General features: G+C 32.5%; 2 protein-coding genes and 2 long non-coding RNA genes across 4 annotated transcripts; all 4 read left to right on the top strand.

The window, feature by feature from the left end:
- Positions 1 to 136: 136 nt before the first annotated feature.
- LOC127718649 (solute carrier family 2, facilitated glucose transporter member 5-like) lies at positions 137 to 24,120 on the top strand. The gene is made up of 6 exons (XM_052224702.1): positions 137 to 240; positions 2,232 to 2,336; positions 3,328 to 3,506; positions 15,146 to 15,270; positions 15,766 to 15,924; positions 23,915 to 24,120. The coding sequence occupies exons 1-6, from the start codon at positions 181 to 183 to the stop codon at positions 24,118 to 24,120; spliced, it is 834 nt and encodes a 277-aa protein (XP_052080662.1). The 5' UTR covers positions 137 to 180.
- A 2,231-nt stretch (positions 24,121 to 26,351) lies between these two features.
- Positions 26,352 to 71,738, top strand: LOC127717513 (uncharacterized). The gene is made up of 5 exons (XR_007989212.1): positions 26,352 to 26,535; positions 34,798 to 35,013; positions 36,105 to 36,180; positions 57,999 to 58,126; positions 69,125 to 71,738. It is a non-coding gene; the product is annotated as an uncharacterized LOC127717513 (long non-coding RNA).
- Positions 36,567 to 43,584, top strand: LOC127717514 (uncharacterized). Its single transcript, XR_007989213.1, has 2 exons — positions 36,567 to 36,986; positions 42,403 to 43,584. It is a non-coding gene; the product is annotated as an uncharacterized LOC127717514 (long non-coding RNA).
- Positions 60,695 to 62,113, top strand: LOC127717505 (uncharacterized). Its single transcript, XM_052223192.1, has 2 exons — positions 60,695 to 60,851; positions 61,434 to 62,113. Exons 1-2 carry the CDS (start codon positions 60,770 to 60,772, stop codon positions 61,946 to 61,948), a joined length of 597 nt encoding a protein of 198 aa, XP_052079152.1. The 5' UTR covers positions 60,695 to 60,769; the 3' UTR covers positions 61,949 to 62,113.
- Positions 71,739 to 72,089: the final 351 nt, after the last annotated feature.

The following is a 72,089-nucleotide window of genomic DNA, read 5'->3' as shown; positions in this document are numbered from 1 at the left end:
TATTCATGATATTGATTAGTCATTTTGAATCTATTGGACAATAATACAGCATTAGGTTTTATAGCAACTTTTTCAAAGATTTGTATTATCATGATTATACCGTAGTGTTTATTATTTTTTAATTTCTTGACAGAAACAACACAGTCCTTTTGGGGAGTATGCATAGTTGTTCTTCTGCTTATGTTCACACCAATAGGATTTTTTATTAAATTTGAAATGGGCGAAGTTGACATTAAAGCTGTAAGTATATTATGATAATGCTGCATGCATGATTATTTTATACATGACATGTGCCACTAGTGGAGAAGGATCTGCTAACCCTTCTCAAGCACCTGAGAACCCCCACAGTTGTTGGTTGAGGTTCATGTTGCTCAGTCTTTAGTTTTCTATATAGTGTTTTGAGAACTTGTTTGTTTTTTCATTGTCTTTTGCTTTTTTATTCAACCTCAATTTTTTTAAAGATGTTTGGTTTCCAGATAATAACTTGAGTATAATTGTATGGATCTCTATGAAATTGATCCGCAAGGTTCCATATCAGAAAAGAAAGGTTGGGATTGATTTTAGGGGTTATTGTGCTAACTGTTTAGTATTAAGGGACAAAAAAAGGGCAAAAAACAAGCATTTTTCATGTTTCAGGACAATAATTTGTGTATAAGTGTATGGATTTCTATGAAATTGTACCCCAAGGTTCCATACCAGAAAAAGAAGATTGGGATTGATTTTGGGAGTTGTACGTGGCCTGTACTGTTTAGGAAAAAGGGGCCACATTGAATTATAATTTCTTCTACCTTGTATGAATTGCTTATTTCGTGACCAATTTCAATGGGGTTTAATTCAAAGTCTTGTTTTTTGGGGGGTTCTTTAATATGCTGAATCTAACCCTGTATTTAGAATTTGGTTTTTGGGTCCCATTTTGGTTTACATTAAGGTCCTAAGGGTCCAAAATTAAAAATTATTTGATTTTAACAAAAAATGAATTCAAGGGATCTTTGATATGCCTGATCTAAACATGTATTTAGATTTTTGGGTCCAGTTTTCAAGTTGGTCCAAATCAGGGTCCACAATTAAACTTTGTTTGATTTCAGCAAAAATTGAATATATGGGGTTCTTTGTTACGCTGAATCTAGCCATGTATATTAAGATTTTGGATTTTGGGTCAGTTATCAAATTGGTCCATATTTAGGTCCAATATTTAAACCAGTTCCCTGTTAAAACAGGTCTACATTTTGTACACTGACGAAAATGTTGTATTTGAAATAAACTTTCCACTCTGTTCAAATTAACTCTTTGTACCTAAAGAATCTGCTACTTAAAAAAAAAGTGATTTAATTTGATGTTATTTCTAAACATTACCGAGGTTAATCTAAACAAAGTAGATACAAATGATACGGGTTATGTTTTTCTCATATATTTTATGATGGTATGATACTAAACCCCTAACGGGAGGAATTGTGGTTGATTTTCATATGATGAAGACAAAATCTTTCAATCAGTTTAATTGAGGTCTGGAGCTGGCATGTCAGTAACTGCTCGTAGTCCTTTGTTAATTAAGTATCATTGTCGTTTTGCTTAGTTTTTTTTGTTACCTATTCTGACATCGGACTCTTGACTTCTTTTAAACTGAGTTTTACTGTGCGTATTCCTGTGTGTTTGTTTATTCTACATTAGCTAGAGGTGTAGGGGAGGGTTGAGATCTCACAAAACATGTTTAACCCCACCACATTTCTGTGCCTGTCCAAAGTCAGGAGCCTCTGGCCTTTGTTAGTCTTGTATGTTTTTTTTTAATTTTAGTTGTGAGTGAGGTGAGAGTTTTTTAGCTCCGTATTGAGGTCTCACTGTGACTTTGAGATGAAGAACATCAATAAAAGCGCAGTTCCTTTGCTTTTGTATGTTTTTTTGTTGTGCATTTACTGGTTTTGTGTCATGGATGGATACCCCATATCCTTTGTTTTTCTATCATTTATATGTTTTGGAGTTTAGTATGACGTCCATTTTTACTGAACTAGTACACATTTTTATTTAGGGGCCAGCTGAAGCCCGCCTCCGGGTGCAGAATTTTCTCGCTGTGTTGAAGACTCATTGGTGGCCTTTGGCTGTTTTCTGCTCTTTGGTCGGGTTGTTGTCTCTTTGACATATTCCCCATTTCCATTCTCAATACTGTCTTGTTTGATCATAATATTTGCCTCTATATTTTAAAGCAGTTAATCATATTGCTTTTTCTTTTGCAACAGGGAAGCACAACAACACTTGCTCAACGTGGAAGTATTTTGGTAACTATTATTGGGAATACACTTCCCTATGGTTACAATATGGCTGTGCTGAATAATCCTGCAGTGGTAATATTTTAGATAGTAGTGATTATAATTAGCTAATACATGTACCAAAGCCATCACATCTCACTATAGCTAAAAAAAAATATTTCCTTGAATTTGACAGTTGTAATTAAATTAATCCTACATTTCATTGCATTAAAAACATATATATATACAATGTATTCAAATGCCTGGTATTTCTTAATCATAAGAAATCAGATGGACAAGGTATAATTTGCAGTTGTCACTACACATAGGCAGACATATACATATATTAATTTACAGTGATTGTATGCTTCTAAAAATAGATTAGCATCCTGTAATTATACTAAAGAGATGAGTAGATGATCATTTCTGTACACTAAAAGAATACTTCGTGTATTGTATCAGATATCCTTGTTTAATTCCTACGAGAAGGTAACACCTCCCGAAACGAAAGCTGAATTTTTTCAGCTATAGTTAGAGGAGGGAATAAGGTGTCTGCGCAATGCTAGGTAGTGTTGTCGTAGAAGTTAGAAATAAAAAGTACAGGTTCCAGCCCCGCTCCGGGAGGAAGTAAAGAAACAGATCTACTCTAACATCATTAGGCTGATTTTCTAGGCACTTTATATATATATACCTTGGGTGTTTCAAAGCACCATTCTTTTTTATTTGGTGTTTCTATAGAATATTTTAGAAATATGAGTTTACATGGTTATTAAAGCTTTTATACAGGAAAAAAATGGGTAAAAATTTGATTGGTTAACTTCAAGTGATGGTTATTATCTTATATGCAATCAAATGTTATGTGAAATTTTGTCTGTAATACTGGACAGGAAACTTTACTCATGCCAAGAATTTTTGTATCATCAATGAGCCTATGTGTGTGTCATCATTACAAAATTCCCGATTTAGTATCATTTCATTATCATATTCCAAATTATAATCAAATTTTATTAAGGTTAAATTTGTATAATGAAATTGTAGATGTCGTTTATAATGATTTTAGTTATATTATTTATTATTTACTTTTCAGAACATAATTGCCTATTACAACAAAACTAATGGTAGAATTCCCTCAGAAGTAGAAACCAGAGAGTATGTAGACTGGGATTATGATATAAATCTTGTGTGGTCTTCTGTAAATGCTGTATATGTTTTAGCAGGTTTTATTGGTGTATTGTTTGCTGAAAAGATTGCAGCAAAGTATGGGAGGTTAGTAATTTGAAAAAGAAATTTTTATTGACATTACACCTTATATTGATAAATCAGAAACTCAATAAAAAAAACTAGATACCTCCTAAAAACCTGTTGTGCCAAATTAAAATTATTTGTTTTATTTCAGAATCACAATTTTGATAACTGATCTATGTATTTTTTGTAACCTGTGCATTTGTTAATAGATACATATGTTTGATTATCTTTATAGTGGTAAGCTTCTTTTTTGATATAACTGACATGGTGTATATTTTTTAGGAATGTAAATTATACGTAGATTATTAACAAATACTAACAGCTGTATATATATGTTATTTACTAATGTTAAAAAGGCAGGGATAAGGTACAGTGACTCTTTTCACAAAAAATCTTACGATTAAAATTGATCGTAAGTTATACTGAAATGTGTATGACTTACGAGTATTTTTACTCTTAAGATTTTTTGTGAAAAGAGCCGCTGGTTCTTGATTGATGGTTGGTTGCTTAACGCCCAGTGACGGTTCTTGATGTACAGATTTAGATAAAATATGATATATTTGAAAAAAAAAGTTATTGGCCTGTAGTTATCCAAAAGAAGAAGGGTTGCCTTTTTTATATAACAAAGAGATTTTTGGAGTATTACACTCATTTCTTCATTTTTGATAACATAATATGTTAAAATCTATTAAATTTGTCCAGAATGTTCGATTAAACTGTACACTGAGCCATCAATACAAAAATCAAAACACTGTTAAACAAAGCTAAAATTGGTCACCATATTCTAACATTCAGAAATCTCAAAGTAGGATATAAAATCTGTGGTTATTACAATATCATTCTTTTGATAACAATCATTACTTTTCCCATCCACAAGTGCACTCATGTTTCAAATTCTAAAACTACAAATATTGATGTATGTGCCAGCCTGTTCAAATTCGTTTTTTTTTAACTACTTTAAACTTAAATATCTAGATTCTAACAGGTGGTAAACATGGTAAACTTTGAAATCTGTAGTTGACATAGACTGTAAAATCTAACAATTGATAATTAATTTATTTACTGAACAATCTCCCTGTTTGTTCAGCAACACTAACCTTACAGGGATACTCTGTCAAATGTTGTAGACACAGTATTTTTTATAACAGCATATAGCATACCTGCCAACCCCCCCCCCTTCCCCTATAAAATCTCCTGCTTTCAGATATTTTGACCTGGAATAACCTGCGTTCGTAATTCTCTGGCTTTTTCATTACTTTCAATAGAAATAAAAAAACAATCAACGGTCATTTGAAAACTTTGGTCAGAAGTTTTTATTGTCGAGCCTGCAACTTTTGTCGCAGAAAGCTCAACATAGGGATAGTGATCCGGCGGCAGCGGCGGCATTAACTAACTTCTTAAAAGCTTAATATTTTAGAAGGTAAAAGACCTGGATGCTTCATACGTTGTATATAGATGCCTTATGATATGAAGTTTCCGTCTGTCATATGTCCACTGTCCTTGACCTCATTTTCATGGTTCAGTGACTACTTGAAAAATGAGTTAAGTTTTTTTGTAATGTTAATTTCTCTCTTATTATAAGTAATAGGATAACTATATTTGGTATGTGCGTACCTTGCAAGGTCCTCATGCCTGTCAGACAGTTTTCACTTGACCTCGACCTCATTTCATGGATCAGTGAACAAGGTTAAGTTTTCGTGGTCAAGTCCATATCTCAGATACTATAAGCAATAGGTCTACTATATTTGGTGTATGTAATGATTGTAAGGTGTACATGTCCAACTGGTAGGTGTCATCTGACCTTGACCTCATTTTCTTGGTTCAGTGGTCATAATTTAGTTTTTGTGTTTTGGTCTGTTTTTCTAATACTGTATGCAGTAGGTCAACTATTGTGGTGTATGGAAATATTTTACAATGTTCATGTCAGTCTGGCAGGTTTTATTTGACCTTGATCTCATTTTCACGGTTCATTGCTCAATGTTAAGTTTTTGTGTTTTGGTCTGTTTTTATACGACCGCAAAAAAATTTTGCGGTCGTATATAGGTATGACGTTGGCGTCGTCGTTGTCGTCGTCGTTGTCGGCGTCGTCCGAAGACACATTGGTTTTCGCACTCTTACTTTAGTTTAAGTTAATGGATCTCTATGAAATTTTACGATAAGGTTCAATACCACAAAAGGAAGGTTGGGATTGATTTTGGGGGTTATGGTACCAACAGTTAAGGAATTAGGGGCCAAAAATAAGCATTTTTGTAACTTCCAGACATAACTTGTGTGTTAGTGTATGGATCTCTCTGACATTGTACCACAAGGTTCCATATCACACAGGGAATGCTGGGATTGATTTTGGGGGGTAATTGCCTCAAAATATTAGGAATTAGGGGCCAAAAAAGGGGCAAAAAACAAGCATATTTCTAGTTTCATGACAATAACTTGTGTGTAAGTGTATGGATCTTTCTGAAATTGTACTACAAGGTTCCATATCACAAAGGGACAGCTGGAATTGAGTTTGGGGGTAATTGCCCAAAACGTTTAGGAATAAGGGGCCAAAAAGGGGCCCAAAATAAGCATTTTTCTAGTTTCCAGACAATAACTTGTGTTCAAGTGTATGGATCTCTTTGAAATTGTACCACAAGGTCACTATCACACAGGGAATGCTGGGATTGATTTTGGGGGTAATTGCCTCAAAATATTAGGAATTAGGGGCCAAAAAAGGGGGAAAAAACAAGCATTTTTCTAGTTTCATGATAATAACTTGTGTGTAAGTGTATGGATCTTTCTGAAATTGTACTACAAGGTTTCATATCACAAAGGGAAAGCTTGAATTGAGTTTGGGGGTAATTGCCCAAAATGTTTAGGAATAAGGGGCCAAAAAGGGGCCAAAAATAAGCATTTTTCTAGTTTCCAGACAATAACTTGTGTTCAAGTGTATGGATCTCTCTGAAATTGTACTGCAAGGTACCATACCAGAAAGGGAAGGCTGGGATTGAGTTTGGGGGTGATGAATCATAAGGGGGTTCAAAAAATTTGGGGGTTGGGGGGGTTTTTTTTTTTCCTTTTTTTCATTTTTTTTTCTTTTAAAATTTTCCATTTTAAGTTGGTTATTTCTGTTTTATATTTAAAAGCAAATAATAATGATATGATAGGAGATACACACCAAACAGGATATATAATAAGTATTGTGCAATAGCAAGAAATTTTCAATTGCACAGAATTGCACAATAGCAAGAAATTGTCAATTGTACAGTATTGCGCAATAGCAAGAAATATTCAATTACACAGTATTGTGCAATAGCAAGAAATATCCAATAGCACAATATTGCGCAATAGCAAGAAATTGTTAATTGTACAGTATTGTGCAATAGCAAGAAATATTCAATTGCACAGTATTGTGCAAAAGAAGATACTTCGTATAAATTGCTTATTTCTTGACCAATTTCAATGGGGTTTTATTCTTGAATTCTTGGGGTTCTTTAATATGCTGATTCTAACCGTGTATTAAGTTTTTGGATTTTGGGCCCCGTTTTTAAATTGGTCCACATTGAGGTCCAAAGGGTCCAAAATTAAACTTTGTTTGATTTCATCAAAAATTGAATTATTGGGGTTCTTTGATATGCCAAATCTAACCGTGTATTTAGATTCTTAATTTTTGGTTCCGTTTTCAAATTGGTCTACATTAAGGTCCAAAGGGTCCAAAATTAAACTTAGTTTGATTTTAACAAAAATTGAATTCTTAGGGTTCTTTGATATGCTGAATCTAAACATGTATTTAGATTTTTGATTATGGGCCCAGTTTTCAAGTTGGTCCAAATCGGGGTCCAAAATTAAACTTTGTTTGATTTCAACAAAAATTGAATATATGGGGTTCTTTGATATGCTGAATCTAACCATGTATTTAGATTTTTGATTTTTGGGCCCCATTATCAACTTTGTCCACATTGAGGTCAAAAGGGTCCAAAATTAAACTTTGTTTGATTTCATCAAAAATTGAATTCTTGGGGTTCTTTGATATGCTGAATCTAACCATGTATTTAGATTTTGGATATTGGACCATAATAGGTGAATGTCCAATTTAAAATTTTTAAGTTCTTAGACCACATTCATTCTGTGTCAGAAACCTATGCTGTGTCAAATATTTAATCACAATCCAAATTCAGAGCTGTATCAAGCTTGAATATTGTGTCCATACTTGCCCAAACTGTTCAGGGTTCGACCTCTGCGGTCGTATCAAGCTGCGCCCTGCGGAGCATTTTATTCTAATACTGTATGCAGTAGGTCAACTATATTTGGTGTATGGAATTATTTTACGATGTACATGTCAGTCTGGCAGGTTTTGTTGGCGTCGTCGTCGTCGTCGTTCGAAGACACATTGGTTTTCACACTCTAACTTTAGTTTAAGTGAATGGATCTCCATGAAATTTTACCATAAGGTTAAATACCACAAAAGGAAGGTGGGCATTGATTTTGGGGGTTATGGTACCAACAGTTAAAGAATTAGGGGCCAAAAAGGGGCCAAAAATCAGCATTTTTGTAACTTCCAGACATAACTTGTGTGTTAGTGTATGGATCTCTCTGACATTGTACCACAAGGTTACATATCACACAGGGAATGCTGGGATTGATTTTGGGGGTTATTGCCTCCAATTTTTAGGAATTAGGGGCAAAAAAGGGGCAAAAAAACAAGCATTTTTCTAGTTTCATGACAAAAACTTGTGTGTAAGTGTATGGATCTTTATGAAATTGTACTACAAGGTTCCATATCACAAAGGGAAAGCTGGAATTGAGTTTGGGGGTAATTGCCCAAAACGTTTAGGAATAAGGGGCCAAAAAGGGGCCAAAAATAAGCATTTTTCTAGTTTCCAGACACTAACTTGTGTTCAAGTGTATGGATCTCTCTGAAATTGTACTGCAAGGTACCATACCACAAAGGGAAGGCTGGGATTGATTTTGGGGGTAATTGCCTCAAAATATTAGGAATTAGGGGCCATAAAAGGGCAAAAAAACCAAGCATTTTTCTAGTTTCATGACAATAACTTGTGTGTAAGTGTATGGATCTTTATGAAATTGTACTGCAAGGTACCATACCACAAAGGAAAGGCTGGGATTGAGTTTGGGGGTGATGAATCATAAGGGGGTTCAAAAAATTTGGGGGGGGGGATTTTTTTTTCCTTTTTTTTTTTTTTAATTTTCCATTTTAAATTGGTTATTTCTGATTTATATATAAAAGCAAATAATAATGATATGGTTTGAATAGGTAAATTAAAATTTTTTAAGTTCTTAGACCACATTCATTCTGTGTCAGAAACCTATGCTGTGTCAAATATTTAATTACAATCCAAATTCAGTGCTGTATCAAGCTTGAATGTTGTGTCCATACTTGCCCCAACTGTTCAGGGTTCAACCTCTGCGGTCGTATCAAGCTGCGCCCCAGCGGAGCATTTTATTTGACCTTGACCTCATTTTCACGGTTCATTGCTCAATGTTAAAGTTTTTGTGTTTTGGTCTGTTTTTCTTAAACTTTAAGCAATAGGTCAACTATATTTGCTGTATGGAATGATTGTAAGGTGTATATGTCTGTCTGGTGGGTATCATCTGACCTTCACCTCATTTTCATGGTTGATTGGTCAATGTTCAGTTTTCCTGGTTAACTTTGTTTCTTAGATACTTTAAGCAATATGTCAACTATATTTGATGCATGGAATGATTGCAAGGTGTACATGTCTGTCTGGCAGGGTTCATCTGACCTTGACTTCATTTTCATGGTTCATTGGTCAGTATAGAATTTCCATGGTTTGGTCTGTTTCTTTTATACTATAAGCAATAGGTCATCTATATTCTGTGTATTGAATGATTGTATTAAAGGTGTGGTTTATCTGACCTTGACCTCATTTTCTTGGATCATAAATGTTAATGTGATACTTGTAGTAAAACGTTATATGTAGGACTATCAACATAAAATCAATGGTCAGTACAGTAGGCGAGACATTTCAGCGTGTGCATTCTTGTATTTGATATATAAGTAATCGAGATTCAGTTCTACTGGTCCAAGGACACAGTTATAGTCCTTTGGTTTTCGTTGTCTACGAATATAGTCCCTAGTGTGAAAAGTGTATAACTTGCATTTTTTTTTTATACACTTTCCCAATTTATTTCTTGATATTTTATGCATGAAATATTAAGGGGATGAAATTACATGTTAAAAAAATTTGGGTGCTGAATTTTTATGTTAAGTAGTGATTTGGTCCAGTTAAAAAAGGTCAAAAATTAGAATGTCTGAAGCTGTCAAACTGAATTGTAGCCCCCCTTAACACAGAATTGTCAATACTTTGAGTTAGAGCTGGTAGAAGTTTCTATAATTTTGATATTATTTGTATCAATAGTAGTACACTACACTGTAAAAATCTTTTTGAGATAGAGCAGGTGCGATTTTTTTAATTTGAATTTATTCTCTAAAAGAAATGCACTACGAAATAACTGTGTTCTCGGGCCTAAGAGATGAATTCCGTAAATGTAGATTCTGTACTTTGGCAACTTTCCTGAATGGTTTGCTGGTTTCAATTTGTCAAACTCAATAAAAGTAAAGGATTTACATCTTTGTTTGACAGAAATTCTGTTAAAATGTCCCTTTTTGGCATTATACGGCTAAATAAGCATTTTAAAGCAGTTTCCATTTTATGCCTAAGAGCCATGCTGACTTTCTATCTGACAGCATTTTATGTTCCTGATATTTGTGTTCTATGCTAAAATCAAATTTAATTAACCATTTGTGAACTCTGAATCTAGAGAAAAGTAGATTATCACAGAAAAAATGTGCAGAATATTTGTATTTATGTCCCTGGTTAAACGGCCTGTTTGTTGTATGTGAAATGTGAAGAGCTTTGAACATATAATCCATCACAAATATTTCACTAAATCTGTAAAAAAAACACTTTACAATGATCAGTACACCCTATTCATTTCATATGCTACCATAATTTTCTTCTTTAGGATAGTAAGTGGTTCAAATATATGCCAATTGAGACTAAAACTACATGCAAGTTTTCCATTGAAAAGTGAAAAACTGGTCATCAGACCATACTGTCTGCAAAAAAAAGTTGAATTCAAGAGTCCTTTTGCAATTAGACTTCTTGTATCATGACATCTTAGCATAGAAATGAGCAAAAAGTAACAAATTTCCATTTCTTATAGCCTCTGTGTGCATTTTTATATGTAAATATGGGCTACGGCCTAAATCGACTCTATATAATTCTCAGTCTTACATGGCCTAAGACCATTTTATACTCATGTGGTATGCTTTTTGTAACTTTTCTTTACATTTAAAGTACATTTAATATATATGGAAGAATAATGTATGGTTAAAAAACTTCAAAAACTTCAAATTGGTTGAAAAAAATGCATGTTTATGTAAGGCTTCCCTTATTTCGAAAATCTCTATTTTCAGGCACAGGCTCACATAAATTTGACTTTTGAATAACTGTAATAAATCTGATAAATCAAATGAGTGTTCCGTTGCTATTAATACTTATTACATTATATTCAAGAGTATTTAAAAAACAAATTTTTGCAATATCTAAATTTTTTAGGCCAAAATCTTGACAGTTGAAAATATTTGATTTAAACGTCAAAAATAAACATCCAAATTTCAATACTAAAATGGCCCTAGTTTCTATAATATATGTCCTATGGCCATGAAACTTGGCCAACTATCTTATAATTTCCTAAGCTTAGGTCATGCAAAATTTTATTAAAATTGGTCAAGTCTTTCTATCCTATTAGGTCCAAGGACACAGTTATCGTCCTTTGGTTTTTGTTGTCTACGAATATAGTCCCTAGTGTGAACAGTGTATAACTTGCATTTTTTTTTTATACACTTTCCCAATTTATTTCTTGATATTTTATGCATGAAATATTGAGGGGATGAAATTACATGTTAAAAAAATTTGGGTGCTGAATCTTTATGTTAAGTAGTGATTTGGTCCAGTAAAAAAAGGCCAAAAATTAGAATGTCTGAAGCTGTCAAACTGAATTGTAGCCCCCCTTAACACAGAATTGTCAATATTTTGAGTTAGAGCTGGTAGAAGTTTCTATAATTTTGATATTATTTGTATCAATAGTAGTACACTACACTGTAAAAATCTTTTTGAGATAGAGCAGGTGCGATTTTTTTAATTTGAATTTATTCTCTAAAAGAAATGCACTACGAAATAACTGTGTTCTCGGGCCTACTATGTCAACTCCAACAAGATAGAGATCTTTGTCTGGAACAAGTGGCAATGTAAAAAAGAAGAAATACATTTACAACTGCAAATCGAAATGTCAAGCAGATTTGAATGAAAGATTTTCAATTTTTACGACCAAGTTCACTTGGCAATGAATCTTATATCATGTTCAATCAACTTTTTGATTTCTTCTGGTGGTCTGTACGGGCGCATTACGTTTGCGCACATTTAGGGATTAAATTTTTTTACGTGTGCGCGCAACTTTTGATTACATTTGCGCACATTTATTTTACAGGTAAAATAAAGGTAATATAATTAAGAATAATATAAAAATATAAATGACTATAATTTGTTAATTTTCATATTATAAATTTGACTATAAATTATTAATTTTGAAAAAAAAAATGGTAATTCAAATTATATATTGTTCATATTGAACTCTAAAACAAAATATAAAGTGATCATGATAAATCCCGTTAAATCGTAAGGCATACATGTAACTTCGTTGCGAATATTTCAGAGTGAATAGTGGTTCGTTTGTCTGAAACAAATCGGGGAAAAAATCATTTGTATACATTGTACATATTGATAGAACACTAAAGTCAGGGGATATTTTAAGGATTCCAAAGGCAGAATAAAAACTGACGAACATTCAACATCCATTCTAAATGGTAACTGTGAACATAAACACTAGGCCGATGCTAGAAAACTTGAGAGGGAGATTATCTGTGTAGTGGTAATAATAATACTTTATTCCAAAAGCAAGTACAGCTTACAGAATATATATATGCAGTGTCTGACAAATTAATTATGCATCCACCATATCACATAAACAGACATGTAATCAAATGTTAACTACATTTAAATACATCAAGTCACTCTTATACATAATACAATATTAAGTATAACGCAGAGTATGACATCTACAAAATTTTCAAAAATTAGCAGCGTAGTTTCTCAGCTGATTTTAAGTATTTACCAAGATTGTTTAGTTCTTTTTAAATATTTTATACAAATAACAATTGTATCAATTTATAAGTAGAGGGGTTTCTCCAATAATTATGTTTGATATATTTTTCCCTAATGTCAGCATGTTTATTACATTCCAATGAAAAATGAAATTCGTCTTCAATGGAAATTGTATTACATAATCTATCTTTCCTTTTTAAGTGTAAATAATAGAATAAATTAATAAATAAATAAGTATTATTACCTGTATTTACCTGTAAAAAAAATGCGCGCAAATGTAATAAAAAGCTGCGCGCAAACACGATGATTTTTGCGCGCAAATGTAATGGTAAAACACGCAAACGTAATGCACCAGTTTGTATGATGTTTGAAAGCATGCTTAGTGTGAGACTGACACAACAAAATCAAAATATGGAATGTTATGAGTTATGAGACTCGGAGGTATTGAAAAAGGCTTAAAAAAACAACTTGTATAGATTATAAACTTGGATTGAAGAAATAAAGTATATTTATTAACTCTTAGTGGTGTTTTGTAGATGGATGTGTAAACAAGTCATATATTTAATTTTAAAATTTCGTTCACGCAAAATCTCCCCGTCAGCTGTCATAAGTGAGTTGGAGATCTCCCTCTTTGAAGGTTTCAGAGGTTGGCAGGTATGGCATATAGTGCAATAAACTTGATTTTGGATGAAAAAAGAAAAAAAAAATATCAGATTACTCCTTATAGACATGATAGAAGCTATAGTTCCTCTTTATATTGCATTTAATGACAATTTTGTTTTCTAATATGTGACTGACAATGTATTAGTTTGTGATTAGGTCAGTATAATATGCAGTTGTTTAGCAGTGGCACATTTCATTTCCATGGTGATAATATGGCCATGCCCCCTCAGTCATGGTCTAGTGATTATGAAACTTTTGCTTACTTAACATATAAAAATAAGAAGATGTGGTATGACTGCCAATGAAACAAATCCACAAGAAACCAAATGACACAGAAATTAACAACTATAGATCACCGTATGGCCTTCAACAATGAGTAAAACCCATACCGCATAGTCAGCTTTAAATAGCCTGAAAATGACAAATGTAAAACAATTCAAACAAGAAAATTAACAGCCTGAATTATGTAAAAAATTATGAATAAAAAACAAATATAATATACAGCAACAAACGACAACCACTAAATTACAGGCTCCTGTCTTGGGACAGGCACATACAAAATGTGGTGGGGTTAAACAAAGTTGAAGGCGCCAACCCTTCCCTAACCTGGGACAGTGGCGTAACAGTATAACATAAGAACAAACCATAAAAATCAGTTGAAAAGGGCTTAACTCATCAGATGGATACAAAGCAGAAATACATCTAACAAAAACACAAGGTGGACATGGCAGGGTACTTATACATCATGATCACTGCAACAAAAAGACTCTTAGTACAGATCTGAGAGTACTCTCAGTAACTGACAGCTAGTTCAAAGCCAATACCAATGGATTTAAGGGGCCTTGGTGGCCGAGTGGTCTAAGTAGTTACTACTGTAATCACTAGCCAGTCAACACTGAGGTTGTGAGTTCGAACCCCGCTCTTGCGGGCGCACTCAAATCCAATCTTAATTGACTAGGATTGTCAGTTTTCCTATCAAAGGTCGGTGGTTTTCTCCGGGCACTCCGGCTTCCTCCACCAATAAAAACTGGCCGCCACGAATAGCCCAAAAGCGGAGCTTAAAAGTGGCATTAAAACACCAAAAATCAAATCAAATCAAATCCAATGGATTTAGTGTAAAGATGTCATTAACAGTCAGAGAAAAACATGACCTTGTGCAATGCCAAGATATAAGTTTTTGATTAGGTCAGTTTATAGGGAACCACTAGTGGTATGTCAATGATGTTTGGTATGCAGATACATAACTATGGCACATCTCATTTCCATGGAGACTTTTTGGCGCCGCCCCTTCAGTCATGGTCAATTGACTTTGAAAATTTTGCTTAGTTAACACATATTAGTTTGTGATTACATCAGTTTAAGTCAAGTATTAGCATTTGCAAGTCTTCTTTTCAATGGAGATTATTTGGCCCCACCCACTTTCAGGGTTCATTGACTTTAAAATGTTTACATTGTTTACAAGTTAAAGTTTGTGTTTAGGTTAGTGCTAAGGTAACCACCTTTGATTAGTCAATGGTATTTCGAGTTTTCTAAGCATTGGCATTTCAATGGAGGTTATTTGGTCCTGCACCTCAAGTCATGGTTCATTGACTTTGATTTTTTTGCACAGTATAAATGTTTAAATATTGCCAATTTGATGCATTATAATCAAAATGATAAACAAGTGACACATATATCTGTGTCAACAGATTGCCTACTTTTTCCTTTTTTTTTTACAGGTGACCAATTCAGGCTCTAAGGAGCCTCTTGTTGCAGAAAAATTTTAGTTTTTAAATTGTAAATTTTAGACATTATGCTTATGTTTGTTTTCAGACGCAAACCTATGATGGTCAATACAGTTTTAGTAATAATTGCTTCCGCTGTTGGAGGAACAACTTTCATCTCAGACTCAATATGGGTTTTGGTAATACACAGAATTTCAATTGGACTCTATTGCGGTAAATATTATTTTCTTCTTAGCTATTGTCATATTTTTGCATAGAAGTCCTCCTTCTTAGTTCATCATCACAAACTTTTAAAAATCTTCTTCTCTGAAACCGCTAGTCCAATTTCAACTAAATTTCGCTGAATATTACTCAGAATTTTAGTTTAAAGGCTTAGGTGTTTTGTTCCCACCAATCAACCAGCATGACCACCATGGTTGAAAATAGGACATAAAGTTGATATGCAGGGGAAAAAAACTTTCTCTGGGTAAAGTTTTTTGTTAAGATAGTTTTAATAAATTATGCAGTTAGGCGATCAGAAAAAAAGTCCTATAGTCTTTGCATTTTGAAAAAAAACAACAATGATTTTGGTCAAAGAGTCTGTAACCTTTGGAAACAATTTTAGAATCTGTTCTTCTGACTATGTGACCATCTCTTGTAACATTTTCTTATTTTGTTTGCTTTTTGAGAGTTTGTTTTTACGAATGTGTATAATTTGTTCTTTTCTAGGTATAGGTTTAGTATTATCAGGAATGTATGCCATGGAGATATCTAAGTTCACTCTGAATAGAGTCAAAGGATCATATGGCACATATGACAGATGGTTTCAGCTCTCAATTACTGCTGGGATTTGTATTTCTTCATTCTTAGGCATTAGTACATTTCTAGGTAAGAAAACAATACAGATTGGTTATTAAACTGTCTAGGTGATCTTTTTTAATACCCTGCATGCATGTTCATCTTGAGGGAGAACGTTGAAGTTCAGTGTTCAAACTGGTATTTGCTGCTGAATCAACTAACGAATAAAAACATCTCATAACCTACATATCAGCAATAAAATTCGAAGAAAATCTTCTTTTTATTTCTCAAGCTACAAGTTTTATTATAGTTTTTAACCTATCCATGGGTTAGTTCATCATTCTGTCAGTCCTTTTCTGTATGCTACCTCAAATACTTTAGATTGGAATGCAACCTTTCTTGTATCTAATGAGAGGATGATCCCCATGAATTATGAGGTCACCATGTCAAAGGTCAGGATTGCAATTACTAAAAATAAACTGAAATTTGTTCTGTTATGGAGTTTCCTGGTTCTTAATCAGTTAACACATATGGGATTGCTTTGAATATAATGAGTGGATAATCCCTATTACTTGTGACTTCAATACAGAAAAAAGTCAAGGTCAAACTTACTAAAAATATTCTGAAATGTATGTGGACTCTTAATGCTAAATAAAAAACTATATATTCGATTTCAACCAAACTTTGATATATAATAGAAAAAAAGAAGGATATGGGGTATCCATTCATGATACAAAATCAGTACATGCACAGCAAAAACGCACAAAAAGCAAAGGATCAGTGCTTTTATTGCTGTTTTCTTCATCTCAAAGTCACATGGTCACATAAAATGAAAGGAAGCTTCCTATTGATTATGAGGTCACTATGTTTTAGGTCAAGGCTATCATCACTAAAAATAGACCAAACTTTGTGCAGAACTGTGGTTTCAGGATAATAATAAAATACCCTTGACATATGAGACTGAACCTTTACTTGAATATGTGGTCATAGATATTAATTAAGAGGAATGTTTCAGTCGCTTGTTCTAAGGTCAATGTTCTTCTTCTTCTTCTTCAGTTTAAGAAAACCATACTGATGTTTACTTTCTGGCGTATGCGTGGTAAATGTTTCCAAATTTATAATTATATTAGACAAAGATTGAAATCAAAATTTGTTTTCCATATTTTTGTTATATTATATATTTTTACAATTTTTCTATGTTTTTAGATTTTTCGTTTTGAATTAAATTTTCTAATATTTAATTCTTTATTTTATTTCTTAATTTAAGATAAAAACATGATTGCCTTTTTACTTCAGGTGTGTATAGGTATCAAGGAGCACATCGTGAGTGAGTGCACACTTGAAGGTTTCTGTAGTGGTGTTTTTAATTATGTCGGAGGATAATTTGTCTTTAATGGTTTGACAAAAGAAAGAAATTTTGTATCTGTCTTTGTTTGTTACATTGGATTTGTCGGTAGGCATCTTAATTGGTGGATCTTGTATTTGACTGACTCTGCTGTAATAAATTTTGCGATGGAATGGCAATATTTTCTTTATAATTTTGTGGAACATTATTTTTTTTTTTTTTTTTTTTTTTTTTAAAGCTGTCAAGGTGAACAGATGTGTTTTTTAGAGCCCCAATACAAGTGCTTTTACTATAGATATTAAGGAACAAATCATGATTTAAATAACAACTTTAAGTAAACATGGATATAACTACATCATTTTTTCAAAACATTTCATCATTTTTTGGAGATTTTAGTGGATTTAATCTGGAGGAAGTTAATGAATACACAAAAGATTGTGAGTACTATGACTTTAGAGATTGTACAGACAGATCATGCTCATATGTCATTACATTTAAAGCTCCTGCAATCTTCAATATTTTCCAAAATATTCTATTTACAAGTTTTGACCAAACACTTTTTGAAGACAGGGAAAATAATGGTCTTGTATTTAACACCTTTCTAAATGGACAGAAGACAGTTCTTCATATATACAAACAAACATGTACTTTGCATGTCCAATGAAAAGGTTGCAAACAGTGGATTGACACTTATTTCAACAACATTGCAAAAATGTTGATTGAAAAAGTTAATGAAAACACTGAGATGTTAGAAGCTGCATCTCAACCAAAAGACAATAATGCTAAAGAGCTCAAATTGGAAAGTTCCCAAACAGAAATGAAACATTTCGAGTTTGACATACCTACTCGCTTATTAGTCGGAAAATTGGGAAGTAAAATTCATAATCCAGAGAGGGGGACCGACTAATAGACGAGATCTAGCGACCAGAGGAAAAATCCAAGCTTGAGAAAAGTGGTCAGGAGTGAATTTCCTGGTCAAAACTACGTTTTTGATTGCCAAACCTACATAAATCAATAAATAAAAAGTTTTTGTTGAAAATAAATGACTACAATACTGTCTTTGTGTTTAATTTGTTCTTTGGTAAACATTTTCTGCAAATTCGTGTTGAAATTCTACTGTTTCCGGTTTGTGTATTGATTTTCATGGTCACATGGTTTTCCTATAAACCCAAAAGAAGAGCCAAGAACCAAAAATGAAAAGGAGATAACAATGTACCAAATATGTGAAAGGATGTTTTCAGCAGAGTTATTGTGTCATTATTGTGATATCATGATATCAATTCAATGCTTATAAATCATATAATAATCAAAAATAATTTTAAGATTCATTCCCAAAATCAAAATATTATTCATTAAAGTGTCTCAGGTAAACAAAAATTACAAAATTGATTGACAAGCCAATATAATCCATTGATAACCCCAATTAAGAGACAAAGAGTTGTATTTACTAAAGGTGTGAAAACTATCAGTGATAGGTAAACAGATGACACTAATGAGTTGGAGTTAGTTATTTTAATATATTGATTAGCTTCACTTATTTTTTTTAATCCTTTAATCATCACAATATAATAAGAATTATGAAGTGTACATGCTCATTTAACACCCAGTTATGTATGCTGTGAAAAATATTTTCATCAAGTGTTGATTGACTTTAAATTTTTCAGGTTCATATTGGTTTATATTCGCTTTTCTCAAACAATAGGTTGTTAGTCATACCCTACAAAATCATTGATGCATTACGTAAACAACACATGGCTAATCTAACATTTGAACAGTGAACAAAACAAGAGAAATGAATACATCTTTATTATTAACAGCAATATTATCATGATGAGCATCAACTAAATTCAAACCAAACAAACATTAATGCAGAAATGAATATTATTCCTGGATTTGCATTGGTTTTACCGGCGTTCAGTTACTGTCAGCTGAAAAAAAAATGCCCAAATTTTGTCCGACTTATACGAGGGTCAAGACTAAATCCTTAGAATTTGGAGCTGAAAAGGGCCCCCGACTTATAGTAGGATCGACTATTAGGCGAGTTTATACGGTAAGTGAACACTCAGATATGGTGTCAGCTACCAGTTCATTTAATGAAACTGAAGTAAAGAACATCAAATTGAATCCTAGTGCTGCTTTTCTACTGACTTCAACACCCTGTGCTAAGCATTCTCTGGAACTAATGTTAAGATCGGAAATAGATCAATTAAAAGAACTGGTGTCGACTCTTATGGAGAAAGCGAATAACACCCCAACTTTTATTGATAAGCAAATTCAGTGCTCAAATGAAATGACAGACTCTGCAACTCAAACAGAAATAGAGAGGCCTAACAAAGACACAATAATGATGAGTAGGCATGAAATATCAGTACAAACTGTTGAGGAAGCACTAAATGTTAAAAGAATCAAAAGTCCTCAACAGCAACAAAAATCAGTACCAAGTCAATCAGTCTGAACTTCAAAAGGTACAGATGAAAATGGAATAAAGAACAAACTTATAATTGGCAGTTCTATCCTGCAAAGAATTAATTTGAGAGGATTGGACCGTAGTATCAAAGTCTCGACAAACCGAGGTGCAAATTTTAGGGATATTAGATCCAAACTGCAAAATACCAACATTGAAAACTGCAGTGAGATTATAATACAAGCAGGTGGAAATGATGCCAGTCGAAAGAGAGATCTGGTTTCCGTTCAAGAAGATTTAAAGAAAATTGTTATGAATATTCATGAAAGGTCACCAGACACAAAAGTTTTCATAGCAGAAGCAACACCAAGGATAGATTGTGATGTGGCGGGTATAAACAAAATTATTAAACAAACATGTGAAAACTATGATGCCGTTCAAATCAAAACAGAAAAAGAATTCGGAGTGAATAGACGAAAACTATTTTGGTATGATGGAATACATTTGACAGACTTGGGAACAGCTAAACTTCTGAAAATTTATAATAGTTATATTCCAATCCTAAAACAGAAGCAAAATACAAGCAAAAGCAACAAGTGTTTTAACTGTGGAGAAGGTGGACATAGTACTAGAAACTGTAACTTTGGACACAAAATTGAGTGTTATAAATGTGGTTATTTGGGACACAAATTAAAAAATTGCAAAAACAATTAGGGATGTGGCAAAGATAAGGAAGTTGAAATTACTGTAAATACATACACAAGGTTTGAGGTGTTAAGTAATATCTGTCAAGAATGTAACAAGGTGGCATGTGCTTGTGATTATGATAATCTTTTAATTGACATAAATGGAACATGTTCTAAATCCTTAATTAACAATAATGTAGACTCTGTATGTGTAATTAACAATATGGAAGTTCTCCCAGAGGCTAATGAGTGTGTCAATGCAAATAAGGGTGAAATAGTTGGTGAGAAAGGAAGTGGTCTGCAAATTGAATGCAAACGCATTAATGATCCTAAATTGCTTAATTCATTTGGTCTTCAAAAAAGGGGATTAAAAATTGCTAATCTCAATATTCAGCACATATTGCCAAAAATTGAGATCACATTATCCTTCTTCAAAAACTGCAGTGCTACAAAATTTCAAATTTATCATGTAACTGGTTTAAATCATATCTATCTCATAGATTCCAACAAGTTGAAAATGGGACAATCAAGCCAATGGCACTAGAAATAAAATCTGGAGTACCTCAAGGCTCCATATTAGGCCCCCTTTTATTTTTATTGTTCATTAATGATTTGCCCCTTCATATAACCTCATCTCAAGCAGACCTCTATGCAGATGATACTACCATTCACTGCACAGGTCGTAGTCTCAATACCATCCAGGACAGCATTACAAATGATTTAGACAGAATTGAAGAATGGTGCAAGGGAAATAAGATGTTTACAAATCCAACAAAAACTACATCTATGGTTATTGGTTCTAGACAGAAACTAGCAAAAACAGACCATGTTCTTAATTTGACTGTTGGTAACTCCCACATTAGAGATGTTAATGGCGAAAAGCTCCTAGGGGTTTTTATTGATGAAAATCTTGAGTGGACAGCCCAAATTGACACTTTGTGCACAAAAATCAGTACCAGGCTAAATCTTTTGTCTAGGATAAAGAAATCCCTCCCCCTGGAAACACGAAAGTTATACTTTAATGGTTATATTCTCCCTATTTTGGATTACTGTTGTACAATTTGGGGAAACACCAGTGATCGACCAAAATACAAATAGATTAGATAAACTTCAAAAATGAGCAGCTAGAATTATTCTTGAACTTCCTTATGATACCCCATCTAATACAATGTTTAAAAAGTTATCATGGCTTCGATTTACTGATCGTGTAATTTACCACAAGGCCTTATATGTTCATAAATGTTTATATGGATCTGTCCCAGAATATTTGTCTAACAAAATCTCCTATGTTACAAATAAAAATGGAATGCAACTTAGATCAAATACTACCCAATTATTTAATATACCAAAGGCAAGAACAAACACATTTAGAAGATCTTTTTCATATTCTGGCCCAACTTTATGGAATAAACTACCAGAAGCACTAAGACACATGTCAAACATAAATACTTTTAAAACAAACTGCTTTAAGTTTTTACTTGAAAATCCAGGAATTATTTAAATGATTATGTATCAATTTTGATTATGTTTTCTTATGTTTATCTTTGTTATGAAGAAATTGTGTGATGCATTGTGAGTGGAGGGTGAGGGCCTCAAGGGAGAATAGTGTTTATACTAATTGAGCATACCCTCTTGAAATAAAGATTATTATTATTATTATTACTACATGTACTATAGCCTTGTTCTTAGAAAGCATTCTTGTAATGTTTGCCATTTACTGGTGTCTAGCATCTCAGACACACTGATGGTGTTGTGATGTCTGTTACATGCATACCTTGCCCTCGTCTCTGTACTTTTTCTAATGATCGTATATGTTATAGATACAAAAATGAAAACAGATGGTTATATTAATATTAATGTCTAATATAATAACAGAAATAAAAAAATAATACCTTTGGTAAACATTTAAAAACAATTTAAGTCACTATAAGCTTTTCCCTATCATATATTATAGGTGTGGGGTATATGAGCTTGCTCATTTTTTATGCGCCCGTCAAAATTTTGACGGGACGTATTATGGTATACAAATGTTGTCTGTCCGTCTGTCCATCTGTCCATCTATCCGTCCGTCCGTATCTCAAAAACAATTTATGATTATTGCTTAAAACTTTACACACTTCTTAGTTTTATTAATCTTAAGATCTGTATACTTTTTGGTGATGATTCAAAATTTTATTTTTGAGTTATTGAGTATTTTGTAAAAAAAGGGGGAGGGGTTTTTCACATGTCGCGCCGTAGCTCAAAAACGATTTATGGTTATTGCTTAAAATTTTACACACTTCTTAGTTATATTAATCTTAAGATCTGTATACTTTTTGGTTTTGATTCAAAATTTTATTTTAGAGATATTGATTTCTTTTTTTTAAAAAGGGGGGTTTTCACATGTCGCGCCGTATCTCAAAAATGATATATGATTATTGCTTAAAATTTTACACACTTCTTAGTTATATTAATCTAAAGATCTGTATACTTTTTGGTTTTGATTCAAAATTTTATTTTAGAGATATTGATTTCTTTTTTTTAAAAAGGGGGGTTTTCACATGTCGCGCCGTATCTCAAAAATGATATATGATTATTGCTTAAAATTTTACACACTTCTTAGTTATATTAATCTAAAGATCTGTATACTTTTTGGTTTTGATTCAAAATTTTATTTTAGAGATATTGAGTTTTTTGTAAAAAAAGAGGGGGGTTTTTTCATGTTGCACCGTATGTCAGAAACTATTTATGATTATTGCATAAAAATTCACACACAAGACGACGGGTGTATCATGCGCTCATGGCGCAGCTGTTTATTAAAAGGTTCTTACATTTTTGGCAAAATTACAAAAACTAAATATCTATCATAATTGAAATGAAAAACAGAATACAAAGCAGAAATCAACATAACTTTGCATATGTGGTAAGTATATCAGGAATTTTAGATTCAAATTTTGCAAAAAGAAGTTTCAGGCCATAAAAAAGAATATGTTTGTTTGCCCTAACCCTACATACCAAGAAAATATCTGCCTACTCAAAATCTTTTATTGTCTTGATGTGAAAAAGTTTTTTTCAATCTGATAGGCATGAAGACTAAACAAAATCTGACACTTCAATTTCTCTTTGCCGAAAAAAAAAGAAGAAAATGCCTACCTACCTACCCACTGTCTCTACCTTTGGGTAGGGTTTGGGCAAACCAAAATATTTTTGGGTGTGGCCTCAGCATGTATTTTCCTTTATTCTTTGTTGCTGATACTCAAACTGATGAATGAACTAACTATAAAGTTTGTATTTTCTCAAAAACACCTTATTCCTGCTATACAATCGTTTTTCCAAGTAGTATTATAATAAGATGAATTCCTACCAGATTAGCAAGAATTCTGGTATGAATCTTATCATCCTGCCAAATTGGAATATATTCCTGGAATTTTCAGGGTTTTTTTCAGGCACATTACTGCTACATCCAAGCTGGAATATGTATACTTTCCTTTTAGTAATTCTTAACAAATGAAATTCCTACTGAATTCTGTGTTCATTCCAGCAGGAATAACAGGGGACTTTTTTCAATTTTAGTTGTTCTTTGATTAACTAAGATGTATAATTACCTTTAAGTTAGTAATAGCAAAATTATAGATATGATCATAGTTAATTATATTTAACTATCAGGCAATGAAGATAGATGGCAATGGTTATTAGTATTTAATATAGTACCTGCATTATCCAACGTCTTTCTTTACTGGTGTCCAGAAAGTCCAGTCTACTTAGTCATTCAAGGAAAGATTGACATGGCTAAAAAAGGTAATATATTAAAGTACATATGCAGGAATGCAGAGTATTTCAAACCATTTGTAACAAGGCACATAGTATTGTAGTAGAAATATGACTGTTTTATTACTGTGAATGTGCAAGTGGATTTAAGGTGGCTAGGGCGTCTTAATTAAAATTGATAGAATTTTTTAATAATTTGTCAAAATGAAGTATTTATCATGCTTTTTTCAAAAATATAATAAAAAGTGTAGGTCACTGGACTTTTTTTCATGCTACAGATAGTGCAAAATTGTCAGATTTTGTGTAGATAATGCATGGAAAATCAAATTTTGTGTGATAAAAAGAAAACTACCTGATAGAATTTTAAGATATAATGTGAGAAGATAGCTCTTATAACATGCTTTCAGATAAGAAAAAGAAAAAATGGGGTCACCGAACTTGTTTTCTTGCTACAGATTAAAATAGGTAAATTCACAACACTTTCTATTATAAAAATGACTTTATCGGTTTTATCTCCCCTTATTTGGCAAAGTTGAAAACAAATTAATCAAACACAAATAAGGTGTTTTTGAGAAATTACAGCCATAATTGTGATAAAACATACAATTTTCTATAATTATATCCAAAGTCTTACACATAAATTGCATACTACTCTCAAAATTTGCAAATGTAATCAAAGATCTAGACTAACGTTATCTGCTACTTCAGAATCCAAGATGGAGGAAGACACCTTAAATCTTTTCTCATGTAAGAACTACCCTTATAAGTTAATGTATCCACTTAGTGTATACACTTCACCTGGCAAAATTAATGGATTTAAAAAAAAAGCACTTTGCAGGGGTCTCATATATATATTGCTCTGAATGTAAGTCTAAGGCAAGCTGCTGAGACAACAAAATTACAACATGTTTGACCCCAAATATTAAGCTGTCAGCAGTGACATGACAATCACAGAGCTCTGAACATATGAATATCATCTGAAATTGCTATAACACATGTTTTATCTTAGTCTCAGATATTATTGATAAAAATCTACACATTGCCAAAGTTGCCTCTGATATTGAATGTGATGATAATGAAGCAGAGTCTGACTCACACTTCAACTTTATAAATCATGACAACATTTCGTTTAAAACTATTTACCATAATTTGAAAAATAAAATGCCGACAAGCAATGTCAACGGTTTGTTATAATAACGATTAAACTCAACAAAAACCAGGGGTGATCGTATATGCTCTAGAAAGGTAATCAGTTACTGCCCCACCAGTTTATATAAATTGACAGAAAATACAAAACAGTTGAAACAAACCAAACATAAATTTAACAAAAAGTTGCTTGTCAGCTTGACAACTTGAATGAGGTACGAAATGACTATTTCTCATTTTTATACGCCCGTTTACGGGACATATTATGGTATACCGTTGACCGTCTGTCCGTCCGTCCGTCGTCAACATGTCGGACATTGATTCAAAAACGCTTTAACCAATATGCATGAAACTTTTGTGAATTGTTTATATCTATTGACGTGAGCTCCCTTTCGTTTTTTATAAATTTTCGGGTTTACCGTTTCAGAGTTTTGAGGTTTCATTTTTTTTTAAACAAGAGGCTCTCAAGAGCCTGAATCGCTCACCTGTATTTCAGAGGAGAAGATTTTTAAATGTTAGCAAACTTGATGAACAAATTGTGTAAAATTGTCTTTAAAGGGCAATAACTCCTTAAGGGGTCAATTGACAATTATGGTCATATTAACTTTTTTGTAGATCTTACTTTGCTGAACATTATTGCTGCTTACAGTTTATATATATCTATAATAATATTCAAAATAATAACAAAAAACTGCAAAATTTTGTTAAAACTACCAATTCGGTGGCAGCAACCCAACAATGGGTTGTTCGATTCATCTGAAAATTTCAGAGCTGATAGATCTTGACCAACTGAAAAATTTTACCCCATGTCAGATTTGCTCTAAAAGCTTTAGTTTTTGAGATATAAGCCAAAAACTGCATTTGACCCCTATGTTCTATTTTTAGCCATGGCAGCCATGTTTGTCGATGGATCAAAACTTTGGATACAATTTATAAACTAGATACCCTAAGGAACATTTAGTTAAAGTTTGAAGGTATTTGGCACAGTAGTTTCAGAGGGGAAGATTTTTTAAATAGTTTACGACGACAACAGACGACGACGACAGAAGATGGATTACCAAAACAGGCTACTGATAGCTACTTAATGGAAAATCTGTGAGGTCCTGAAATAATAAATAACTGAAAAGATATATACATATATATATTGGGATTATTGTTAAACATGTTATTCCACATCTTTTTCAGCTCTTGAGATCTTATGTCCATCAAATGCTGTGGAAACTGAACTAGATCATTTGAAAGAGGAAGTCTCACATCAGAAGGATAAAACATTCTTGAATCTAAGAAAGTTGTTCAATGAACCAAAGTTAAGAGTTGGTTTGTTTCTTGTATGTTTCCTGCAAGTCGCTCAACAGTTGTCTGGAATTAACACAGTAGGTATTATTTTTACATTGACTGCATAAATGGAAAAAATTTGTGTACTACTGGCAAAATTTTACCAAATAAACCGATTTATAAAATTTTGGACTGAAAAATAAAATTGACAATTTTTAAACTAGTTTTTTAATAATTGTCACAATGTTTGATTGTAGTGAACATTTATCAATCACAATCCAGTTCATTAACTTTTGAACCGTTCAACTAGTGCTTTTCAAATATTCATATGTTAATTGTTACTGATGACAAATTGGCCGCAGAGTTCGATAATGACAATTTTCACTTTTGCCATTCAGAAGTGATGATCTGTTTAGTTAATAGATTAGAAAATGGGACTTTATAAGTCAAACAAGCTAAAAAAAAATTTCGAAATTAGCACTATTATATAAGGTATTCGAAAAATCAGGAATCAGAACATTATTTTGTCATCTGCTTGACCTAAATATATTTTTTCTCATAAAATTGGGGATCAGAATATTTTTTTAGGAAAAAACCATAACCCCCCTTTTGAAGTTAAATGGTGAATCCCTTAGTGTACTGATATGAATAGTAATATACTGGAATTGTTTGAAAAAAATATAGTTATTGATGCCAACGTAAATATTTTAATAAAAAAGACAGGAAATATGTCGGTGAAACAAAAAGTTCAAATCTAATTGAAATTAAAAGTGCCCATGAACTCCCTGATCATGCACGATTGATTCTATTCATAAAAAGTGTCCATGTAACAACTAAAAAGTGTCTGTGTAACACCCGTTAATGTACTGTTTTTCTATAGCTCTGCTGGGGGCAAAGTCGTACAAACAGCAAAAATGATCTATATATATGTCTATGTGAATGAAAATGTAAATCTATTCCTTTGATACAGGAGTTGTTGCCCCTAAATTAGAATTTCAACCCATTTTCTTTTTCATTTCTGCTAACTATATTGGATAGACAGAAACTTCATCCAGCAAAAATGATTTAATAGCAAGACAAGAATTTGTCTCACAAAGTTTCAGTTCATCACAAATAATCTTGTTGCATAATATGAATTATATGCAAAAATGCCAGGTGATGAACACAGGCTTCATGTTACTTTCAATATAAATTCAATCATTAATGATATAAAGCAGGAAAGACATTTCAGCATGTGCACTCTTGTTTTTAGTAAATATAATAGATGTTGAGACACTGTAAATGGTAAAACTGTTCAAAATAATAAGATTACAAATGGCTGAAATTGTAAACTGTCTCCTTATAAGAATTATTACCCCTGAAGACAATTTCAACAAATTTTAGCATTTTTTTGGAGAAACTGTAATAGAGAGAAACTATTAGAAAAAAAAAGAATTAGATATAATGCGTGATGGCCAAAATTGTCAAATGACCCTTTATAGGAGTGATTGCCATTGAAAAATGATTTTTACCCATTTTGGCATATTTTGGCAGAAACCATAATGAGGCACACCACTAATTCATCGCCCCATTGCTTTCTATGTTTAAATTCCTCAATTTCAAGCAGTCACAGCCCTTTTGTCTTAAGCTCAAATAAAGCGACAGCCATTGCATGTCAAAGCAACATTACGTGGTCTTGTACTGAAAAAAATCAACATACCTTTAATTGCATATATAACTTTTCTCATCACTTGGTGTCCTTCATCCTTAGTCGTCGTCCATCTTCGTACGTCATCTTTCAACCCTCTCTCATCTTGCAATAGTATTAAAACATTTGACTTTTCTACACTTTACACAAGTATTCCCCATTCCAAACTACCGGTAAAAGACAAATTGAAAGAGTTGGTATTACTTTGTTTCATTAAAAAGAATGGCGAATGTAGATACAAGTATCTTGTCTTGGGGAGGGATAAATCCTACTTTGTAAAGATTCATCTGATTCAAACAAAAAATTTTCTTAAACTGACATTATCAAGATGCTTGATTTCTTGATTGACAACATATTTGTTACGTTTGGAGGACGTGTTTTTCAACAGACTGTCAGAATTCCAAGGGGAACCAATTGTGCCCCTCTTCTTGCCGACTTGTTTCTTTGTTATTATAAGGCTGACTTCATACAGGAACTTCTTAGGAAGAAAGATAAGAAGTTAGCAATATCCTTTAACTCTACGTTCCGCTATATAGATGATGTTCTCTCACTAAATAATACAAAATTTGGTGACTATGTTGAAAGAATCTATCCCATCGAACTAGAGATAAAGGATACTACAGATACAGTTAAGTCTGCCTCATATCTTGACTTACATCTAGAAATTGACAATGAGGGTCGGTTGAAAACAAAACTTTACGACAAAAGAGATGATTTCAGCTTCCAAATTGTGAACTTTCCATTAATATTTCTATGTAGCAACATTCCAGCAGCGCCTGCATACGGAGTATATATCTCCCAATTGATACGATATTCCTGGGCTTGTGTTTCCTATCATGATTTCCTTGATAGAGGATTGCTGATCACAAGGAACCTATTAAACCAAGAGTTCCAAATGGTGAAGTTGAAATCATCCCTTCGTAAATTTTATGGACGCCATCACGAGTTGGTTGACCGTTATGGAATAACCGTTTCACAGATGATATCGGATATGTTCCTTATGTCGTAATTACAATACCCCCCCTTTTCACGAATGTGACTTACCGAATTAGACTATTTACCGGATTTGTAATAACATAAGCAACACGACGGGTGCCACATGTGGAGCAGGATCTGCTTACCCTTCTGGAGCACCTGAGAACACCCCCGGTTTTTGGTGGGGTTCGTGTTGCTTAGTCTTTGGTTTTCTATGTTGTGTCATCTGTACTATTGTTTGTCTGTTTGTCTTTTTTTTTTGGCCATGGCATTGTCAGTGTGTTTTTTGATCTATGAGTTTGACTGTCCCTCTGGTGTCTTTCGTCCCTCTTTCACTTTTACAAAAATCTTCTCCTCTGAAAGTACAAGGCCAAAGGAGTAAGTTCAGTAAGGGCCAAATTTGGCCCCGATTATTCAAGTTCAATGTTTCAGGATAAAATGTGTTTTAAGTTGATGAAAAGACATGTGAGAAAGTTATGTAGAACTATCGTTGCCAGAGTTTTATTTTTAAGCATTAATTTTGACATCCCAAATAGGTTAAAAATAGAGATTTTTGCGAAATGAGACAAAATCGTCCGGATTTCAACAAAATTAAGACCTAGGAAACATAGAGTGCAGGCGTCGACAAACAAAATATTCAAGTCAGATATGTAAAATGTCATAACAAACATAAGGCTTAAATATCTTTGTTGTCGACGCATGCTCTCTATGTTTCCTCTCCAAAAAATCAACGTAAATTTACCCTTTTTCATCGAATTTCATTATCGAACCTACTCCTTTACCAAACTTGGCCACAATCATCATTAGGGTATTTAGTTTTAAAAATGTGTCCAATGACCCCACCTGCCAACCAAGATGACCGACATGGCTAAAAATAAACCATAGGGGTAAAATGCAAGTTTTGTCTATTATTTTGAAAACCCCTATAAATAAAGAATATCTGAAAGCGGCAGAAATGTTCAAAATGTTGAGCTCTACCAATTGCTTATATGTGTCAAAACTGTTAGTATAAGTGTATGGATCTCTATTCAATTTTAGCACAAGGTTTCATACCACATTAGGAAGGTTGTGATTTATTTTGGGGTTATTGTTGTAGCTGTTTATGAATTAAGGGCCAAAAACAAGCATTTTTCATGTTTCAGGACAATAATTGGTGTATAAGATTATAGATTTCTATGAAATTTTACCACAAGGTTCCATACTTCAAAAGGAAAGTTTAGAATGATTTTTGAGGGTCTTGGCCCATACCGTTTAATAATCAGGGTTCGAATAGGAGCCTAAACAAATATTTTTCTGGTTTGCAGGCAATAACTTGAGTATAAGTGTATGGATCTCTATTCAATTTTAGCACAAGGTTCCATACCACAATAGGAAGGTTGTAATTTATTTTGGGGGTTATTATAATAGCTTTTTAGGAATTAGGGGCCAAAAAGGGCCTAGGAAAAACAATTATTTGTCTGGTTCATAGACAATAACTTGAGTATAACTGTATAGATAAGTATTAAATTTAAACACAAGGTTCCATTCCACAATAGGAAGGTTGGGATTTATTTTGGGGGTTATTATTGTTGCTGTTTAGTAATTAAGGACCACAAAGGGGTAAAAATCAAGCATTTTTCATGTTTCAGGACACTAATTTGTGTGTTAGAGTGGATTGTTATGAAATTTTACTACAAGGTTCCATACGTCAAAAGGAAAGTTGGGATTGATTTTAGGGATCATGGTCCAAACTGTTTTATAATAAGGGGATGAAAAGGGGCTAAAAAACTAGGATTTTCTGATTTCTGGACAATAACTTGAGTATAAGTCCATTTATTGCTTTTTAATTGTGCCACAAGGTGTTATACCATAAAATAAAGTTTGGGATTGATTTTAGCATTATACCATAAAATAAAGTTTGGGATTGATTTTAGGCATTATGACCCAATTGGTTTAGTTAAAAGGGGCCAAAACCAATACTTTGTATAAATTGCTTATTTTTTAGCAATTTCAATGGGGTTTAATTCAAAAGTCTTGAATTCTTTGGAGTCTTTAATATGCTGAATCTAATTGGGTATTTAATATTTGGATTTTAGGGTCTGTTTTTGTAGCGTCCAAAATTCAATTTGTTTGATTTCTTTAAAGATTAAATTATTGGTGTTCCTTGATATGCTGAATCTAATTGTGTATTTAGATTTTTTTTGATTTTGAGGTCTGTCTTAAAATTGGTCCACATTAAGGTCCAAAGGGTCCAAAATACAACTTTTTTTTATTTAAAAAAAAAATGAATCCTTAGGGTTCTTTGATATGAATTTATTTAATAAGTGTGTATTTAGATTTTTGATTTGGGGCATGGTCTGCCCACATTAAGGTCCAAAGGGTCCAAAATTAAACTTTTTTTTTTTGTTTGATTTATAAAAAAAAGAATGGTTGGGGTTCTTTGATATGCTGAATCTAAGCCTGTATTTAGATATTTAATTTTGGGCACAGTATTCAAGATGGTCCAAATTGGGGGCCAAAATTGAACATTGTTTGATTTCATCAAAAATTAAATTGTTTGTGTTATTTGATATGGTCAATCCAACAGTGTTTAAGATTTTTTTATTTTGCTTGGTTTTCAAAGTTGGTCCAAATTTGGGTCCCAAATTAAACTTTGTTTGATTTCTTAATAAATTAAATCATTGGTGTTCTTTAATGTGTGCAATCTAACAGTGTTTTAAATTTTTGATTTTGGGCCTGTTTTTCAAACTGGACCCCATAAAGGTCCAAAGTATCTAAAATAAAACTCAGTTTGATTGTAACAAAAAATGAAAAATGTGAGTATTTGATATGCTGAATCCTACCATGTATTTAGAATTTGAATATTGGGCCATAATTGGTAAATGTCTAATTATACCCCACGCAACGAGTTGCGAAGGGTATAATGTTTTTGACCCGTCCATCCGTCAGTCTGTCAGTCCTGTTTCTTGTCATCCCAACTCCTCTCAAACCACACAACAGATAATAAGGACATACTATGTAGTTGTGCATATCGACAGGAAATTACGATTCAATTCTTTTTCTAGGAGTTATGCCCCTTTGAACTTATTTACTTTAATGAACTACTGCAACAGTTTGTCATCGCAACTCCTCTCAAACCACACAACAGAATTTCATGAAACCATGAAAAAGGATAATAAGGACATATACTACGTAGATGTGCATATCAACAGGAAATAGATTCAATTTTTTTTTCCAGGAGTTACGCCCCTTTGAACTTATTTGCTTAATATACTACTGCAACCTTTTGTCATCGCAACTCCTCTCAAACCACACAACAGAATTTCATGAAACTGTGTAGATAATAAGGACATACTATGTAGATGTGCATATTGACAGGAAATTATGATTCAATTTTTTTTTCTGATACATTTTTTTTTCATACACTTATTTTATTTCTCCAATGACAATGTGGGGACGTGAGGTATGTGAGCGCTTTCACTAAGGTTCTTTCATTTTAGAATTATTTAAGAATTTATACCACATTCATTCTGTGTCAGAAACTATGCTATTATTACATATTTGCTCAGAATCTAAATTCAGAGATGTTAATGGACAATTAACAGAAATCTTAAGTTAATTCATAGTTGAAAATAGATAAAATATCATATCTAATTTTAGAGAACTATTTTTGTGGTTTACATCACTGGTTCATTTAAAATAAATGGGTTCATGGAAAATAAATTGGTTCACAGACAATAACTTTAGTATAAGTGTATGGTTGTGTAAGAAATTTTACCACAATAGGAGGGTTGGAATATTAAATAGTTAATCAAGCTCTACATTTATAGACTTATTGTAAACTAATAGAAATTTTAAATTGAGTCATAGTTTAAAATAGATTTGCTGATTCAGATATATTAATTGTGGTGATAATTGTGTATGCATTGTGTTTTATTTAAAGATTGTTAACATGTTTGAATATTTTCTTATGGTTTAAAATTCCCTTCGAAATTAAAATAGACCTTTGTCCATCTGTTGAAGTTGAAGTGTAGGTAAGTGAAGTTTTTAAATACAGTTGTGCCATACATTATGTTGTGTTACATCTTAATAAAAAAAAATGTTATTTTTAGATAGTAATCTATTTTTATTAAAGGATATATTTCATTACAATACATTGTGTAGATAAAGTTGCTGACATTAATAGATAAGTTGCAGATATTAGTTTATGACAAATGAAAGAAAAATATATTGGGAACTATTAATTATATATATAAAGTTTGATTACACTAAGTGTTTTTAAATAATTTTCACCTAACATCAAGATTACAAAACATGTGGTAATTATCAATCACACAATTATAATTGGAGTGACAGATTTATTTGAAAATTTTGTGTTTTTCCTAAGTGTTGTTGATGATTAACTCTGCAGGACAGTATAAATATAGTTTGAAATTTACTGCTCATTATTAGATATTTTGAAGATAATTACAAATAAGTTTTATAGATTTTTTAAAGACATTGTATTAATGATAAATGATAACTTGTAAAAAAAAATTCTTTTCTTTGGTAAATTGTTTGAAGAATTTTGTTGTAGGTTTGTTTGTTATTCTGTATAAACTAATTTTCTGAATGCTATATATATACATATATTTTTTTGATGAATCAAACTCCTTTAAAAACTAAGCTTATATTGTCTATTAATAAACATGTATTTAGATTTTTGATTTTGGGCCCAGTTTTCAAGATGGTCCAAATCGGGGTCCAAAATTAAACTGTGTTTGATTTCAACATAAATTGAAATTATGGGGTTCTTTGAAATGCTGAATCTAACCATGTATTTAGATTTTGGATTTTGGGCTCTTTTATCAAATTGGTCCACATTGAGGTCCAAAGGGTCCTAAATTAAACTTTTGTTTGATTTCATCAAAAATTGAATTCTTGGGGTTCTTTGATATGCTGATTCTAACCATATACTTAGATTTTGGATATTGGACCATAATAGATAAATGTCCAATTTCAAATTTTTCATTTCTTTGACCACAAACCTATGCTGTGTCAATTATTCAATCACAATCCAAATTCAGAGCTGTTTTAAGCTTAAATGTTGTGTCCATACTCGCCTCAACTGTTCAGGGTTTCGACCTCTGCGGCTGTATCAAGCTTGCCCCTAACAGAGCATTTTATTACACATATTTGCATTTTTTACAAAAACCATTATGTATTTAGACAAACTGTACACTGTAAAAATAAGGTTTACAGATAAGTCAACAAATCCAAATTGTCAGGTGACACCTTATATGATCAAGTTACTGTCCTTGCAAGGTGACTTTTAACCATTTTTGCATTTTTGCAGAAACTTTTATAGTGATAGAGACAAGTTGATATTCGATAGCAAGAATGTACAATAAGATCTAAAATTATGCCATTATGGCAGTTCAGTCAACCTACTCCTAGTAGGAGTTATTGCTCCTGAATGATCATTTTACCCATTTTTGAATTTTTTGCAGAAGATTTTTTAAGTATTGATAAATGGACTTAGTTTTTACAGCCAACATCACACTTTGACAACGACAGAAGCAAAAGTATGAAAAACACCCTTTACAAGTTTCTTTTTAAATTAGGGACTGCTCATTAATCAGCGGAAGGCTATAGCATGTATAGAAATCAGTTTGTCCATCACAAATAGTTTCTGCTCTCAACTTTCAAATGCCATAGAGTGGGGCAATTTATTTTTCAGGTAACTGCTTACTCAGGTTTTATATATCAAGGTTCAGGTGTAGAAATAGAACTTATCCATTGGATGGTTTTTGGAACAACACTGATAAATTTCATCATGACCACGTTTTCGTTGACTGTTATGCAGAACTATGGAAGGAGATCAGTTATGATAGAAAGTACAAAATTTATGGGAGTAGCATTTGCTGTACTATTCATTTCCAGTAATCTATGTCAGGTATTGTTTGATCACCTGGCCACATAGGCCATTGTCATATGTTATAAAGGAGTAGGATCGTTTAGGTTCTTAAATGGCCTAAAATTAGCTTAAATATCAATTTAGGATTTATTGACCAATATTACAATGAATCATAGTTAAAACATTGACTAGGTAGGAAATATTACTTTTTTATTGAAAATGTACGTATTTACATTCTTTTGGTGACGTCACACATAGCACACATATTGATTTTCCACAAAAATTAAAGAAAACAGAAAAATTTCGATTGTTTTTTGGACTGCATTCGTCCAAGAAAGATATTTTAACAAATTGTTTATTGTAACATTTTACAAATATGATTTGAATATTAAGCTTGTACAAGCCTATGCTTTATGTTTCCTAGGCTAAATTTGGTAGAAATCCAGAAGATTTTTTTCAATTTTCATCAAAATCTCGACCTTTGGCCTATTTAGGTCGTAAGTGATAAGGCTTTATAAGAAAAGCTACACAAAAAAGTGCTATTTCACTTTCTTACGTGTCTTTTCATCCACTTGAAACATTTTTTATCTTCAAACAATGGACTTAATATTTGAGGCCAAATAAGACCCTTACTGAATTTACTTCTTTATAATTAAACTGCTAAATATTCAAATATATTTCAGTACAAATCGTCTCAGTATGCTTTTTGTTGTTGCAGATCAAAAACATTCATTCAATCAGCAACTTGTAGTCAGTTTCAACCAGCTCCTATGTAATAAAAATAGTTTCCTCATTTTATTCAGACTATTTCATCATGTTGATGTAAAGATTGATAAGAATTTAGAACACAGGTATCAAGCATAAATGTATATAAAAAGTTTAACTTTAATATGAATTCATAATATAACTATTCAGGAAGAATTTTTCGCAATAATTTATTGGCCTGTATGTATAAACAATATTCCATAGTAGAGGACATAATTCCCTAATGAAATAGAATTCAAGTAATCATATTTATTTCATGGAGGCTTTTATTTGTTTTACAGGAATTATATGAACATTTTGAAATACTTTTTTTTATGTTAAATATGTTTAAAAATACAAAATTAAAATGAAGCATTTATTTTCAGAGTTTTCAAAACCTTTGTCCATACATTGCAATTGTATCAGTTTTTGTTTACATTGTCTGCTATTCCTTAGGATTAGGTAAGTAAAATTGTATGTTTTTTTAAAGGCAGTGCTTTAATGCCTTTCTAGTTGCCGGGTTAATTCTTCCTTCCGCGATATCCATTTTATCTACGTGGGGGGTCGTTAGGCTCCAAGTAGATCCGGAAATGTTGAATTCTCTCCTCTTCTTATTGCGATATAAAATGTTTTTTGTTTCATTTCATTTACATTGGGAAATAGAGAAACGATCATTGTGTTTTGTTAGTTTTAAAAACTTTAAATATATTTGTATTTTGCATTATAAGCAGTCAACCGATTGACAAACTAGAATTATTTGAAATCCGTGTGGAAAGAGCTCGGGTTAATTTCGAGTGTTATCTGCAATCTATATGTTTATAAATCATTTCAGTCGTTGATATAATAATTAGAGGTCGACTGAACATGAAGTATATTATACAATTTAAAGCGCATTTCTGTTTATGCACGTGAACCCGTCTAACGTTATTATTATTTCGCAGTTATACAAAGTAGCAAATTATCGTTCCTGAATAGGTGGCGCCGTGGTAGCCGATACTGTTCCTCAATTTCCGGTTTCTGCACTGTGCAACTATTTAGTTACATTTTTAATTAACGATGCCAAGTACTTGTTGTTGTGTACCTGGGTGTCATTTAAGAGGAGGACATGCATTTCCAAATGACTTAAAAAGAAGGAAAAGTTGGATCAACGCCATGGCCCATACGCAGATTGGACGAGAACACGATGAAATCGTAGAGTCCATCTCAATCAGCTGTTGTTTGCAAGGCACATTTTACTGAAAAAGACTACGTGCAGGAAACTATTCATGGTAAAACTCTATTTTCTTTTTGAAATATATAGTTATATATGTAATCGCCATGCGAATAAACCAAATTCTGTTTACAACCGCAATTATCGTTTTAGAATAAAAGGGGGTGGTTAATTCAAGACGTCATAATTTTTTGGATTACGATTCAATGTGATCTGTTTGAGATTTTTTGGTGATTGCTACAATTATAATGATTTCTTACAAGAGGTATATCATACTGAGAATGGATCTCCTGTAGTTGGTGATCGCAATACTGGTATACTAGTATTGTGCACAATACTGGTATAAAAATTTTGTACCAGTATTGTATTCCAGTATTGTACCAGTATTGTGTTTTTTTAAAATAAACAATACATATAGGTAATTAATCTTTTATTAAAGGTCACTGTCACATATATATGCATAATGATATTAACATAAGACATGACAATTTTATATGGAATGATTGTATGTTTAACTGATGATGCCATTGATGGTACACTGTGATTGTAATCAAAGAAAGTTTTAAATCTTCTGATGTTTTTTTCTTGAGGGAACCGTACTGTCTCAGCATTTTAACAAACTCTTTACTTTCTTCTATGTTTTCTTCCAGCTCTCTCTTTCCAAGTCTCAATAGTATATTTTAGTGAATTTTATATTGACATTAATGCTGTTATAGCTTCTGTATCATCAGCATTGGTATTGTTTATTTCTTCTTCAGATGGCATTTCTGCAATCCTCAATTCCTATATTGATATTTAAGTATTCAGTCTGTGGACTTTCTCTTACGCTTACTAGATTACAAGCTTGTTTAGATAGCACCTGTACGGCTCTCTTACTGTAGGAGTGCTTGTCTAGTATTAGTGTTTGAGTATTTGTACCAGTAGATATATCTGCTACAAATTGTATTGCCCATGGTTCTGAATCAACTGCTTTAACTACCCTTAACATTCATGTAGACCAACTAGTAAAAGTAGTTAATTTGATTATAATCAGATTCCCCTATTAGGCAACTTTTTATGTTAAATGGATATTGATATCTTTTATCGTGTTTATTGTGAAAGATTGATAAGAAAATAAAGACAAACAAATGCTTAGAATCTTAGTATACATGTATTTAAATATCTGTAAAAAATACGATGGCATACATGTACATGTAAATGCTGAATTTACAGTGTTATAGTGTAATAATTTGCTTGAATTTATTAAATAATAACTCAGATAATAAAGCTTTTATTTTATTTTATCTTAATTGAATTAAATAAAATATAGAAATATGATAAAATTTTTAGCAATTATTTATATAATTAACAATTGTTTGAATAAGATGATTTAAGGTAGCACTACAGTCTAACAATGATTTTTTGAAGATATTTTTTTTATCACATAATTTTGAATTAAGTTTTATTCTGCACTGTTTGTAAAAATCCCAAAGTCATTATCATATCACAACAGGGAGTAAATTGATAATGAACTTATGTAAATAAAAGCACATGGTAATTAATCTAAATATATAGGCATTTGGGAGGGGCTAATATGTCAATCATCTGTTGATACCAGTGTCCAGATGTTAATCCCTGACCACAAGATAAATATTGTGGTCTTATCTCATTGTATTGCAACAAAAGTAATTTATATAACATGTTTATAAACAGAGAAAAAGAAAAAGATATGAAAAGGAAAAAATCTAAAGGGAAGAAATCTACAAAAAATGAAAAAAAAATATGGAAAAGAGTGTGAAAGTATCTTTGAAAGCATCTGACTGCCTGTATAAATTTCTTCTATTTGGTCTTCTACATTTAAATACAGTTTTAGGCATTTTAACCAATTTTAAGTTTATGTGAAATTATTCAATTCCATAAAACTCAAAAATCATGTGGGAGCGTCTTTTTTTAAAGAAGTGGATGGTCTTGGATCTTTTTATGAACATGTCTTTTGATGCACAATTTGAATGTTCTAGCTAATTTCAGTAATAGTATATTTCTTTTTAAAATACAAATGAAAATTATTCTTTATAGTGAGAATAATGATGTTAAATATTGATTATATGCAGCTGGTCAATCCTGTTATTCTCTTATCTTAGACTGTCTGGACAGAGGCGGAGCTTTGTCTATATTTAATTACTACATCACAGATATTGGTCAAATCTGTGACGTCAAACTCCCGTCAAATGCCAAGTTAGTGTTGCACAGTGCCACACATAGTGCAAAATTTACAGCATTAGAGCATCAAAGAGACAAAGTGTGTGGTTCTATTGATAAAGTAATGGTGTCAGAACCCCCCTGGGGTGTTCCCAGTGGAATTTTTGTATTTATGTTGCATTTATAGGGGTTCTAAGGGGGAAATTCCGTTTTTATGTCATTTCTCAGAACAATTTTTCATGAGATTTGTTAGGAAAAAATGAAAATATAAACTTTATGGGTACCCCCTTTGGCTTGACTTTGATATATGTGATTAAAGGGAGTATTTTCTACAATACCGTGTCCCAGTTTTTGGATAATTTGTTTCTAAATGAATTTATAGGTCTCCAAAGATGAAAGGTGAAATGGGTTTTGGCACCCAGCAGTTAAATCAATATATCTTCTTACTGGAGGCATATATCAAAAATCTGAGACACGGTTTTGCAGCTTGTATATAGTTGATTAAAGGGATGAAAACAAATGTTTACTACCATTTGACCTGAATGTGCCATTTCCATCAAAGTTGGAAGACCACTTTTTTGGCAATTAATGAGCTATATTTTGAGATTTATCATACCAAAAATAAATTTATCTATGGATTAAGAAAGAGTAATATTTCAACTTTAAAATGAGTTAAAGATTTTAAAAATCCATTGAGTAGTTTTGGAGAAATTAATCTTTAAAGACTGTTGGTTGGAGTCAGAAAATTCTGACAGTAGTGCTACCTTAATTACAATAATCTTTTGTTTATTTGTACAAGTATAGTAATTATTTTTAACTGGTTGTTAATTGATTTCACAATTATGTATTAGATACTATACAAAGGTAACAAAGAAACAGGCCGGTAACAACCGTTGCCGGATAGTTTTTCTGCACGAGTAGTCAGGTCAAGGTCCGAGGCGATAGCCGAGGACCTTGACCTGACTACAAGTGCAGAAAAACTATACGGCAGGTTGTTTCCGGCCTGTTGTTTTGTTACTTTTGTTTTGTATCTGACTTGTACGACGTTTCAAGAAAGTAATAATACATTTTGCAAGACTAAACATTTGAGAAACTTAGATAGCCATAAAGCAGTAAATGTAAGTTATAGTATAAACACATTTTTTTTTCATTTCCCTTCAACCGAGAGTTTTTTTCAAGAAAAAAATCAGGAATCTAATAATTTGATAAAAAAGAACCATTTCAAGTAAAAGATGAATGTTGTACACATTTAAGACTTTTTTAAAATGCAACTTCGTAAAAAAGTAATATATTAAAGAAATATTTTAGTGGTAAGTAAGCTAACGTTTGATTTTTATGGATGAAACGGAAAGCGGGGAGGGGTGCCTAATTTAATTTAAAATAAACAGGCTGTGATCTTTATTTTGATGAAAAAATGCAGAATGTGCCATTCCATCCCCCCATTCCCCCTTTAAAAAATCGTAAAAATCGCACGTTTGTTGCCAAATACATGAATTCAATATTCAGTTGTGGGGGTCCCGGGGGTTGGAACACCCCTTTTTTTTTGGACGATCAATACATTTAAATGGGGAAATATAGTTTGGAACCCCCCCTGTTTTGTCCTGGATTGGGAACCCCCTTTTTTAAAATGGCTGGATCCGCAACTGATATATATGTATATATAAATTCAATAACAATATAAATGTATCAAAAGAATGAATTTCCTACTTCATTATTGAATGAAATGTTATGAAAAAATGGATTTTGTCTTAATATTATATATATTCAGGCATATACTTTGGTTTTTTTTAAATTCATGCTCGTCTCTAGATCTGCAAGTGTTGATCGGGATTAAACACGTGTTACTATATGATCCAATCGCAGCTTACCGTCCAAAATTGATGACATAAGTTGAATGATTTTCTTCTAGATTTGCTGCTTATTTGGACGTGTATTACACGAACACTTTATTTATAGGATCAATCGTGCATTGGTGAGTTGATAGGGATTTTATCTTTTGATAAGATTTGATTTTTATTTACTTATTTTCTGTCTTTTTTATTGAAATATGAACGTCGGTATCATCATTTCTTTACTTTTAGCATTGTCCAAAATACTATTCATGTCCATATATTGAAGAAAACATTTATTGACTGATTATTTTGATTCATAAATGGGGCGGTATGTTCTTTTCTGAGTATATTAACTATTTACTTTTCAACGCCATCACCCAAATATTTTTGTTTAAATTAGCACTATACGGTATTCGGAAAATCAGGAATCATGCAGAACATTAATTTGTCATCTGCTTGACCATAGTAATTTTTTTCTCATAAAATTTGGGATCAAAATATTTTTTTTTAGGAGAAAACTATACCCCCCCCCCTTTTTGAAGTTAAATGTCTAATCCCTTAGTGTACTGATATGAATAGTATTTTACTGAAAATGTTTGAAAAAAGATATTGATGCTAACTTAAATATTTTGTTTAATAAAAAGACAGGAAATATGTCGGTGAACCAAAAAGTTCAAATCTAATTGAAAGTTAAAGTGCCCATGAACTCACTGATCATGCACGAGTGAATCTATTCATAAAAAGTGTCCGTGTAACAACTAAAAAGAGTCCGTGTATCATCTAAAAAGAGTCCGTGTAACACCCGTTAATGTACTGTTTTTCTATAGCTCTGCGGGGGGCAAAGTCGTACAACCTCTATAATCTTTTTGAGTTCATTTAATCTCCCTTTGATCTTCAATATCTTTTTCATTATACACCTTAAAGTATAGTGAACAATACAACTACAATACTGGTATATCAGTAATGTACCAGTATTGCTGTTTTTAAAAAAAAAGTTACAATACTGGTACAAAATGTTTATACCAGTATTGTGGACAATACTGGTATACCAGTATTGCGATCACCAACTACAGGAGATCCCTGAGAATTATTTTAGCAGTAATTATGCTAATGTAGTAATGACAGGAATGCATAAGCTATGCCTCATAGACTTTCTTGAAAAATATCAATGACAATGTTAACAGGAACAAAACAATGACATGCTCTCACCTATATTATAGTTAATTAGGTATAAACAATGTACGTTTGTTGCATAAGTCTCTCATTGTTTGTCCTTTGGATTTACCTGAGACTACTATAACAGTCTCAGGATTTACATAACATACATTGAATCAGGCAAACATAGTTTTATCCAGATTGTAATGAATAAATCTAGTTAATATTTCGCCAGGTAATACAAAGTATACATTGCTAATGGAAGTTCATTTAATTATCAAAAAACTAATGTTTTATAACCTTTTTCAGGGTGCAAACCCACCATTCAGAGACTTAAGTCTACTGCCATTCCCAGCCTATTTTCCTGGACCAAGCAAGAGACTGAATCGTCCGCAAAAAGAAAAATCAGGGCAGTTTCCTGTGAAAACAAAAGAACCAAACTTGATGAATATTGTAGTAGAAATCTAGAGGAAAGTTTTGATTGTAAAGTTGGTTATCCTGAAGAAGTCATTCATACTGCAGAAAGGATTTATGACTGTCCACCACCAACTGCCGAGCTAATGTTGAGCTTCACAGATGGAATTATGCAAACACCATCAATGCCTATGTTTTCAGCAGAGAATTTTGAAATGAAGACATGTGACACAGCCATGCATTTTTATACCGGTTTAGAGTTGTATACTAAATTTTTATTTGTTTTGACCACACTTGGTCCAGCAGCACATTGTTTGAGATACATATATTTTCAAATTGATAGGGTGTCAGTTGAAAATCAGTTTTTTTATGACTTTGATGAAATTGAGGCATTATACAACCAACTTTGAACTTTCTAGATTCTAGATTGAATCTAGTATTAAGAATATTGTGTATACATGGATTGTTTTTATGTCTAAACAGTGGTGTGAGGCTAACACTTGGCCATCTAGTGGTTTAGTCAGGTATTTTTCACCATCCAACTTCAAATTAAAGTTTCCTACAACTTGGATTATTATTGACAGCACAGAATATCCCGTGATAAAACCTAAAGCTCCTAGAGCTCAGGCAACCTTTTCATCATATGAAAACAGAAACACTGAAAATACTTGTATGTTCGACACCTGGTGGTTTAGTCAACGATGTCTCTAATGCATATGTTGGTTCTACCAGTGACTATGAAATAGTTGAAAGATGTAGAATAGTTCAATTATGTGATCCAGGTGACAGTGTGATGGCAGACAAAGGTTTAAATGTGCAAGATTTGTTTGCTAACTTTTTTCAAAAAAAGAAACAGAATTAGTTCCAAAACTCTTATACGGGATAGAAAAGTCTCCAATTAACATGTGCACATAGAGCGAATTATTGGACTTGGCAAAACATACAAAATTCTAATAAATCCTATGAATGGAACTGAAACAAAACTTTCATCTGAAATAACATTTAGTTGTACTATGTTGTGTAATTTTAGAACTTGTATTGTGCCAAAGGATGCATAAATAAAAGTGACGCAATGAATTTTGTTCTGATATATATATATTTATAATTACATGCACATGTAAATTGTAATGCATATAAAAATAAGGAGATGTGGTATGATATTCAGTGAGTTTATCGAACTAAAGTGCATAAGAAATGGGTTTAAGCAGTTACAGGTGTTACTGTCACCGTACAATCTCCAACAATGAGAAAAACTTGTACCATGTAAAACATTTCAGAGATCTTACCACTAAGTTTTGTTGTCTCACCTTGACTTTGGTGAATTGTTTATATCTGTTGATGTAAATATAAAAAAGAAGATGTGGTATGATTGCCAATGAGACAACTCTCCACAAGAGACCAAATGACACAGAAATTAACAGCTATAGGTCACAGTACGGCCTTCAACAATGAACAAAGCCCATACCGCACAGTCAGCTATAAAAGGCCCCGAAATGACAATGTAAAACAATTTAAACAAGAAAACTAACGGCCTAATTTATGTACAAAAAATGAACGAATATAACAAATATGCAACACATAAACAAACAACAACCACTGAATTACAGGCTCCTGACTTGGGACAGGCACGCCACATACATGTACATACAGAATGTGTCGGGGTTAAACATGTTAGCGGGATCCCAACCCTCCCCCTAACCTGGGACAGTGGTGTAACAGTACAATATAAGAACGAACTATAAAAATCAGTTGAAAGAGGCTTAACTCATCAGATGGATAAATACAAATACAAGTGGACGTGGTCGGGTAGTTGTAAATCCAAACAACAAAAAGACACTAAGTACAGATCTGAGAGTACTCAAAGTTACTGACAGCTAGTTCAAAGCCACTAACAACTGATAAAAAAATCTTGCATCTAAGACTAAATTATCAATCCGTAAGCTCCCTTTAGAATTTTATAAATTTTAGATTTTACATTTCTGAGTTATGGGGTTTTATTCATTAAAAAAGGGGGGATTTTCCAGTTTTTGTCGAGCCTGCGACTTTTGTCGCAGAAAGCTCGACATAGGGATAGTGATGTGGCGGCGGCGTTAGCTAACTTCTTAAAAGCTTTATATTTTAGAAGGTGGAAGACCTAGATGCTTCATACTTTGTATATGGATGCCTCATGTTACGAAGTTTCCGTCAGCCACATGTCCAATGTCCTTGACCTCATTTTCATGGTTCAGTGACTACTTGAAAAAAAAGTTAACATTTTTTGTAATGTTAAATTCTCTCTTATTATAAGTAGTAGGATAACTATATTTGGTATGTGCGTACCTTGCCTCATGCCCGTCAGACAGTTTTCACTTGACCTCGACCTCATTTCATGGATCAGTGAACAAGGTTAAGTTTTGGTGGTCAAGTCCATATCTCAGATACTATAAGCAATAGGTCAAGTATATATTTGGTGTATGGAAGGACTGTAAGGCGTACATGTCTAACTGGCAGGTGTCATCTGACCTTGACCTCATTTTCATGGTTCAGTGGTTATAGTTAAGTTTTTGTGTTTTGGTCTGTTTTCTTATACTGTATGCAATAGGTCTACTATATTTGGTGTATGGAATGATTGTAAGGTGTACATGTCTAGCTGGCAGGTCTCATTTGACCTTGACCTCATTTTCATGGTTCAGTGGTCAAAGTTAAGATTTTGAGTTTTGGTCTTTTTTTCTAATACTATATGCAATAGGTCAACTATATTTGGTGTATAGAAATATTTTATGATCTATATGTCAGTCGTGCAGGTTTTATTTGACCTTGACCTCATTTTCACAGTTCAGTGCTCAGTGTTAAGTTTTTGTGTTTTGGTCTGTTTTTCTTAAACTATAAGCAATAGGTCAACTATATTTGTTGTATGGAAGAATTGTTAGCTGTACATGTCTGCCTGGCATGGTTCATCTGACCTTGACCTCATTTTCATGGTTCATTGGTCAATGTTTAGTTTTCTTGGTTAATGTTAAGTTTATGTGACAGTTGTAATAAAGCTTTATATTAAGGACTATCAACATGATATCAGTGATTAGTAAAGAAGGCGAGACATTTCAGTGTGTGCACTCTTGTTGGACAACAACTCAAAAATGCTTTAAGCAGTTCGCATGAAACTTTGGTGAATTATTTATAGCTATTGATGTAATCTCCCTATAGATTTTCATAAATTTCAAATATGACATTGAGAAGAAATTGAACTTTATTTGTTTATAGTCTGGCAACAGATTTATTAAGTATTGCGCAACAGCACAGTGTATTGCACAACAGCAAGAAATCTTTAATTGAATATAAATTCAATTCATATAACCGATTTCAAGTTCTTTGACTACATTTATTCAGAAACTATAATATGTCAAATATTTAATTACAATCCAAATTCAGACCTGTATCAAGCTTGAATATTGTGTCCATTTTTGCCCCAACTGTTCAGGGTTGGACCTCTGCGGGTGTATCCAGCTGCGCTCAGCGAATCAGTTTATTTCTTAATTAAGAACTCCTTTTTTCATTCATAAATTACTTTAAACTTGGAAATATAATTTTGCTTGGAGTTATAGTTTCTTAAAAAAGTATTGTCATTGAAAGAGTTGACATGTTGCAATGTACAGTTATTCTACATAGTTCTATGGTACCAAATCAAAAGTTTATATAAAAGAAAGAAGTCAAAGGTTTCCCATCATAGTTAAGTTACATACATTTTTTTTGTACCTGAGGTCGTTGAATATAGATCATTATATAAATAAGGAGATGTGTTATGATTGCCAATGAAACAACTATCATCCATACTTAACAGTAACAAACCACATTTGCAGAGTTGAATAAAATACAGTTGATAACATTTACTTATTACTAAAAAGAAAATGCCTAACTATTTTAAACAGTATTTGAATATCAATTATATGGTCATTTTTATAAACTTCCTGTTACAAAACTTTGAATTTTTCGAAAAACTAAGGATTTTCTTATCCAAGAATAGATTACCTTAGCCGTATTTGGCACAACTTTTTGGAATTTTGGGTCCTCAATGCTCTTCAACTTTGTACTTGTTTGGCTTTATAACCATTTTGATCTGAGCGTCACTGATGAGTCTTATGTAGACAAAACGCGCGTCTGGCGTATTAAATTATAATCCTGGTACCTTTGATAACTAATTTGACTATAAACAGAGATAAAAAAAGGTACAAACTGGATATAATGCACTAGTTCATAAACAAGTGAGAACAATCACCTTCATATAGTGCTCAGAATATGACATTCATAAGTACACTGTACTATGCAAGATAATGATATAACTGGACTAAAAATACACACAACCTATAATTAACTGCCTTTACAGCGCTTTCACGCTTTGATTAAATGTTGTTTTGAATGTGCATTTTGTAGTTTATATTCATGATATCAGCCACAAGTCATAGACATTTTTACCAAGTATTTTTATACGACCGCAAAAAAATTGCGTTCGTATATTGCTTTCATGTCGTCGTCGTCTTCATCCGAAGACATTTGGTTTCCGGACAATAACTTTAGTATAAGTGAATGGATCTCTATGAAGTTTAACCACAAGGTTCAATAGCACAAAAGGAAGGTTGGGATTGATTTTGGGGGCTATGGTCCCAATTCCCTAGGAATTAGGGGTCAAAAAGGGGCCAAGAAAGGCATTTTTCTATTTTCCGGACAATAACTTGTGTATAATTAGTGTATGGATCTCTATGAAATTGTACCACAAGGTTCCATACCACAAAAGGAAGGTTGAGATTGACTTTTGGGGTTATGGCCCAAACTGTTCAGGAATTAGGGGCAAAAAAGGGTGGAAAAAAAGGTTTTTCTAGTTAATGGACAATTTCTTATAATAAGTATTAGTCTATGGATCTCTATGAAATTAAAACACAAGGTTCCATACCACAAAGGGAAGGTTGGGTTTGACTTTGGGGGTTATGGCTCAAACCATTCAGGAATAAGGGCAAAAAGGGGTGGAGGAACAAGGTTTTTCTGGTTTCTGGACAAATACTTTAAGTATTAGTCAATGGATCTCTATCAAATTGTACCACAAGGTTCCATACCACACACAGAAGGGTGGGGTCTATTTTTTGGGTTGTGGCTGTAATCGTTAAGAAACTAATGGCCAAATAGGGGCCAAAAACAAAACTTTTCTAATAATGGCTAAGCTTGGGCCGGTATCATATATAGTTCCTATGCATAGCTGTAACTTTGTCAATAAGTTCAATATTTGAGTAATTATGGTATCAAATGAAAGCTGAAGGACCTGGGATCACTGTAGAACCTTGATGAAAGTTTCTTTTAAAAAAAGTTCATAGGAAGATACCAAGACCTTGTTGATATATATTCTGTATCAACTTCACAAATCAAACATGACTGTCTTGAAGTATAGATTCTAGATACTGATGTTGTTTATCATCTTAAGTACGTGTTGTAATGTTCTTTTTATTTCTCTTTGTAAATTTTTAACCCTGTCTGTTCAGTCCATTTTTGGTAATATGCCTTTGCCATGGCTAGCTATTTATACATCCTGGCATTGTGTAATTGTGCTATGATCATTTTTATGCCCCTGCCGTAGTTGTGGGGGCATTGAGTTTTACCCTTGTCCCTCTGTACGTACGTACGTCCCAAAATTGGTTTCTGTTCTCTAACTTGAGTTTGCCTCAACCAAATGTTATGAAACTTATACACAATGCTTATTACCACAAAACACAGATCAAGTATGAATTTTGGTGGCGTCACTTTAACCGTTCTAGAGTTATGCCCCTTTATAAATGGAAAAATTGCAAAATTTTTAGTTTCCGTTCTCTTACTTAAGTTTGCCTCAACCAAATTTTATGAAACTTATACACAATGCTTATTACCACAAAACACAGATCAAGTTTGAATTTTGGTGGCATCACTTTAACCGTTTTAGAATTATGCCCCTTTATAAATGGAAAAATTGCAAAATGTTTAGTTTCTGTTCTCTAACTTAAGTTTGCCTCAACCAAATTTTATGAAACTTATACACAATGCTTATTACTACAAAACACAGATCAAGTTTGAATTGTGGTGGCGTCACTTAATCTGTTCTAGAGTTATGCCCCTTTATGAATTTTAAAAAATTTCAAAATTTTTATTTTCCTCAAATATCAAGTAATTTTTAAAATTGGAGTTATCTTCCTTTGTCCATGATTATAGTTGAATCAATACAAACAATGCTTTATACAATGCAATGTTTAATTTTGACTTCCACTGATAAAACACAGATCAAGTTGAATTTGGGTAGTGTCACTTTAACCATTATTGAGTTATGCCCCTTTATAAATCGAAAGATTGCAAAATGTTTAGTTTCCATTCTGTAACTTAAGTTTGCCCCAACCAAACAATATGAAACCTATACACAATATTCATTACCACAAAACTAAGATCAAGTACAAATTTTTTGTTTTCGTTTTCTAACTTTAGTTTGCCTCAACCAAATGTTATGAAACTATAAAAATTGCTGAATTTTTCGTTTCCGTTCTCTAACTTTAGTTTGTCTCAACCAAATGTTATAGAAACTTACACACAAACATTCTAGAGTTATGCGTGTTTAAAAATAGAAAAATTGCTGAATTTTTAGTTTCTGTTCTCTACTTAAGTTAGCCTCAACCAAATGTTATGAGACTTACACACAATGCTTATTACCACAAAACTCAGATCAAGTTCAAATTTGGGTAGCGTCACTTTTACCAATATTCTTCAGTTATGTCCCTTTATAACTATATGATATGCAAGCGGGGGCATCATCTGTGTCCACATGTGGTCACTATCCACATTTATTGTATTCTTGTCTTTCATTTTTGCTTATGTGCTTTGTCTATAGTGTTTCTAAATGCCATTTTGTTTTTCTTTGTTTAAATAGTTATTTGTTTTTATAGTGATTAAGATTATGTTGACTGCTGCACCTCAATTTTTGACATTTTTATGCCCCACCTACGATAGTGGAGGGCATTATGTTTTTCGGTCTGTGCGTCCGTCTGTCCATCCGTATGTTCGTCGTACCGGCCGTCCATTCGTCCATCAGTACACATGTTCCCATGATATCATCTTTATAATTTTAATGCCAAATTAGAGTTTTGACTCCAATATCACGGTTCACTGAACATAGAAAATGATAGTATGAGTGGTTTGTCCGTGTTCTATGGACACATTCTTGTTACCGATTACGTCTTTTTGTTTTGCTCACACATCATGCACATAGTTGTCAATATAATGGAATTCTATATGTCTGTCATACAAGTGAGAGGTTTAGCTAGTTACAAAACCAGGTTTAATTAATCCACCATTTTTCTACATAAGGAAATGCCTGTACCAAGTAAGAAATATAACAGTTATTTTACATTCTTTTGATGTGATTGATCTTTTGATTTTGTCATTTGATAAAGGACTTTCCGTTTTCAATTTTCCTTGGAGTTTCGGTATTTTTGTTATTATCCTTTTTTTTTTAATAATGAAAAAAAAATATGAAATAATAATATAGGAGGGCACATTAGCCCTGTTGTTCAGATCAGAAGTATCTGTTTTTGTAATACCAAACTTCCCCGAACCAGTGTGCTCTAATATGCAATTAAAGGTATGTTGATTTTTTCAGCACAAATCAGGACAAGTATAAAAACAAGAGGATGTGGTATGATTGCAAATGAGACAACTCTCCACCAGAGACCAAATGACATAGAAGTTTACAACTATAGGTCAGTGTATGGCCTTCAACAATGAGCAAAACTCGTACCGCTAAGTCAGCTATAAAGGGCCCCCAAAATTGCTCAAAGTACTTTCTGATAAGCAGTCAATTGTAGTCTTACATTTGACATCAGTTGCTGTACTAAATAGAAGAGAAGGGATATTTGAATTGTTACTACATTTGAGTTTACCCTCCTAAGTATAAAATTAGTGTAATTGTTTAATTCTCGTTATATTGAATTGAATTAAACATGTTAAAGTAAAACAAGGATAATTGGTTTGATTCATAATGAGACAACAATCCAACATTTAAGTACACACGAAGTGGATGTAACAACTATAGGTTACAGTAAGGCCTTCAACAATGAGCAAAAACCTTAAGTCACATTTAAAAGGCCTCACATGACAAAACATGAAGCATATCAAACAAAAAACCCAACAGCCATATTTATGACAAAACAATAGGTGAAAACAAAATATGAAAGAAAGCAAACAATGACAACCACTGAATTAAAGGCTCCCATAGAAAAATTGGTGTGGTTAATTAGGTTTGTGATTGATCAACCATCCCCTTGCCTGGGTCAGTGATAGAACAGCATAACATAAGAACAAACTGTGAAAATCAGTTTCAAATGACTTGCATTTGACTGACATCAGATTGTCACAAAGCACAAAAAGAAATAATATTAAGACAAAAGACGCATAGTACTGATCTAAGATTGGAAGCTAGTTCAATGGTTATAACACTTAACAAGTAAATCATGTTTTGCCAGAGTATAATATCAAAACATGCATATCAAACGGTGTGTAAAGATGTCATCTTGTTTACATTGGTTGCAAAATGTAGTTCTGTCAATGTCGTATATGGAAAAATAAATAACTTCAAGAACCACCACCGGAAGCCCTCTCGACCAATCATATAAATGTATTCCCTAATATGCAAATCATATAAGAATTTGTATCTGCTTTTCCTTAACCCCATATTAGAATTTAATGATTTTTGTTCATAATTGTAACCATTATATAATGTAAGTGTGCACTTCTTTTTTGTTTTGTGTTATTTTATCAATTTATTTTTGGTTTGCCTAAGAAAACCTTGGGCATTGCCAATGTTTGGGGTTGGAAGAGTGTTGTGCACCTCCTATTTTGCATTTCATCCAAATTTTTTTTACTGGTTTCCTTTTAGCAAATTATACACTTTGATATTACTTCTTGTGGGGTGGGAGTATCCTTTTGTGAGCTTAAAAATGCTTGCAGTACCTCTGGTCAATATTATTCATAATATTTTCTTTTGTATGAAAATCAATGTTATTGCTTCAAAACCAAAATAAGAAATAAAACCATACAATCACCTTTTATTACTTTATTATTGCTGGGAAAAAAGGGGGAAAATGAAGAAATGTTCTTTTAAATTGGCTGGGTTGTTTAATATAGTTGATTTATTAGTTAGCTCATAGTGGAGTTTCATATGGGTGTTTAGGGAAAAATTGGCAACCTGTTTTATGTTATCAAATCCTCTTACAGTTTTCAACCCACCTATCTGAAAATTGGCAGTGAGATTGCACACATATTGAAGTTTTGCACTTGCTATTTTTACAAAATTGTTTAAGTTTGTTTTCCTTCAGTAATTTTTCATCAAAATGTTCAAAAGTTTGTACTAATTTTGTGTATTCAAATCTTTCTACATTTTTCAATCCAGGTCCCTTAAACTTCCTGCAAAGATTAAACATATATTGAAGTTCTGCACCAGCTATTGTGACATTGCTTCAAGAATATTTTTTTCGTTTTTTTGGGCTTGGAAACTTAGTAATTTTTCAGCAAAATTGACAATAGAGGTACCAATATTGTGTAATCAACCTCTTCTAAAGTTTTTAAGTCAGATCAGCAAAACTCCTAAGTAAGTGCACAACTATTAAAACTATATGGATCTCCCATGATGAAGTTTGTTTAAAGATTTTCCTCCCAATTTTAACATTTTGTGTTTCCATTTATTTTAATGTTCATTATTAACCACTCGTCATTGGTTAAGAAACATTCTGTGCAACCCAATCATTTCAGTTTTTAAAATTCTTTTAATTAACTTGAACCAAAAGGAAATGCGAGTTTTCTCATTGGTAAGTGTCTCTTGTCATTGTCTGTTAACTTTCACAAAAATCTATTCTTCTAAAACTCAAGGAGCTAATTATTTGAACCAAACTTGACCAAAATCATCTTTGGTGTATCTAGTTTTAAAATGCCTCCAATGATCCCTCCTGCCAACCAGCATGCTCGCTAAAGCTAAAAATACAACATTTCAGATAACACGCAAGTGTTGTTCATTATCTTAATATTTTGGAAACTATAGTATAGAGAGACTGTATATATGGAAGATTGAACCCCCTTGAAATTGAAACCGAGGTCAAAATTGTTATTTTACTTTTTTGAATAGCTATGACAATTTGGAAATCTGAGGTCTATACTGCTCGACTCTATAGACGGGGGTTCAATTTTCCATGGCTGAGTAAAAATATTTTAATGCCCCCGCTGTAGCGGAGGGGGCATTAACCCATACAGAAAAAATGATAGGATGGCCAACTGCATTGCTCAACTGGCCGCCAGTTGAACAAACAGTTGAGGGCCAGTTGAGGGCTAGCTGGCCATCAGTTGAGCAAATAGTTGAGGGCCAGTTGAGGGCTACCTGGATTTTTGCCATGCAAAGTAGGTAGCCCTCAACTATCAAATGCTCAACTTTATGCAAATTAGTTGAGCAAGGTTGAGAAAATATCATAGTTGAGGGCTAGGTGTCCAACAGTTGAGCAATTAGAGTTGAGGGCTACCTGGCCAACAGTTGAGGACCAGGTCATTAAAAGTTGAGGGCTAGCTAGGTGGCCAATAGTTGAGGTCCAGGTCATTAAAAGTTGAGGGCTAGGTGGCCAATAGTTTAGGGCAAGGTCTTTAAAGGTTGAGAATTACATGTATCTGGTCATTGCAAACTGATGACTACACATTGTAGAAAAAATAAATTTAAATTGTGTATTTTATAGGGCCAAAATACTGCTGAAAGATCTTAACACACAACAGACTACATGACAGCTTTATCCTTGCTTTTTAAAAGTTATTATCTAGTAAATAAAATCTAGTTAATCCTGCAGCCATATTAATCTTTATGCCAGGAGAAGTATTTAGATATATATTGAAATACTCAAAACAGAAAGTGTTGTTCAACCAGAAAAAAAATTATATATATTTATCTGTCATTTGTGGATAGATGTCTTATTTGCAGTCATACCCCAGATCTCTAGTTTTATACCAAATTCATTTAATTAGAATATTCTTATTTTATTAGTAATACTTTCTAAAACAAATTGTCTTAATAATAAAATAAATATGTCTCCTGTCTTACACATTTTGATAATATATAAATTAATGCATAAATATATTGTCTAAAATTTTTCTTCACTCTAAAAAGTTAAGAAGACACTTTAAATATCACTATTTTGAACTAAAAGAGCATATACACTTATTCAAAATGGTGGAAATTCTAATCCAATGTACTTACCAAAAGATGTTTCCATAAATATGTGTTAAAACATCAATCTTCCTAAATCCAAGAGTCATGTCATCAGAAGAATACACTGCACTATTCAATGTCAATACAGTTATTTGTAACTTTTTGATCTACATCCATTGTAAAATTCATATTTTATTCATGAAAGCTAGAAGACATCTTTGCTTGCCATGTGCATGCTCAAGCCCAGTTAAAATTTTAAATGTTTGAGGTTGTTTAGGGTATTTTGACAGTGTGATCCCTTTGAAACTTGCCCCTAATAATAACTGTTAATTACCTAAATCATGAATATTTGATATATCTTATAATAAAAAAAATAGTGTTTGTTTTTTTAATTTATCTTTATGTTATGAGTTATAGTTAAGTTAAAATACAGAAAAATGTATAAAAACATGTGCTTCCCTTAATTTGGCCTCAAACTCTGTGTACATTTATAATAGTACTTCCTGTCTACTTGCATTATACACAGAGATAAATGGAAAACAGATGGCACATAACATTTATATCACCAGCTCATATTTCTAATTTCTCAACTTTTGCTCAACTATATGAAAAGTTAAACCAAAGATCAATTGCTCAACTTTTCCTCAACTACAAAAAAAATCAAAGTCTGAATGCTCAAATTTTCCTCAACTACAAAAAATTCAAAGTCTGAATGCTCAACTTTTGCTCAACTATATGAAAACCAAAGATCAATTGCTCAACTTTTCCTCAACTTAATGGCCAGTTTCAGTTGAGGGCCAGTTGAGCGACATCTATCAAACATACAGTGCTTGGCCAGGTTTGAGTTGAGCTAAGATGCTCAACACCTAGCCCTCAACTATTTTGCTTAAAACAGCTAGCCCTCAACTGTCCGCCACATGGCCCTTAACTGGCCCTCAACTTCTTTTTCTGTAGGGGTAAGTTTTACCCTTGTCCGTCTGTCCGTCCATCTGTACGTCAGTCCGTACGTCCCAAAGTTGGTTTCCGTTCTCTAACTTTAGTTTTCCTCAACCAAATGGTATGAAACTTATACACTGAATGCTTATAACCACATAATACAGATCAAGTTCGAATTTTGGTGGCTTCACTTTTACAGTTCAAGAGTTATGCCCCTTTACAAATGGAAAAATTGCTGAAATTTTCGTTTCCGTTTTCTCTAACTTTAGTTTCCTCAACCAAATGTTATGAAACTTATACACAATGCTTATTACCACAAAACACAGATCAGGTTTGAATTTGGGTAGTGTCACTACAAAATATGTCAGCACCAGTGTCTTTCACAAAGCTTACTTGCTTCCCATTTACTTCTCCTGGAACACAAATAAGTCTTTGTCTAACAAGTGGTTTAACTAAGTAAGAAGCAGGATTTCCTTTTTCTTGTCCTTTTTCCCACAATCACGTGCATAATGTTTAACAGCTTTACATTTGAAACAAAGATTATTGTTAGTTTTTGTCCCATTTTCATCATTTGTACATTGTCATTTTTGTTGTTGTTATTATACCCAATAAATTTCTTCTGATTGTCACTTTGTGTTGGTATTATATAGTCCTCTGCTGCCTCAACTACAGACGCGCTGCCTTTACTTCTTCTTACCCATTGCGCTTGAGCTGGTGGTAGAGCCTTGAGAAAAAATTCCTCTTGTAAACACTTGATTGGGTCTTTGTCTTTAATACATCGGTTGATATTTTGTATAATTCGCGCCATCGAAGCTCTGTAAGTTTCATTGTCAGCTTTTCTAACATTAATTAAGTCAACAAAATATTCATGGGGTCTCTTTCCACATCGATCGATTAGCGCACGGTTTAGATCGTCGTACGAAGTGGACGCTTATGAAGAAACATGTCTTGCTTCACCTGTCAATAATGTTCTTAACTGTAAAATCATATTGCCTGACCACTTACTGCATCGAATTCCGATATAAATGTTAAGATGTCGTCGAGTTTCGGATCAAACGGTTGCAATTTTACTTTGAATGGTAGTGACTGATACTTGTCAGTATTAGGACGGTTTTCCCCCTGTAAACGAATTCTTTCTCTTTCGATTTTTAATTTCTCTTTTTCAATTTCGAGTTTTTCACGTTCGATGGCAAGTTTTTCCCTTTCGATGTCTAACTCATGTTTTTTTGTCTTTCTTGATGCTTTTTTTGGCGGCAGAGTTTTTGGTCTTTGAAATACTTCTTCCTCAACTGGCACGTCGCTTTCATCTGCATATTCGGCATCTGTAAATTGCATTAAATTTATATTCCTTCTTGGACGATTTTTTGCTATGCTGCCTCCTTCCAGTACACCTCCTTCTGCCATTACAGATCGTAACACTAAATACAATTAATCCTATGATTAATGAAAATATATCGAAAGTGAGTTAAAGGCTTGAAAATATACGCTCGATAATTCAAAGTCAACACTAAATCATCAGCCGGATATATTCCAAAATACGGAATCACACATATCCAATAAAGTAACTAAATAAAATTATCATATCTATTTAATCGCTGAATCACACAGCTGGATATACGCCAGGTTAACGGCACACATACGCAATATTTAATCCAATTGCAAAAAATCACTGATAAATCACATCAGCTACATAAGCAATAATCCTACGATAGCACCTATATCCTATAGGAAAATTACGCTTATAATCCACTACAGAATAAATAATACCTTAAATTAATTAATCTTTTTCCGCTGCCACCATTTATGTTACACCTCAATATTAATTAAAAAGACATCATTGAGTTCATATACAATATTTATATATTGCAAACATGTAACCAACTGTCACATCGAGCAACAACCTTAAAACTGACCAGAATATACATTAAACCTGTCTTTATCTTTGAATGTTAACATCTTAACATTTATATCGGAATTCGATGCAGTAAAGTTCTTGTAATGTCTATTACACAAATAATATTAAAATTAGCCTTTTAACAGTGACCTAATACGATATATATGCATGCATGGGGCCATAGATAAATAGCACTAATTAATTGCGACAGTTCTATAGAGTTCATTCAGATGCTAAGAAAATATAACTATTTAACGGTTAACAGTTGTCACAGTCAAAGTTCTTGTAATGTCTATTACACAAATAATATTAAAATTAGCCTTTTAACAGTGGCCTAATACGATATATATGGGCACAGTAAATTCCATATGGGGTGAGAGCGAAGATCGAATCCCCATATGGAATTTACTGATTCCATATATATCGTATTAGGTCGCTCTCACCCCATATGGAATTTACTGACCCCATATATATTGTATTAGGTCGCTCTAACCCCATATGGAATTTACTGACCCCATATATATCGTATTAGGTTGCTCTCACCCCATATGGAATTTACTGACCCCATATATATCGTATTAGGTCACTAGCACACTATGTAACGAATTTATCTTACCGACTATCTTAACGTGGTATTTAGACTAGTGGCCTATCAAAGTGATCAAGTCTTCAATACCGTTAGTATATATCGTATTAGGTCGCTCTCACCCCATATGGAATTTACTGACCCCATATATATCGTATTAGGTCGCTCTAACCCCATATGGAATTTACTGACCCCATATATATCGTATTAGGTTGCTCTCACCCCATATGGAATTTACTGACCCCATATATATCGTATTAGGTCACTAGCACACTATGTAACGAATTTATCTTACCGACTATCTTAACGTGGTATTTAGACTAGTGGCCTATCAAAGTGATCAAGTCTTCAATACCGTTAGTATTAAGAACCTACTTCCATTGGTCTATACAAAAACAAATGCCTACAATAACAATTTGTGAGCTTTAAATGTGTTTTTATTCATTTTCACTAAACTAGTACACATTTTTGTTTAGGGGCCAGCTGAAGTTTGTGGGATTTTCTCGCTGTGTTGAAGACCCATTGGTGGCCTTGGGCTGTTTTATGCTCTTTGGTCATGTTGTTGTCTCTTTGACACATTCCCCATTTCCATTCTCAATTTTATTTATGAATTTACTTCAATCGTTCATCATCAATTTCTTTGTCTTTTGAAACCTTTAAGATTTTTCCTCAACACTGCCCCGCCTACTAACCCAATATGGAATTTACACGGTCTCCATACTGTTGCTTTTAACCAATCATATTCCTAGAAATGTATAGGAGGTAAGATAAAGTTCAATTTCTGACAGTATACAGGTATAGTGAATTTTCTTCACCTGCTGGAAAGCTAATAATGGAAGTGCAAATTATATTTTCAGGGCCAATCCCATATATAGTTGTTCAAGAGTTCTTCGACCATGATGCGCAGGGTGCTGCTTTTAATGCATCAGTTGCATTTCATTGGATTTGTAACTGTCTAGTGATATTTGTTTTCAGAATGTTACAGGTAAAATTAGACATAATTATATTTAGCAATAGATTTCATAAATGACCTTTCAATGGGATACTAGTTCTCAATGTCTGGTATAAATAAATCTGTTGAAATGTGGAATTTGGAATAGCATATCAAACCTTTTTAACAATTTTCTTTAAATCCTAGCACAAAAAGATGATTCTCAAAATTTATGTTTTTTTTTGTCTTCAAAATGGTTACTGCGTAATATACCTATTTCAATTTCTTTTAAACCCTATAGCTAGAACAGAAGGTTTCTAAAATTTGTTAATTTTTTGCTATAAATTTTTTTATTGCAAATTTGACACTAGGAATCAATTTTAATTCCGTATTATACCTTATATAATTTGTGTTTACCGAAATCTTATCACATAAACATGGTTAATCTCATAATTGAAGATTTCGTGAAGAAAAAGTAAGACATTTTTTTCCCAATTTTCACATGCCACAAATTTGACGTCCCAGGAACAATTTGGAAGCATATTATACCTTTTTATTATAATTTTTCATGGATTCTCAAATGTAAGCACAAAAAGACATTTCTCAAAACAAATGAAAGGAGAAGTTATAAGAACCAGTATTTTGCCCCTGAAATTGCAAAAATAATAAACTTATTCAAGCATTTCAAAATTATGCTCTAGTCATATGAAACTTCAAATTTAAAAAAAAGTTGAATATGTTTTATAAACTTGATTGGCTAAGTTTTACTATTAACCAAGTGTTCGTGAGCTTTCTTGTAAAATTTAAGAAAATCCTTCATATTATCAAAATTTTCATAATGTATTGCTATTGAACTAATGTCTTCCCGTATACTAATTCAAAGATATTCTCTCTATGTAGTGACCATAACTATGATACCTCTCATTAGAACCTCTGCCACGGCACAGCGCAAGTGCAAGGGAAAAACCGTAATGAAAAAATGTAAACAAACATGCACGGAAGGTAAATAGTAACACCTGATAATTAAAGAACATATTTAATACAACAAATCTGTTAACAACTGTTAAGGAAACGTTAAATGAACAAATGGGTCAATGCATGAAAAATATAAAAAATATATATATCATGGCTCAATAAATTCACTTATTTGTCACATGCTCTATCTGCTCTGTGATGATTGTTTATCAATGTCACGATCTGGTAAACTTCGGCAACAAACTTGAAAGTTAATTAGCTTGCGATCAACAATCACTGAATGAAATAATATTTGTAGATAATACGTTATATATATTCATGATAAATATAAAAAATGGTAGATTTATTTTGATTTTCTAATTCAAGGGGCCAAAAATTTGACTTATCATACCTTTTCCTTTATGGGTTTAAAAAAATAGTTTTTACTAATTTTTACAAAAATCTAAGTGGACTTTGATAGATTAAAAAAAACTGTGCATATAAATGATTTAAATCAGATGAGTAATCTCGGCTTAACATACTTTATAAAAGGGTGACAGATGGGCAAACAGACAGTGATTTCTATAGGAGATCTTGTTGAAAGAACCAGATCCAATGACATTGACCCATCATGGCTCTATTCTCTAAAGTGAGCCGGAATGAGTCATTCAAATACAGTTTCTGGTTTTACCAATTGCAATGATAAAATAATCATATAATTACAGAATGATTTTGCACTTACAAAAATTTTGGCAAAAACCAATATTTCAAAATCATGATCATTAACTAGAAGAATGTACCCCATGAGAAATATCATTTCATATAAATATTCCAATTATTCCAAACTTTTTTATTAAAGCTTCAATAAAATAATTACAGCCATTTGAAACAGTAATATATAGAATGACATTGCACAGATAATATTCATTTAAATATACCGTAGTCATTTAAATTATGAAAATATTCATGTCTGGTAGGATTTTTTAAGTCATTGCAATTTTGACAAACCTTTTGTAAAGAAAATGAATTTTAAACATTGATTTTTAAAGGCAGTGCTTTAATGCCTTTCTGGTTGCCGTGTTAATCTTTCTTTCCGCGATATCCAACTTATCTACGTGGGGGGTCATTAGGCTCTAAGTAGATCCGGAAAATGTTGATTCTCTCCTCTTCTTATTGTGATATAAAATGTTTGTTGTTTCATTTCATTTACATTGGGAAATAGAGAAACGATCATTGTGTTTTGTTAGTTTTAAAAACTTTTGATATATTTGTATTTTACATTATAAGCAGTCAACCGATTGACAAACTAGAATTATTTGAATTCCGTGTGGAAAGAGGTCGGGTTAATTTCGAGTGTTATCTGCAATCTAGATGTTTATAAATCATTTCAGTCGTTGATATAATAATTAAAGGTCGACTAAACATGAATTATATTATACAATTTAAAGCGCATTTCTGTTTATGCACGCGAACCGGTCTAACGTTATTGTTATTTCGCAGTTATATAAAGTAGCAAATTATCGTTCCTGAATAGGTGGCGCCGTGATAGCCGATCTTGTTCTTCAACTTCCGGTTTCTGCACTGTGCAACTATTACAGTTGCATTTTTGATTAACGATGCCAAGTACTTGTTGTTGTGTACCTGGATGTCATTTAAGAGGAGGAGATGCGTTGCCAAATGACTTAAAAAGAAGGAAAAGTTGGATCAACGCCATGGCCCATACGCAGTTTGGACGAGAACACGATGAAATTGGGAGTCCATCTCAATCAGCTGTTGTTTGCAAGGCACATTATTGAAAAAGACTACGTGCAGGAAACTATTCATGGTAAAACTCTATTTTCTTTTTAAAATATATAGTTATATATGTAATCGCCATGCGAATAAACCAAAGTCTGTTTACAACCGCAATTATCGTTTTAGAATAAAAGGGGGTGGTTAATTCAAGACGTCATAATTTTTTGGATTACGATTAATTGTGATCTGTTTGAGATTTTTTGGTGCTTGCTACAATTATAATGATTTCTTACAAGAGGTATATCATACTGAGAATTATTTTAGCAGTAATTATGCTAATGTAGTAATGACAGGAATGCATAAGCTATGCCTCATAGACTTTCTTGAAAAATATCAATGACAATGTTAACAGGAACAAAACAATGACATGCTCTCATCTATATTATAGTTATTTAGGTACAAACAATGTATGTTTGTTGCATACGTCTCTCATTGTTTGTCCTTTGGATTTACATAACATACATTTTGATGTACATTGAATCAGGCTAACATAGTTTTATCCAGATTGTAATGAATAAATCTAGTTAATATTTTGCCAGGTAGTACAAAGTATGCATTGCTAATGGAAGTTCATTTAATTATCAAAAAACTAATGTTTTATAACCTTTTTCAGGGCGCAAACCCACTATACAGAGACTTAATTCTACTGCCATTCCAAGCCTATTTTCCTGGACCAAGCAAGAGACTGAATCGTCCGCAAAAAGAAAAATGAGGGCAGTTTCCTGTGAAAACAAAAGAACTAAACTTGATGAATATTGTAATAGAAATCTAGAGGAAAGTTTTGATTGTAAAGTTGGTTTTCCTGAAGAAGTCATTCGTACTGCAGACAGGATTTATGACTGTCCACCACCAACTGCCGAGCTAATATTGAGCTTCACAGATGGAATTACGCAAACACCATCAATGCCTATATTTTCAGCAGAGAATTTTGAAATGAAGACATGTGACACAGCCATGCATTTTTATACCGGTTTAGAGTTGTATACTAAATTTTTATTTGTTTTGACCACACTTGGTCCAGCAGCACATTGTTTGAGATACATATATTTTCAAATTGATAGAGTGTCATTTGAAAATCAGTTTTTTTATGACTTTGAAGGAATTGAGGCATTATACAACCAACTTTGAACTGTCTAGATTCTAGATTGAAACTAGTGTTAAGAATATTGTGTAAACATGGATTGTTTTTATGTCTAAACAGTGGCGTGAGGCTAACACATTTAGTGGTTTAGTCAGTTATTTTTCGCCATCCAACTTCAAATTAAAGTTTCCTACAACTTGGATTATTATTGACAGCACAGAATATCCCTTGATAAAACCTAAAGCTCCTAGAGCTCAGGCAACCTTTTCATCATATAAAAACAGAAACACTGAAAATACTTGTATGTTCGACACCTGGTGGTTTAGTCAACTATGTCTCTAATGCATATGTTGGTTGTACCAGTGACTGTGAAATAGTTGAAAGATGTAGAATAGTTCAATTATGTGATCCAGGTGACAGTTTGATGGCAGACAAAGGTTTAAATGTGCAAGATTTGTTTGCTCACTTTTTTCAAAAAAAGAAACAGAATTAGTTCCAAAACTCTTATACAGAATAGAAAAGTCTCCAATTAACACGTGCACATAGAGCTAAATAGTAATTATTGGACTTGGAAAAACATACAAAATTCTAATAAATCTTATGAATGGAACTGAAACAAAACTTTCATCTGAAATAACATTTAGTTGTTTTATGTTGTGTAATTTTAGAACTTGTATTGTGCCAAAGGATGCATAAATAAAAGTGAGGCAATGAAGTTTGTTCTGATATATATATATTTAAATATTATTTACAATTACATGCACATGTAAATTGTAATGCATATAAAAATAAGGAGATGTGGTATGATATTCAGTGAGTTTATCGAACCAAAGTGCATAAGAAATGGGTTAAGCAGTTACAGGTGTTACTGTTACTGTTCAATCTCCAACAATTCGAAAAACTTGTACCGTGTAAAAAATTTCAGAGATCTTACAACTAAGTTTGACTTTGGTAAATTGTTAATATCTGTTGATGTAAATATAAAAAAGAAGATGTGGTATGATTGCCAATGAGACAACTCTCCACAAGAGACCAAATGACACAGAAATTAACAGCTATACATGTAGGTCACAGTACGGCCTTCAACAATGAGCAAAGCACATACCGCACAGTGAGCTATAAAAGGCCCCGAAATGACAATGTAAAACAATTCAAACAAGAAAACTAATGGCCTAATTTATGTACAAAAAATTGAACGAATAACAAATATGCAACATATAAACAAACGACAACCACTGAATTACAGGCTCCTGACTTGGGACAGGCACATACATGTACATACAGAATGTGACGGGGTTAAACTTGTTAGCGGGATCCCAACCCACCCCCTAACCTGGGACAGTGGTGTAACAGTACAATATAAGAACGAAATATAAAAATCAGTTGAAAGAGGCTTAACTCATCAGATGGATAAATACAAATACAAGTGGACGTGGCCGGGTAGTTGTACATCCAAACAACAAAAAGACACTAAGTACAGATCTGAGAGTACTCGCATTAACTGACAGCTAGTTCAAAGCCACTAACAACTGATAAAAAATCTTGCATCTTAGACTAAATTATCAATCCGTAAGCTCCCTTTAGAATTTTATAAATTTTAGATTTTACATTTCTGAGTTATGGGGTTTTATTCATTAAAAAAGGGGGGATTTTCCAGTTTTTGGACAACAACTCAAAAATGCTTTAAGCAGTTCGCATGAAACTTTGGTGAATTATTTATAGCTATTGATGTAATCTCCCTTTTGATTTTCATAAATTTCAAATATGACATTGAGAAGAAATTGAACTTTATTTGTTTATAGTCTGGCAACAGATTTATTAAGTATTGCGTAACAGCACAGTGTATTGCACAACAGCAAGAAATCTTTAATTGAATATAAATTCAATTCATATAACCGATTTCAAGTTCTTTGACTACATTTATTCAGAAACTATAATATGTCAAATATTTAATTACAATCCAAATTCAGACCTGTATCAAGCTTGAATATTGTGTCCATTTTTGCCCCAACTGTTCATGGTTGGACCTCTGCGGGTGTATCCAGCTGCGCTCAGCGAATCAGTTTATTTCTTAATTAAGAACTCCTTTTTGTCGCAGAAAGCTCGACATAGGGATAGTGATCCGGCGGCGGCGTTAGCTAACTTCTTAAAAGCTTTATATTTTAGAAGGTGGAAGGTCTGGATGCTTCATACTTTGTATATGGATGCCTCATGTTACGAAGTTTCCGTCGGTCACATGTCCAATGTCCTTGACCTCATTTTCATGGTTCAGTGACTACTTGAAAAAAAAGTTAAGATTTTTTGTAATGTTAAATTCTCTCTTATTATAAGTAATAGGATAACTATATTTGGTATGTGCGTACCTTGCAAAGTACTCATGCCCGTCAGACAGTTTTCACTTGACCTCGACCTCATTTCATGGATCAGTGAACAAGTTTAAGTTTTGGTGGTCAAGTCCATATCTCAGATACTATAAGCAATAGGTCTAGTATATTAGGTGTATGGAAGGACTGTCCAACTGGCAGGTATTATCTGACCTTGACCTCATTTTCATGGTTCAGTGGTTAAAGTTAAGTTTTTGTGTTTTGGTCTTTTTCTTATACTGTATGCAATAGGTCTACTATATTTTGTGTATGGAATGATTATAAGGTGTACATGTCTAGCTGGCAGGTGTCATCTGACCTTGACCTCATTTTCATGGTTCAGTGGTCAAAGTTAAGTTTTTGAGTTTTGGTCTTTTTTTCTAATACTATATGCAATAGTTCAACTATATTTGGTGTATGGAAATATTTTATGATCTATTTGTCAGTCACGCAGGTTTTTTTTTACCTTGACCTCATTTTCAAGGTTCATTGCTCAGTTTTAAGTTTTTGTGTTTTGGTCTGTTTTTCTTAAACTATAAGCAATAGGTCAACTATATTTGTTGTATGGAAGAATTGTTAGCTGTACATGCCTGCCTAGCATGGTTCATCTGACCTTGACCTCATTTTCTTGGTTCATTGGTCAATGTTTAGTTTACTTGGTTAATGTTAGGTTTATGTGACAGTTGTAATAAAGCTTTATATTTCGGACTATCAACATAATATCAATTATTAGTAAAGAAGGCGAGACATTTCAGCGTGTGCACTCTTGTTTCATTCATAAATTACTTTATACTTGGAAATATAATTTTGCTTGGAGTTATAGTTTCTAAAAAAAGTATTTTCATTGAAAGAGTTGACATGTTGCAATGTACATTTATTCTACATAGTTCTATGGTACCAAATCAAAAGTTTATTTAAAAGAAAGAAGTCAAAGGTTTCCCATCATAGTTCAGTTACATACATTTTTTTTTGTACCTGAGGTCGTTGAATATAGATCATTATATAAATAAGATGTGTTATGATTGCCAATGAAACAACTGTCATCCATACATTGTACTTACCAGTAACAAACCACATTTGCAAAGTTGAATAAAATACAGTTGATAACATTTACTTATTACTAAGAAGAAAATGCCAAACTATTTTAAACAGTATTTGACTATAAACATAGATAAAAAAGGTACAAACTGGACATAATGCACTAGTTCATAAACAAGTGAGAACAATCGCCTTCATATAGTGCTCAGAATATGACATTCAGAAAACTTGTTCAATATCATTAGAGAACTCTAAATCTTAAATACTGAAAGCCACCTCTGATAAGTACAATGTACTATGCAAGATAATGTTATAACTGGACTAAAAATACACACAACCTGTAATTAACTGCCTTTACAGCGCTTTCGCGCTTTGATTCTTAGATACAAATGATGATCAGAATGTTGAACCTTCTTGACAGACTTTATATTAAGTCACAAAAATGAAAATAAGGAGATGTGGTATGATTGAAAATGAGACAACTATCCCCAAAAGTTCAAGTGAAGTGGATGTTAGCAATTATAGGCAACCATACGGCCTTCACCAATGATTAAAACCCATACAGTGTGATCGGCTATAAAAGGCCCTGACATGAAAAATATGAAACAATTCAACAGAGAAAACTAACGGCATAATTTATAACAAAACAAATATGACAGACATGAACCAATGACAACCACCGAACTACAGGCTATTGACTTGGGACAGGCACATGTTTGTGAGCGCTCAACCCTCCCCTAACCTGGAACAGATGTGTTCCAGAACAATATAAGAACAAACTATATAAATCAGTTGAAAAGTGCTTACAGTGGAATCCCCTGTGTCCGTGTGGCCGGCGATATCGCGCATTACCTGATTTGGTCATATCCGCAATGTAATACAAATAGAATCGTTCTTGTAATTGTTTTAGTCTTCCGAAGGGACAAACAAGATTTAAATTGATAAGTACAAGCATAAATTTATAATTGCAATCCCATGATTAACCATATTTGGCCATTTTCCATAAAATAAATTAAATCATCACAATAAATTGGTTTCATTTTAAGAATTTTTTTTATCAAAATGAAATAAATTTTTCTCCGCATCCTTATCAGTCTGTTTGGTTCAAACTGAACTATATTTTGTAGTAAAAAATCTTTCCTGTATTCAAAATTAGTTATTTTTAGAAGGCATGCGCAAAATCACCGGACATTTGACGAACTGTCAAAACAGGGGTTTACCTAATTTTGGACACATATTACATAAAATCATAAGGGTGAAACCATACATAAAGAAGATTTCGTGAAATTAAAGTATGTCATGAATTTGTTCACCCAATATTATCCGTTTATTGGTTTTAAAAGATTACCAAAGTGAAGACAAAAGTCTTAGGTGGGCGGATACACGGGACTGCACCGTAAATCATCAAATTGATACAAAGCAAAAAAAATCTCACAAAAACACAGACTGGACGTGGCAGGGTATTTATACATCCCTAATAACAAAAAAGACACAAAAGTACAGATCTGAGAGTACTCGCAGTTACTGACAGCTAGTTTAAACCCAATAACTAATAAAAAATCATGTATCTAAGACTAAAATATCGATCCATACACATCCAACATCCAATGTATTTAGTGTGAAGATGTCATTTACAGTCAGAGAAAAGCATGATATGTCTTTTTTCAACCTTTTTACTAAGATATTATTGTTAAAGATTTTTAAGTTGCATTAATTGCATTCATGATCAGATACCAGATCTTTCAGGATCTGATTGCAATACTTGCAGACCACTGCATCGCTATTTATTCTTTCACAAAAATGTTTGTCAATATCCCAAATGAAAGCCATGAATTTGGGCTGTTCACATATTTTTATGCCCCACTTAGGGGCATTATGTTTTTCGGTCCGTTCGTCCGTCCGTCCGTCTGTCCCGCTTCAGGTTAAATTTTTTGGTCGCTTCAGGTTAAAGTTTTTGGTCAAGGTAGTTTTTGATGAAGTTGAAGTCCAATCAACTTGAAACTTAGTACACATGTTTCCTATGATATGATCTTTTTAATTGTAATGCCAAATTTGAGTTTTGATCCCAGATTCACGGTCCACTGAACATAGAAAATGATAGTGCGAGTGGGGAATCCGTGTACTATGGATACATTCTTGTTATATGTGCTATGGCTTAATAGTGATTTGCATAAATTGTAACAAACTGTATTTATTCTTTAGCAACTAACTATGAAATAACTGTCCATACATCGCACTTTGGGGATATGGTAATATGATTTGTCCTTTTAGTCATCTCTGTTTGTCTATCTGAAACTCTGTGAATGCAACCTCTCTCAGATTATAGAAAAATACTCATGTTTAGTATAATTGTTTGCCATTATATGTAGATGACCATATTGAACCACCATTTTGATTCGATACTTTTTACAGGACTTGTGGGACTTCGACCATTCTTTTGAAATATTGTAACATTTATACATTTGCAAACGTAACTCCTCTGAGATCGTTTGACAGAAAATTTTCATACTTAGTAGGTAATTTTTGCCTTCATGTGTTGGTGACCATATGAACAGCCAGTAATTGGACTTTGACCATTTTTATAAGTATTTTAACATTGACAACTTTTGATTCCAACTCTATACAAGATAGTTTGACAGAAATTTCTCATACTTAGAAGTATTAATTACTATCATGTGTAGTTGACCATTGATCCGCAATTTTGATTTGACAATATTTACAGGAGTTACAAGACTTTGACAATTTTTCTGAAGTGTTTTTATATTTACACATTGTGAACACAGCTCCTCTGAGACTTTTTGACAGAAAACTCTCATACTTCATTGCTTCGATTATGTGTAGTTGATCCTATTGTACTGTCATTTTGATTTGACCATATTTGACTTTTGATACCTTGTGACACACCATTTTATTCGTTAACACAATGGTGGGTTGGGGGAGGGGAGGGGTTTTGGATGGGATTTTTCTACAGCGTAGCAATCTTATGTTCAACTAATAAAGTCATACATAAATGAATGATAATGATTTTTGAAGATCTTCTTCCTTATGAGTGAGCACACTCAGATTATATAAAAATTGCATTCTCAGGATATTGATAGTGATGTGAACCTTTTTATCCTCTGTTGTTTCCTTAATTAGGGTTATTAGTAGAATTCCATATTTATGGATTGAGTGTTTGTGATACATGAATAGGAACATCAAGAGGAGCGCTTACGGTGGACAAAAATTTTTTAAGTGTTATTTTCATTTGCTAAAGTAATATGATTTTTTTTTATATGTATCAGATAAATTAAAATCAAATACTGTAAGTTCAGAAATTATTGCAAGCTTTTTATTAATGCGATTAATGCGACTGGTCAGTATCACAATAATAAGAACTCCCATTCTGATATAAGATACATACATTTATAGGCAGATTTTCCTGAAATCGCAATAATCAACCTAGCATCTGTGTCCTTTCTTCAAAAATCGCAATAATAAATGCAAGCAATAATTTCTGAATTTACAGTACCACAATACCAAAAAATTGCATCAGAACTATTTATGTATTGTATGAGCTGCGTCTGATAGAAATCGACCTTGTGCGAATGAATATCAATACATCTGTAAACTTATTTCAGTAGAACAAATCTCTATACAAAGTCTGTAAATGATTAAAATTTGAAATGATATAAGAACCATACAAAACAGACCAAAATTCATCTTTTATTTTGTAATGAATGCTCTAAAATCAATCAAAGTCTTATACATGTACACGAAATGTGCACTTGCATAAGGTCAATTTCTATCTGACGCAGCTAGTATGTTAATTTTACATTTCAGATGTCAATGGGTAGTTATGTGTACCTTATGTTCAGTGTAATTACATTTGTTCTTTGTTTGATGATGTTCAAAATTTTGCCAGAAACAAGAGACATGGATATAGCTGCTATTACTAATTCTAGTGAATACAAATATGCTAAACGTCTTTTATGTAGAAGTCCTAGTCAGAAAGAAAAAGGAGAAACAGACCCTTTAAAGTCATAGCTTACATTTCAGTTTAGTAAGATAATATATATTTATTTTGTTTAAGTTTCTAGTCTTACAAATTTGAATGCATAATTGTTTTTATCACAATTTACAATTTATATATGACAATTATTTTTAAATTACAAAGTTTTATGACATATCAGTAATATATATACATTTGTACAAATTTATGTTTGTAAATATTAACAATGTAATCCTGTTCTTCAGTTCTAAAGGTACTTCACAAAAAACTTAACTTATAATTTCTTATATTTTGTAAATTTCTATGGTATTTTAGGAAGTGGGTATGTGAATCTTTAGCAATTAATATTTTGCAAAAAAATGTGGTACAACTAATAAATGGGATAAAGATAGATCATCAATATAAACCAGCCAAAGCAAACATTGATAACTTATTGTAACTTCACGTTTCACAATTGGATGTTTCCAATTTAACTGCACCAGATGCAAATTTTTAGATTTAATGTCTTTTCAACTGGTACAGTGATGTTCAAAACCAAAATACTATTCAAAATAATTTTAAAAGCTTTGATTTTCAAATATTTTGGCCTCAAGCATTACTGAGGAGACATTTATTATCCAAATGCACATCTGTTGAAGTCAAACTGGTACAGTTAATGTTGTTGATAGTGTGTATTTTTGTGTAAAAGGTAGTTGTTTTTTTTATTCTGGTTGTCAGCCTATTTGACATAATTTTGATACTAGTAGTTTCTGTATTATTTTTTCATAGTTTTTTTAATCTTTACATATTTTATAATTTTTATTTCTGTCTTCTTGTTCATTTACTTATACCCTCATACCTTCCATCATGTAAAATTAATCAAAATTATTTGTTTTCATTTTATGAATTTAAAGCTTAAATGTATATATGAGTTATGATTTAATGTTGAATCATTAGAATACAATTTTAAATGTTGATTTTTTATTTGTGTTGATGAGAGAATATGCTAATGGTAGAATTTAATCATGAGCACAAGTTTATGATTCTCTGTTATTGTAAATATTGTCTCCTGATATACATAATAATGATCAAAACTTAATTTATACCTTGTTAATTGAGTATTCAAGTGTTCTGCTTACTGAATTTCATAAAGGTTATATTAAATATTTAGCTTTAACGAAATAAAAAAATGAATTAATAGGTACACCAAAGTCATGTTTAAAACTTAAAATTAATTTGTAATGTGTACATGACGTATTGAATTCAAAGCAGAAATGTCAGTTTGTAATGTGTTTGGCTGGTAGGTTTTGGTAAAATTAAATAACTTTTATACAAAAGGATATTTGATTCAAATAAACATCTTTCTTTACCTGATATGAAAACATGTTGCAAAATATTTATTAACATGATCAAGGTAAGGATAGAAAATATTAATGGATAGATCTCAATAGTTAAAGCAATGATCCTAGTCATTACAGTTTTACCTCAAGGGAAAAGGTTTTGAAGTCCAAAAGCAAATATGTAAGGCGAAATTCAAATTGTTATTACTTAAATGACAGGGAAGTTCCTTGTGAACACTCAAAGGATTTTACTTGGAAGATTTAAAATTCTTCATGACTGATTTCAAGTGACCTGATCATTCTTTACTTTTCCTTATCTTTTTTTCCCTTATTTTCTTGCCTTGATAAACAAGAACTAGGCATGTTGTTTTCATGCGTCAACTCAGGAGTCAAAACTGGACCAAATCACTACTCAAACTTAAAATTCATGCCAATTTTTTTAACATGTAATTTCTTCCCCCTACTTGATATTTTATGCATAAAATATAAAGAAATAAATCTGGAAGGTGTATGAAAAAAAATTGCAAGTTATACACTGTCCACAGAAAAAATCAATAGAATTAAAAATGGAGACTATTCAGCCAAGCCTACTCAGTCATAGTTCATTGACCTTTAAACTTTTGCATTATTTACTTGTTGAAATTTGTGATCATGTGTGACAATATGATGGGCTTAAAATATATATATATATTTATATATATATATATTTATATTTATATTTATGATTATATATTCTCAAAATGTTTATTAAATTGAATAAAATAAATACAGGGGAATATCTATTAAGAAAATCATGCCCTTGGGAAAGGTTGTTTTAATTGACCACTACGTTGCATATAACTTTAAAAACATGTTTACATGCAGACCAGATGGTGACATGTTGTAATAACAATTAGTTAAAAGACTGGACATACGTGTATTCTACAACTATTAATTTCCAGCTTGGTCAAAACATGTCAATTAGAGTCAACTTAATAGATATTCACCCATGTACCTTTAGAATTAAAACTATTATTGTCAAATTAATAGAAACTTTGACAAACTGTTATATTCTGTATATATACTTATGTATTTACTGTATGGGACACATCGGCTCATTTGGCGTAAATAAACTGTTAACTAACTATCTTGTTGTGTTACACAGTCTTTGTGGTGCCGTGACCAGGATGAATTCTAAAGAAAGGTACAGTGAAATTTTATTTGATAATCTTAATTATTATATTCTCAAAAATGGCTGAACAAGAATTTAATGTAGGGTTAGTTTTTCAAAATTTAGCAACACAAGTTCAAAGTCTTACTAAAAAATTAACTGCAAACGGTGTCAATTCGATAATTAAAGGCTTTGATGGTTCAAATTCAGAAAAATATTCTCAATGGATTCGATCCATAGAAAAATATGCAATGATTACCAACAGATGCTTTTAGAGGTCAAGATATCAATCAACCAATTGTTCAACTTCAATTAGTTAACTTTTTC

The sequence above is a fragment of the Mytilus californianus genome, unplaced genomic scaffold (assembly GCF_021869535.1).
Source record: "Mytilus californianus isolate M0D057914Y unplaced genomic scaffold, xbMytCali1.0.p SCAF_10, whole genome shotgun sequence".
NCBI lineage: Eukaryota > Metazoa > Mollusca > Bivalvia > Mytilida > Mytilidae > Mytilus > Mytilus californianus.
The sequence above is the reverse complement of the archived record's forward strand: the minus strand, read 5'-3'. Positions and strand labels throughout refer to the sequence as shown.

Excerpts from the sequence above, each read along its gene's own strand:
- LOC127718649 (XM_052224702.1), top strand. The coding sequence starts at position 181 with ATGTTCACACCAATAGGATTTTTTATTAAATTTGAAATGGGCGAAGTT. Across the intron at positions 241-2,231 it reads GCGAAGTTGACATTAAAGCT|GGAAGCACAACAACACTTGC; the intron begins GTAAGTATATTA and ends CTTTTGCAACAG. Across the intron at positions 3,507-15,145 it reads ATTGCAGCAAAGTATGGGAG|ACGCAAACCTATGATGGTCA; the intron begins GTTAGTAATTTG and ends GTTTGTTTTCAG.
- LOC127717505 (XM_052223192.1), top strand. The coding sequence starts at position 60,770 with ATGAAATTGGGAGTCCATCTCAATCAGCTGTTGTTTGCAAGGCACATT. Across the intron at positions 60,852-61,433 it reads CGTGCAGGAAACTATTCATG|GGCGCAAACCCACTATACAG; the intron begins GTAAAACTCTAT and ends AACCTTTTTCAG.